This window comes from Oncorhynchus nerka, linkage group LG20, assembly GCF_034236695.1.
Source record: "Oncorhynchus nerka isolate Pitt River linkage group LG20, Oner_Uvic_2.0, whole genome shotgun sequence".
Classification (NCBI taxonomy): Eukaryota; Metazoa; Chordata; class Actinopteri; order Salmoniformes; family Salmonidae; genus Oncorhynchus; species Oncorhynchus nerka.
The window spans coordinates 36,078,725-36,138,835 of record NC_088415.1 but is presented as its reverse complement, the minus strand read 5'-3'; the positions used below and the strand labels follow the sequence as shown (position 1 = coordinate 36,138,835).

Genomic DNA, 60,111 nt, shown 5'->3' with positions numbered 1-60,111 from the left:
TGTTGGCTCCTTTTCCTACACTCTGCGGTCCAACTCATCCCAAACCAAATGTGTTATTTCATAGTTTTGATGTCTTCACTATTATTCTACAATTGAATGAGTAGATGTGTCAACTTTTGACTGGTACTGTTTATATAAACGCAACATGTAAATTGTTGGTCCCATGTTTCATGAGCGGAAATAAAATATCCTAGGAATGTTCCTTATGCACAAAAAGCGTATTTCTCTCATGTTATGCACAAGCCAATTGCATGCTCCCTCAACTTGAGACATCTTTGGTGTTGTGACAACTGCACATTTTTAGTGGCCTTTTATTGTCCCCAGCACAAAGTGCCCCTGTGTAATGATCATGCTCTTTAGTCAGCTTCTTGACATGCCGAACCTGTCAGGTGGATGGATTATCTTGGTAAAGTGGAAATGCTCACTAACAGGGATGTAAACAAATTTGTGCACTAACGTTGAGAGGAATAAGCTTTTTGTGCATATGGAAAATTACTGGGATCTTTTATTTCATCTCATGAAACATAGGCCCAATTTACATGTGTGTGCGCACTCGCTAGCTTGTTGATATGACTATTTCTTCACTTGCTGTGAAAATTACACATCAATCATTGGTCTTAAAGTCTCAATATGATTGTTTGTGTTATTGAGGGAGGGAGTTGTGGGCTGGCCAGAGTGCCACTTTATACTATACTGTAGAAGCATCAGTCATTCCATTGTAATCATTTGTTTAGAACTTGTAATTTTGTACAAGCTTTGATGTTTTTGTATTTACCTTCTTGGGTTGGCACTGTAGCTGCTTTTAACTTAATTTTGTACACTTTAAATCCACACTCACTGTGCAAACCACTGCCTATTTGCTGGCTGGAAACGTGTTGGCAGTGGCGATCTAGACCACAAATGACTTTTCTTCTGTGACTGTTGTTAAATCCAACTTCCTATCATTACTTGGTTGCTGTTCTGTCAACATCCAGTGATAGGATTTGCAATAAGTATTCTTACCCTATTGTTCAATGTGATGGATCATCCAGCAGCCAGTTGTCATATTTTTAAGTTCTCAGGAAATATCTTTGAAATAAATGGGATTTATCAAACAAAAGGAGATCTCTGGAATGAGTGCAGGTAGAAAGCAGTTATTTGTGTGTGAAATGTCCTAAAGTTACATTTATTTAGCTATTTTACAGTATTTCTCGTGTATTTATTTTCATCAGTGTTGGCTCACGCCACTCAACATACAGTAAGAAGTGCCTAAAACCACAGTTTAATAAGGATCTGTCCTATCCAGATGTTATTCCCTCTTTCACTTGTCTTGTTGCTGTTGAGTGTTCCACCGCATCTGTGAAAATCATGGAAAATTGCAGACTGCTTAGTGTATCTTAGTATCTGGACAGACCTACTGTTATGTGAATCTCATTGTGTGCGATCTTGGAGAAAACGTTTTGTACAGTAACATGGAGAATTGCTCATTTCGGCTGTGGTGTGAATTGGTCTCTGTTTTGCAAATGTATGCTTAAATTACCTCATGTCATTTGTTTAGAATGTGAAAATGTTGTGCTTTATGGATGGTGTCAATTTTGTAAAAGTAGTATTAAATTATCAAATGTTTTTTTTCTGACCATGTGACTGGAGTTTTTATTTTATTTGTCAGGAAGCTACAGGTTACAGATTGGCACATGCAGCTGTCACTGGTCTACCAGTCCTAACCAGCCGCAGTAATCTGGTTCGCAACATATCAGGGAAAACATTTCATGTTGTGTTGAATCAAGCTCTGAGGATGTACATAAATCATTTGTCATCATTGAACAGGAGAGGTTAGGAGCTCTATTCGATGTGTCGCTGAAGCATGAGAGATTGAATAGAGCCTTGGCTGTCTTACATGCCCTTTTCTTTTTTTAAACATCTCTATTCTGAGTACATGTACAGAGGTAAATGGTCCACAGCTTCAGTGCTCTGAACAACATCACCACAACCAGTAAATCATTTAAATAAAATTAAGTTAAACAGAACTAAAACAGGGTCCTAATCCAAACTCATATCTTCATCCTTTTTGTCTTTGGCGTCATCCTCATGGTCAGACTTGCTGTCTGTCTCCATGGCTTTAGCAAAAGCCTCAACGTCTGGAATAGAGGAAAGTTCAATTTCACTCATGATACAAAACAGCAGGAAATAACCTTAATGATGTTATGGAAATCCTTATTAAACATTGTTGACACTAATGTCAATGTTAAGTAGGAATGTCTGCACAGGCAGGAGACTGCATGCTTGTGTTCTCTTTAAACAATGGAACGTACAGACAAACAAGGCCCCTGTGTTTAAGTTCATGCATTGTACGCAGATACAGGACACTGACCTCCTTTGTTAGCTGCGTCCACAGCTTCTGTTGGCAGACCAAACTGGTTCATTAAAGGCCCCAACTGCCCCGACGCCAGGGCGCTGCTGAACAGACTCATGGCCTACAGAAAGAATAATCCCTGTTTTACATTGTACACACAGTAGTAGACCAAATGTGTCACTCAAGCGGTAGCTAAAAGAAAAGCAACCAAGATCACGTCTATCCATACTAATCGTGTACTGAGAGAACACTGCCACACAGTCTGACAACTGGTGCTCTAGCGTGCTCTACACAGAAAGAGAGCACTGCTCAACAACACTCTGAGCAGTGTGTTATATACCTGCTGAAACTGTGGAGAGGTGAGTGTGTTGTGGAGCTCGTCGGTGCTCTGAGGCAGGGACTCTCCTGTCGGCAGAAAGGGCAGCAGCCTCTCCTGGACCTCAGCATTGGCCAGAATAGGAGCCATGATCTCAGGGGTCACAACACTGGCCAGGTCCACTGTAGCGAGAACAAACAGTCAGTCATTCATATTTCATACAGCCAGACACATACAGAGGGCTAGATCATGGATCTACTGCTGTGAGGTTTTTTATTCAACTGTTAACAGCATGACTAAAGTTCCTTATTTCCCCTGTAAAATGATTCAAGAGACTCTTAATTGCTCTTTCTGTTCTAAGCCGTTGTGCGCTGAGCTAGTCCCTCACCTCCCTGCCCAGCCGCAGGTACGTTCATGGTTGCTAGGATACTCTGCAGGTCACTCAGCTGGATGGGCTGGGTGGGGCTGGCTGCCCCGGCTGCGATGGAGGGGGCAACTGGGATGGTGGGTGAGGCCATGGGTGACGCTGCACTGGTGGCAGACGGGGTGATGGGTGTGGTTGGCACCTGGGAGGAGCCCAGCCGGGTGGCAGCAGAGGTAGAGGTGGGGGTGACAGCAGGAGATTGAGATGGACTGAGAGGGACCAGAAAGAGAGCAACTACATTGTAATAAATGTAGAATAAGCCATCTGTAAAAGCTGGTTAATAAGTAGTAAATGTGTAGTCTGAGCTGGAGAGAAAGTGCATAAATGTACAAAATGATTGAATGTATTAGTGAAGTGACTCCGTAGGCTTGTAGTACCTTGAAGAGGAGTTGCCGGCTGCAGGGCCTCCACTACTGAGCAGGCTGGCCAGGCCTGGTCCAGCCAGGGCCCCAAGACCTCCTACAGACAGACAGGAGGACATATTCAAACGCGTTGCAATTAAGGACAACCCAATAAAGTCAGGTACTCCAGTCCAAAACACCTTCTTAGTCAATCCAGCTGTCAGCTGTTGTAAACACATTGCTACGTGGGGTAAAAATATTACTGTACAGAGTACTTTTCAGATTGCCAAGACTTACCAAGACCACCTAGTCCAGTTGGTCCAATGAGCTGCATGAGCTGGTTGTGACTCATGTTACCGAGCAGACTCTGCAGTCCACCCTCACCTAGGACAGGAGGAAGAATGCAAAATGTTCAGAACGGATCAACACATCATGCACAAAGGAGAGGCTGAGTGTATTCTGAGAATGCACTGCTAAAAACAATTGCCATCTTCCTGTGTCAACATGCCACAGTACCTTTGCTCTCTGTTTGTGAGTGTGTGCACTGTGCCGTGCACCCTTCCTTAATCCTTACCCCCCAGAGCAGACAGTTCATGCCCGCTGTTGCCTCCACTGCCAAGGGCCCCAGGCATGGGAGGGTTGTTCAGATACTCATTCACTTTACGACAGTACTCCTCATCCTTTTCAGTTTTGGGCTCCTACAACAGGGAAATAGAAATAAGTGTATTACATCAGGAACTTATTTTCTCATACAATCAGCTGCTGATAACATTACCTTCCTCTGCAGAGAAATATGCAAAGGAGGCAGAGTGATATGAAATAAACAAAAGAGGCAGGGGTGTGGATTACCTAACATTAGTATCTTTAAACGGTCATTACACACCTGCATCCAGAAGAACAGTCTCTTGGAGCCAGCCTTGAACTTCAGCACAAACACCCGACCAGTTGTGCACTGGTTCACTCTCTTGAACTCACAATCATCTGGGAAGATGATCAGGTCCTGAACAGGGACAACCATATTTATCACAAGGGTTAGTTAGCCATGACAACACAAAGGACAGAGAGAGAGAATATGGTGGTGCAGTTTCAGCACCAACAGAAAAGTGCCACTGACATCGTCCACGTTTCCAGAGGTCCGATCCTTCCAACAGAAATGAATGAGGGAGTCGTCGGTTTGCTGAACATAGACTTGTCCCTTGCGCTTGTCTGGAGTCACCGTGCTACCCTTCATGGTCATCTTCCCGGCCCGAAACTCAACCAGGAATTTGCTAGAGGAGCCGCGGGACCCCGACACCAGACTGGGAAACAGAGCTCCCGACATGATGAGATCTGGCGTTGTGCAAATAGGAGCGAGATTATGACAAACGGTGACAAACGTTGGCTTGCAGTTTACAGCTAGCTAACCGTTACGATAGCCTACCGTTACTCCGTTAGCTAACGTTACCCAGTGAGTCAGCTAACGACGTTACCGAATTTAGCTACCTATGTAAACGATGGAGCAACCGAACCTTAAAATGCATTATTATCCTGAATTCAAAACGTAGCTACTCTCTTAGCTAATAGAGGCAATAAATATAACACCAACTTACATTTTACTTTGAGATCGAAGATGCGAGATGGCCTTGGAATCAGATTGCACCAGTAGCTACTAGAGACTATTAGCATTCTGCCACCAGCACAAACCAGAACATCACGTTGTTGTGGTAATGAGGAAACCTTCAAAATAAATCTCTGCATTTCAAAACATTGCAATGAGGATAACTCAATCAAAAGGTATTGAATTCTAATCAATAGCCACTTGTAATTGTGCCAACAAGAAAAGCCAACGGGTAATTTATAAAAACGAATACAAAAAAATGTAAATTATTAAATAAGACCAATGAAATATTACATTGTTGACACTGGTATGTTCAGAATGTTGGGCTGTAGATAGAAAACTGTTCTACCTATCTCAGCTAAAGTGGGGTGGAAAACACTCAGTTGGGTCTCTAATAACCAAATATGGTTGGTTTTTGAGGGGGATGTGTCACACGGCCTGCTGCTGGCTTTTCACACAGCCCCCCAATGAATTCCACTGTAATAGACTGCACATGGGATACATATCGGCTTGTAGAGAAAAAACGTTTCACTAGGGTCTCTACTGACCAAATATGTGTAGTTTCTTTGGGGGGGACTGTGTCGTACATATCCAACAACACCGTTCTCCACCTCCACCACATAGCCCCCAATGCCATAAACTGTAATAGACTGTACATGGGACACCCTACTGAGTATTTTCCACCCTACTTTGGCTGAGACAGGTAGTAAAGTTTTTTTCTCTACAGGCCAATAAGTATCCCATATAACGTGTATTGCATTGCAGTGAATGGAGTGGGTGGAGTAAGGAGTCCCCAACACTCTGTATTAAACCTGCTGCCCAGCACAAGAGACCAATTTAGGTTTATCAGACTGTTGAGTAGTTCCAAAAACATGTATTTTATTGAAAGTGTATTTCTTTAAATATAGCCTACACAATACCTTTCAACATACCAGCATTTGTGTAAACTTTCAAAAGAAATGCTGGCATAAATAATACAATATAAAAAATAAAATGTGTCAAATTATCCATTTATTTTTTCAAAGGTGGTTGCAATTATGTGAAAAACAGTTGTACTCCACTAGAGTACTAAAAAAAACGAGTTCCAAAGTTTAGCATGTCTTTGCAGGACATCTTTATTTTGAAGAAGGACAATCTGTGATCGTGCTGCCAGCATAATATCCTGCTGCTAGGAGAACGTTCATCTACTAGAGCAGAAACAATCTGACAGGAGGGTGAAACAAAACTTTTCTGAAAACATTATTGCGATTGGCTGACTACCACCATTGCATGGCTGTGATTGGTTAGAACATGCATCAATGTTACACCTTTAAATTGATTGATTGAAATGTATACATTTTCAGCCAGATATAGAATATAATAACTTTATTTTACTGTACATTCACATTTTCTAGACTGTATATTCAAAAGTGAAATCAAAATGACATCTTCTTTTGACATCATTAACAAACACAAAATTCTCAATTATGGGTCCTGATACTTTATTTCATAAATGTTGCTTCTTTGCAAATGACCAGTGTACAGTAAGAACATCACAATATAGTAGAGTAAGGCGTGTTTCTGGAACCTGGCGATTATTGTGTGTAATAATTCGCAAAAGCTCTGTACAAGTGCAGGAAAACAACAGAAACAACAGTATATGTGCCGGTACATTGACTAGGACTGACATGTATACATTTCAATCAATCAATCAAATGTATTTATAAAGCCCTTCTTACATCAGCTGATGTCACAAAGTGTTGTACAGAAACCCAGCCTAAAACCCCAAACAGCAAGCAATGCAGGTGTAGAGGAAAAACTCCCTAGTGTTGTCTTAAGGGTAAAAAATGCTAAAAATGTGATTACACCTATGCAGTACCTTTAGCAATAATAATAATAATAATAAACCCCTACTTTAGTAAAGAAAACAATTATGCCAGGTGTGATGTAATAAAACGAGAGCTGTCCACTGATTGAATTCAGTCTTTCTGCATTGTGAAGAGGGAAAACCCAGATATTCACCAAGTTTGTGATGAATGACAGATTGTTCCTTCATGCAAAATAGATTTGGGGTTTACTATTCAATTAAGCTGCTTTATTTGAGGGGTTTAGTGAAGGCTGGTCATTTTTTACCCTTAGGACAAGGGGAGTATACAGATTGTTAAGACTACACATGGCCAAAAGTATGTGGCTCGTCGAACATCTCATTCCAAAAACATGGCCATTGATATGGAGTTGGTCCCCCCTTTGCTGCTATAACGCAGTTTTAAATTAGAACTTGTTCTCAACTGGCCTACCTGGTTAAATAATGGTGAAATAATAACAATAAGAATTATTTTAAATAACAGCCTCCACTCTTCTGGGAAGGCTTTCCATGAGATGTGGGAACATTGCTGTGGGGACTTGGTTCCATTCAGCCAAGAGCATTAGTGAGGTCGGGCACTAATGTTGGGTGATTGGGCCTGGCTCGCAGTCGGCGTTCCAATTCATCCCAAAGGCGTTCGATGTCAAGTTCTTTCACACCAATCTCGACAAACCATTGTGCACGGGGGCTTTGTTGCCACAAAGTTGGAAGCACAGAATAGTCTAGAATGTCATTATATGCTGTAGCGCTAAGATTTCCCTTCACTGGAACTAAGGGGCCTAGTCCAAACCAAGAAAAACAGCCCCAGACCATTATTCCTCTACCAAACTTTACAGTTGGCACTTTGCATTCGGACAGGTAGTGTTTTCCTGGCATCCGCCAAACCCAGATTAGTCCGTCAGATTGGTAGATGGTGAAGCGTGATTCATCACTCCAGAAAACGCATTTGCACTGCTCCAGAATCCAATGGGCGGCAAGATTTACAACAATCCAGCCGACACTTGGCATTGCGCATGCTGATCTTAGGCTTGTGCGGCTGCTCGGCCATGGTCACCCATTTCATGAAGCTCCCGACGAACAGTTATTGTGCTGACATTGCTTCCAGAGGCAGTTTGGAACTTGGTAGTGAGTGTTACAACCAATCACAGATGCGTTTCAGCACAAGGCAGGGCAGAAGTCTAACGAATGACGGTGCCACGTTGAGTCACTGAGCTCGTCAGTAAGGCCATTCTACTGCCAATGTTTGTCTACTGAGATTGCATGGCTGTGTGCTCAATTTTATACAACAGTCAGCAACGGGTGTGGCTGAAACAGCCGAATCCACTCATTTGAAGTGGTGTCCATCTACTTTTGTACGTATATACAGTATATGTAACCAGACCTTTGAGTGTTCCACTGTGCACCATAACCCTGACAGCTAATTAATGATACCGATCAATATCTGAGGGGATACACTGTTAGAAACATGCCAAACGTAGCCTACTTCTACATAAAACATTTTTTATTAAGGGTAACAAAACATAAGTGTTGTGAAGATGTGAGGGTGGGGGAAGCAGGTCAGATACCATCATTCTGTGCACAGGACTGGAAGCATACTCAGATGGTAGTGTTAAGAGATAACTAGTGCTATCCCATTGGAGTATGACACCCTCTCCAAATCTAGAAGTACTGTATGTTCAGCACAGAATCTTCAACGGTCAGATACCAATGAGGGAGGACCATAAGTGATGTTTGTTTATTTTTACATTCTATGTCTCCTAGTTGTGCAGTAGACAGACAAAAATGGTCATGTTTGTTTGCATAGATTTACGATGGCTGACATTTAAAAGGTGCTCCATTTTATTTCATGTCGCTGTGATCAATACCAGAGCTTTACATAATGAAAAAGGGGGATGCGATTTGGAAAAACAATCTTTCAAGTGTTGTATGGCTTTCGTTTGTGTAAAGAATTGTTTAGGTGACCATGCACACACGCACACACACACACACACCAAATTATAATCTGCATTTGTTACAGTTTTCAATGCCATAACAATCATTTACAAATAACACTTAGTTTACTAAGTTAGTATAAACATGGTCATTAGCAGCTTTCAGTTCTAGACTTCTAGTCACAAAACAACACGTGAACAATGTGCACATCATGTTTTAGAAACATCTCAAATAAAACTCTTAACACTCACACAACTTATGAATAAAAGTTGTGTGAATGACGCCTGATCTTCGAATGTAACTGTGTTTGTACAGTGAGTATTGTACAAACTCCTCCTTCCAATCTAGCTCAACATGATAATGTATGTCGATCAGAGCTATAGTACATTATTCCACTGCTGAACAATGGCCACCACCACAGATGTCACATTATCGGATGTGGTTTTAGAAAGCCTTGGGTACCATAAATAAAACCATCAGAGATGAGTGGGATTCTTACAGTTAATTAACCAGGAGGCCCAGGCCATTTAGGAAGACTGAATATTCTCTTATCTTAGCCTCGATTTTAAGTCTTTCACAATGCTCAAATGTTCCCTTTGTCACATGCAAAATGGGAATTAAATCATGTTTGTCACATACATATTCACTTCTTGATTCCATTGTTGTATTGCGGGAGAGGTTTGTCTAGGTTGGGAAAACTGTAATAAAATTGTGGGCTCAGCTGCCTGACATTCTAAGGCTGAGAACGAACGGGATCATCGGGCAAACATCAGTCCACTACGGGTGGTGATGGAAACCCTTCCTTGTTCCTCCTGCCCCATCAGTAAAGGTTGGGACAGTCTGTGTAATTTCTATCAAAATATCCCCCTGTGTACAGCCAGTCCTGGGCTCCTGTGTGAGGGTTTGTTCCCAACCGAAACCACCTGTGAAGTTCAAAAGAAATGGTACAGGAATTTGTTTCAGGGAAATGATTGAATCAAAATTGGATTACATTAACATGAAAACACATTCACATCTCAGGGAATACGTATACTTATTATTGTTGCATAGCGAACACACCTGGTTGACCACTCTTCTTCATCCTTGGAACATTCCTTGCGTGCAGCTCTCTGTTTTTCCTCTAGCCTGTCCTTCTCTACACTTGCTGTGTCTGAAATATACAAACCAATGTGCTCCATTTTGTCTGGTTATCGATTCATCTTGAATGTTGTTATCGAATAGTGTGTGTGCGCGCGTCTGTGTTTCAATGTGAGTCATTACCCAGGTCTCCATTCTCCATTGCTCTGACGTCAGGTCGTAGACGGCAGTCTGTGGGTGCCAACAGCCTCTCCATACCAGGCTCCAGCTCATTCAGTGTCATGGTGAAGCTGGTGAAGTTATACATCTATACCAGAGAGACCAAGGATGAGAGTCAGGGTTAATTAGGTACACAGGAGAAACAGTAAGAAACACCATATCCCTAATGGCTCCCTGTGTGTGTGTGTGTGTGTGTGTGTGTACCTCTTCAGAATGTGCAGGTCGTGGGGTTATTCTCCACAGTAAGGCACTTCCTGTTATCACAGAGACGGTCTCTTGAACCCCAGGCATATCTTCAGTCTCCTGTTTTCCAGCGCTTTGCTCCTACATACAAGACGATGCACATTAGTCTACTATAAACTACAGACAGTTGCATTTACACAAACTTTAAAGCAACATAAAGAGCCATCTACCATAATACACTAATAGAACAGTCATAACTAGAACTGCTGTAGCACACTATGCCTACAGTACTTACAATACCTTCACCTAAAGCCACTGCATGTTTATGTGAAAGGAAGAAACACAATTTTAGGAAAATGATTTCACCTTTTTTTTGTTGCCATTGGGCCGGTTCTTGGACAAATCACTTCTGAGTGCTCACCGGTTTATTTTTCTTAGCATCTCCCTTTTCGGCCTCCTTCTTGTTGGCTTCATACACCTTAGGCGCCACACTGTACATACACTCTGTCCACTTCCCATACAGCACACGTCGCTTCTTCTTACTGTTCCCAAAACAATGCAACCACAGTTCATTTAGGAACAACCACACGAAACAGTGAGATACAACTTAAAACATCCAGTCGTTATTGTACGTCAATGCTGACAGAATGCATAACAGACACTACCGTTTAAAAGTTTGGGTCACTTAGAAATGTTCTTGTTCTTGAAAGAAAAGCACATTTTCTATCTATTAAAATAACATCAAATTGATCAGAAATACAGTGTAGAGTAGACATTGTTAATGTTGTAAATGACTATTGTAGCTGGAAACGGCAGATTTTCTACGGAATATCTACATAGGCTTACAGAGGCCCATTATCAGCAACCATCACTCCTGTGTTCTAACAGTACATTGTGTTAACTAATCCAAGTTTATAATTTTAAAAGCCTAATTGATCATTAGAAAACCCTTTTGCAAGTATGTTAGCACAGCTGAAAACTGTTGTTCTGATTAAAGAAGCAATAACACTGGCCTTCTTTAGACTAGTTGAGTATCTGGAGAATCAGCATTTGTGGGTTCGATTGCAGACTCAAAATGGCTAGAAACAAATAACTTTCTTCTGAAACAACTGAGCAAGAGGGCAAGTACATTAAAATGTCTTGTTTGAGAAACAGACGCCTCACAAGTCCTCAACTGGCAGCTTCATTGAAATAGTACCCGCAAAACACCAGTGCCAATGTCAACAGTGAAGAGGTGACTCTGGGATGCTGGCCTTCTAGGCAGAGTTGCAAAGAAAAAGCCATATCTCAGACTGGCCAATAAAAATAAAAGATTAAGATGGGAAAAAGAACACAGACACTGGACAGAGGGACTCTGCCTGGAAGGCCAACATCCTGGAATCGCCTCTCCACTGTTGACGTTGAGACTGGTGTTTTGCGGGTACTATTTAATGAAGCTGCCAGTTGAGGACTTGTGAGGCGTCTGTAATCAGCACAACAGTTTTCAGCTGTGCTAACATAATTGCAAAAGGGTTTTCTAATGATCAATTAGCCTTTTAAAATGATAAACTTGGATTAGCTAACACAACGTGCCATTGGAACACATTAGTGATGGTTGCTTATAATGGGCCTCTGTACGCCGATGCAGATATTCCATTAAAAATCCGACTATTAATGACTATTTCCAGCTAAAATAGTCATTAACAACATTAACAATGTCTACACTGTATTTCTGATCAATTTGATGTTATTTTAATGGACAAAAAAATATATATTTTCTTTCAAAAACAAGAACATTTCTAAGTGTCCCCAAACTTTTGAAAGGTAGTGTATTACTATGACTTAACAAATTCCTAATTGTGGGCTCATTACTCTAATCTTCTCTCACCTCTTATCCTGAATGTAGCCCTCCACTTTGTGCAGCTCTTTCCCAAACATGCCACACGGCTTGAAGTTCAACACACACCTGTCCCCCGTGCTGACCAATCAGAAGAGGCGGGAGGGAGAATATTCATTTATTTATAGTAAATTCAATCAAATAAATCATAATAAACGTTTGTTCTGAATCAAGGTTTGGCATTTGCTGTCTTACTTGTGGTTGACTATTTCCACAGTTCCGTATTGCTCAATCCAGAGTTTGCCCATGATGATGTTATGTACACAGCAGAGAGGGTTTGTCCATGTAAACGCCTCTTTACGTCTGCAACAAAACAAGTTGTTATTACGTCACTAGCGGTTGATGTGAGAGAGTCTGTATTGTGTGCTTAGTACACACAGATGTCAACGTACATACTGCATATGCTTTCTTACACGCAGTCACTCACTTGAGCAGCTCCAGTGTCATGGTGCCTTTAGGCTCCGCCTCCACGCTCTTGCCCCAGAACTTGAGTTTGGGGTAGATGGAGCCGTGGAACTCAAACTCCTGCTTCAGAGACTGGGCATGGAAGGCACTGATAGGTGGATGGTGGCTGACTTGTTCTGAGATCAACCTGTACCCCTCGTCCTCACTAAGACAGAGAAGAGCATGTTAAAAAGAGCATACTCGACACCTCAGTAAATAGATTATCCAAAGAGATTCGACTTATTTAATCTGTCCTCTGAAATCAATACACATCTCAAAAAGGTTTCCAGAAAAAGAGGTACAGTACGAAAAATGCTAACTGTACCGTGTGAGTTCATAGGTCTCCCCCAGCAACGGATTAAATGGCTTTCCAGTTCTGTCCCATTGAGATGCCACAGAAGAAACTGCAAAAGCAGCTACCACCTGATAGAGATAACACAGGAGAAAACAAAGTCTGTCATTGTGTGAAGCCCCGTAAGAGCAGGTACAACTATAGGCCTTGTTGAGGGGAGGGTGTCAGTGTATCCCATCTGTTTTGTTTACCTGCATGCGGTCTATGGAGTCTGACAGGGTGCAGGCTTTGTGGATGAGGTGAGTGTGTTCCATGTACTCTGACATTCTCTGGAGGAAACTCAGGGGCTCGTTGAACACGATGGGCATCGTTATCTTGGACAGCTCCTGTGTAAACGCAGCAAAGAACAAATGAACAGAGTCATTAATAGATAATAGCTTGTTTATTACATTTACCCTAAAGTGTTTGTATGAACTCCTCTGTAAGATGTGGGTAAAACAGAATGTCATCCAATTTGTAGCTTTGTTATGATTTCTGTTTGTGCGTCTGTATAGTGGATGGTTTTGGGGGCATAGAAGTGTTGGAGACATCCTCACCATGCCAATGCATTTCTTTAGTATGCCCCATACACTGTAGTCACATCTGGAGATCATTGGAGCAGGCAGGGTTTTCCTGTAATAAACACCAACACAAAGACATAAAAAACGACGGACACTGAATACACATGCAAACTGTGATGCTACAGGACATAGATCTTTCCTTTGCAACCACACCTGCGCTCCCACACTCCATTTGCCCGAGGTGTGCTGGCATTGGATGAATGCTTGCTGTCATACACTTGGGCATCTTCAAAATTGACCTCACAAGAGTCCTCATCTGATTCAAGACCTGAGAAATACAAGAAAAAAGGGTCACTAAGAAGTCTCCCTTAGACAGTCACGGGCGTCTGCTATTATAAACACATAGCGATTAGTCTCCCACCAATTAGCTAATGTACTTTTTATGACATTTCTAAAGCATGCATCCACCTGTCTCAGCATCGTAGAACTCTTCCTCGCTGTTCATTCTGAGCAGTATTGTGCAATGTCACTCAAAACATATCTTTATTTTTTGGCCGGGTACTTGTGGTTCAGGCTATCCAAGCCTCACAGACACCTGGAATCAAAAACACACATTCCCATCCATCAGTGTGTGCCACAAGAAAAATAATACGAAAATAGTTACAGTTAATAATACAATTATATATTTTTTTATCCATGAGAAAATCAATTTACTTATTGCGAAATACCCTAGCTTGTTGAGCTGTGATGGGCTGGCTAACTAGGACCACTAGCTAGCTAACGTTACAGTACTACTGTAGCCAGCTACAGCTAATGTCAGCCACCAAGCCAGTCGTCACTCCAATGTCTTTGGATTCTGCGAAAACTGCGCGCAAAGTGAGCTGGTGCTGGATCAAAGATTCAAACGGCTAGCAAACGTCAGCTAACGACTGAAAGTGCCTAAATACAATGTAAAGAATTGAAGGAATGTAGTAAATGTGATTTACCAGCCTTTCAAAGTCCAAATGTGTTGCTGTACAAAACATAAACAACGAAGAGTGTACTAGTCTTGAAGAACTCTAGGGAACGGAAGTGGGCGGTAAGGACGATGCTACTGATAGGCCTGTCAACCAATCCCAATCTTGGGTTTTAGTCCTGTCATAGACAGTGCAAGAAAAATAGAAATAGAATGGATAGAACGGATAAAGGTCTAAAAATATTTTATGCATTGATCAGTAAGACATGCACCAGATTCTCAGAGATTTTAGTGATGGACACCAATTCCATATTGCCCAATATGGGTATCTATTCAGTAGCCTAATTTGTTATTTTACTTGATTTATTTGACCATTTTAAACACAGTACAACGACACGTGGATACAGTACAATGCCACTAAAATCGTCGACATAAAAAAGTTTTGTGACCCATTGTGACCCTTTTGAATGGTAATGGTCCATATAAGTCTCGCTGTTTATTTGGAAAGCAAGTTCAAGTTCAGATTTTAATGGACAATATCCTAAATGATTGACATTAGCCTTGAATTTGTTTTGCACAGAAGAATCTCTTGACCCTCCTACCATTATATCCAATGGAAGAATAGTGATGCATGATGGGTATGATGGTCTACAGTGCCTCTCCGCGTACAAGACACTGAAAAAGGCCAGGATAACGGGTGTTATTTATAATCGCTATAATAAATCACGTTATATGATAGCCTGACAGGTGTGCGTTCAAGTGTCAGTGTTGCAAATGTTTTAATTTCTATTCTGGCCACGTGAGGGCGTCATTGATTTAATAAAAAACAACATGCGCGCAGACAGGGCTGAATTGAATAGGCCTCTGCATTGAGTTGGCCTACACACGTTGGATTGGCTTTTTCATTTTCTCATACATCTGTCCATAAATAATAGACTGTTTCCATGGCAAAATGTAGCCCATCACAGCAACTGAATAAATTGGGATTCCAATGGCAATGCCATTGACGCACCCCATAATTTGCCACAGTGCACGAGTAAAAAATGGGCGGGGTGTGTTTAAATATATGGCCCGGTTTAAATCAAGCACCACCACTTGATCGACTGTCCGAAAGAAGGAGAGATCCACAGCGTACTTCACAACGTTCATGCGCGCTCTGTGCGTAACGTCTGGATTTTGGCTTCCACAGAAAATAGTTGTGGCAATTCTGTTATAACTCATTATGTTTATTTTGTTGGACTCAACAAAACATGATAGACTTTATAGATTAATTTAGGGAAATTCTTCGTTTTATGCACTCCTTTCAACAAAAAAGGACAAGAAATGAACAGCAGGGATGGTGACAGTCCCGTGCCAAAACAGGCGCACCGGGGACAAAGACAGCCCAAGGCGAAAAACGTTTTCAACATGAAGAAGAACCGAACCCCATCGAGTGTGCAAACCAAAGATGCCCCAGGCTCATCCAGGTCAACCGGGACTATACGGCGCATCGTGGGCAAAGGGAATGAAATTAAATCGGAGAAAGGGACGTGTACAGGAAATGGCGTGCCATGCGTTACCGAGTGCCAAAATAATCAAATCACACTTAGGAAACTATCTGATGCCAGAAATAATTCGGGGGATTTGAGCAAGGACTCAGATTGCGTCTCGGGGAAGCTATCATCATCGGACAGCAGTTCTGAAATGTCTGACTGCACGGAGGGATTTCGGACTGCATCAGAGGAAAACCAACTTTCTGCGGACACTCTGTCTCCAAGCAGCGAGACTGGATCAAGTGTTCGAGACGGAGATGCAAATAGTGACAGGTTGAGTGGGAATGCTCTAAACAGTGTTTCCGATATGAGTACTGGAGGCAACCCATTCACACGGATAGGCATATCACATGACAATTCCATCATGCATTCTGGTAGGGGTGGAAACCATCCTTGGACATCTCCTGGATGTGGAGGGTCTCTTCTTCCTTCGCTGAATGTCAGTGTAGCATCCCTGTCTTATTCAGAACTGACCGGGGAGCTCGTGGACGAGACGCACGAGGATCTTGTCAGAGAAAACGACGACTTGAGATCAGAAAATGAGTATTTGAAAGTAAGACGATTCACTTAATTGTCACCCGTAAAAACGAGCCCTTTTATTATTTAACACATTTCCTCAAGTCTTGATCCCCCTTATCATAAAGAAAATAAGTTGAATATCGACTGATTTGAATAGAGTTTAATACTGAAGTGGACTATTGAAACAACAACGCAGGCACGCTCGTGACATTAGTTGTTGTCAGGGTAAGAGGGCCAGACTTTCCTTAGCAGAGCCGATTAAATACTTTATGTAATTGGCCGTGTCAACCATAATTACTTACACGTGACTGCAGGAGCAGCACGCTCACACAAGGAGCATCAAAAGTCAATATCCACAGTGGGTGTGTATCCCAACCTGGGTTGTTCAAGGTTGGGGTAAAGCAAAACAAAAAGTATAACCCTGCAAATTGATCTGGTACTGGTACTCTCGGAATCTTGCTTTTCAAAACTGCATCGTTTGAAAGGGCATTCGTCTACACTCGTATTTGCTGCATGTGACAAATACAATTAGATTTGATACACACACACAAACATTAGGCGCTTGACTAAGAAAAAAACGAATTCAACAGTTCCACCTTTAGAACTGACACTTGGTTGTGCATAACTCGCCTAATAAAGTAGCCTGATGATGATGATGATGGTGATACTGTTGTTGATGATGATGCTGCTGATGCTGATTGAGATTATGTTTTTGGTGTCATGTCCAGGATGAGATGGAGGAGCTGCGCTGTGAGATGCTGGAGATGCGGGATCTGTTCCTGGAGGATGAGGTGTATCAGCTGCAGGAGCTGCGGCTGCAGCTGGAGCAGGCCAATAAGATGTGTCGCATCCTGCAGTACCGCCTCCGAAAGGCCGAGCGACGCAGCCTCAGGGTGGCCCAGACAGGCCAAGTGGACGGGGAACTAGTCCGCTCCCTGGAACACGACGTCAAGGTGAAGTCTGTGTCTGTGTGTGTGTGTCTGTGTGTGAGTGGTGGCTTCAGTTCAGCTAAACCTAGGTTATGGCAAAGTGGGGTGTGTAGAAATACACCCAACAGTTGAAGATCATTTACTGGGTTTCTACACAATTTTGAAACACTAAAAAGCTATTTGGAGAACCGCAAAAATAAACAAAAATGTCCCACAGACATGATCACCGCAATATTAGGTTTATATTAGGTTTATATTAGGTTTATATTAGGTTTAAAGGTCTGTGGAATGGCGTGTACAATGTACTACTCAACCTCATCATACATAGGCAACATTGACTCCTTTAGCCTACGTGTGGAACAGAGCATACAATGCAACATGAAATAGATACATAATACACGCTATCAAGGCCGAATTCAAATACCGATATCAATGTGAAAGTAATCCGAGCTAAAAAAAATGAAGAAGCTGACTGCGGATGCAAACTATGCCAGATAAATCCTAAACACGCATTTAAATAACAGGTATACATCAAAGGAATGACTTAGTCCTACAATCGACAAGGATGAATAAAGACAAACTCAATCAAGGAATGAAGAAAAATGTGATACATCTTTTGGGCAGAGTTGAGTATCCTACAATGCTTATATGAAAATCATAACTGGCACGCAGATCTTTAGAAATTGTAGGATCAATTGTAAATTGTCACGCTGATGAAAAAGGTTGCAGACCCCTTGTCATATGCTAAATGAAGTCACCCTTGTGGAATCACGCATACAGTTTACTATGACAGCAGTGTCACTGTCTCTGGTACTTCCAACCAACATGTTGTAATCTGGGTGCTCATTCTATACAAATAAACAGCTCTACATCCACACTATAGCTAATGCTAAAATGTATTTTGGGGAAACGCTCTAAATAGCAAGTTGAAACCAAAATTACAAATGAAACCAAAATTACATTAGCCTACTGGGCGAATAAATGGAAATACAATTAGGTTTACAGTTATCACAACCTATATTTGAATAGCAATAAAACAGCTTTTGGTTTCGATTGGTCACCAAAAAGGAGGGCTCCCCACCTCCCAATTCCCAATTAAATGAACCCCTGGCTATCAGATTACAACAAGGTTTGCAAGGCCAAGCTACATTTTCTTTCTCCTGCTGCTACAGAAGGCTATATCAAACTGCTAATACAAGACTGTTAAAGGCACAGTGCACTGCTTTTGTGAAAAAGGTTTATTCATATATTTTTTGCCCGATTTTTCACTCCTTCTTTCTCGCAGCTATGTGTGAATGTGGAGTGCTGCAGCACCCCCAGCACTCCTTCTTTCTCGCAGCTATGTGTGCATGTGGAGTGCTGCAGAACCCCCAGCACTCCTTCTTTCTCGCAGCTATGTGTGCATGTGGAGTGCTGCAGCACCCCCAGCACTCCTTCTTTCTCGCAGCTATGTTTGCATGTGGAGTGCTGCAGAACCCCCAGCACTCCTTCTTTCTCGCAGCAGTTTGCTGTGGAGTGCTGCAGCACCCCCAGCACTCCTTCTTTCGTGGATGTGGAGTGCTGCAGCACCCCAGCACTCCTTCTTATGTTTGCATGTGGAGTGCAGCTCCTTCTTTCTCGCAGCTATGTTTGCATGTGGAGTGCTCACTCAAAGCAACTTTTGATTTTCAGGCATCTTTCTCCTATAAGGATTGTACCGTAATCCCTCCGTCTCTTGCTATGTTGCACAATGTTATCAGTGGTGTCGAGTGAGTCATTAGTATTCCAGTCAATGTAAAAACTCCCTTGAAAAGCCCCTTGAATGGCTGTACCAAATACCACTCTACTGTGTCATGAGTCCAAAACGTTTTAGAGCAACTGTACTGCTCACATCCTATGTCTTAGTTTTATAAGTGCACATTAAACTGTAATTACAGTATTTGACAATGTTATGGCTCGTAATTACAGTATTTAACAATGTTATGGCTCAGCCAAATCCTGTCAGATGGGCTTCAAAATATTTGGAGTAGGTATTTTAATGAATCCTTGTGTGTGCGGCAGCTTTTGTTTGTGTTTATTTGTTGTGGTGGAAGTTGTTAACTTGTGTGACAGAGACATTAAATCAAGCACATAACAAAATAGTGCGTTGTTTGGATGACCCAACTGTTGAGTTGCAGGTATTGGGTCACTTAGTTGGGTTGTTAAAAAAAACATATCAGAAGACTATAGGCGTGGCTTAGTAGGGACGTGGCTTTCAGATAGCTATTTTTGGGCACCTGTGATGAGATGAGGGCGCTGAGGAGAGCGCGTGTCTTGACGGTTCCTGCTCGACTTTCCTTTTTAAGTCTATTTTTGCATCAATTATTAGTTTGTTTGATCAGAATGTTCGTGCAATAGTTTTCTACGACTGAGAACACGTCTGGATCATGAATTGATCCAATGTAGAATACTACATTGGCTTCTTTGTTCCCCGCACAGCAAGCTTACCTGTTACTCCTGGCCGAGATGACCTAAGGCAATGCCGGCAACAAAGAAAAGGAAGGAAAGGGGGACTCCTAGCTAGGCTTAAAAGACGGCCTACACAGCCTCCTCTACCTAGTATCCTGCTGGCTAATGTCCAATCGCTAGAAAATAAATATTGTGAACTCCGAGTAAGGCTGCAATCGCAGCGGGACATCAGGGAATCCTGTGTCTTTGCTTTTAGTGAGATGTGGCTTACGGACAATACCCTCGACTCTGCTAATCAACCAGATGGCTTCTCCATATTCCGAATGGATCAAACGGCAGCTTCTGGTAATAGTCGGAGGGGAGGGGTACGTTAAGCAATTACTGGTGTACTGAAGTTGAACACATTGTGAGCTCCTGTTCAACCAACCTGGAGTTTCCTGATGCTAAAATGCCAACCACACTATATGCAGAGGGCATTCATGTGTGTTTTTATCACAGCTCTGTACATACCGCCACAAACAAACACCAAGGCGGCACTCAATGAACTTTACAAGGTCATTAGCCAGCAAGAATCCTCTCACCCGGAAGCAGTCTTAATTGTCACGGGTGACTTTTAACCAAGCCTGTCTAAAACAAATGTTCCCAAAATATCAATAACATGTATCCTGCCCCACAAGAGGATCCAGCGTGCTTGAACATACACAAACATCCGTGACGCATACAAAGCCATCCCCTGCCCCCACTTCAGCCAATCAGATCATGTCTCTCTGTTCCTACTCCACACCTACAAGCAGCAACACAAGAGGAAGCCACCAACACAGAGAAAAGTGAGGCGCTGTTGACGATGCTGATTGAGTGTCATGTCCAGGATGAGATGGAGGAGCTGCGCTGTGAGATGCTGGAGGATTGTTTTGAGAATACTGATTGGAATATGTTCAAAGATTCACCCACTCAGTACTCATCCATCAACATTGAGGAACACTGAGTGTACAAAACATTAAGAAAACCTTCCTAAAATTGAGTTGAAAACGCACAAAAGAGTGAATGCTCACAAAGCCTCCGGCCCAGATGATATCCCTGGTCACGTCCTCAGAGAGTGTGCTGACCAGCTGGTGGGCGTCTTCTCGGACATCTTCAACCTGTCCCAGGCTGTAGTCCCCATATGCTTTAAGGAGACCACCATTATCCCAGTGCCGAAGAAAAACAAAGTGACATGCCCAAATGACTAGCGTCCTGTAACGCTAACCTCAGTCATGATGAAGTGCTTCGAGAGGCTGGACATGGCCCACATCAAGACCAGCATGCCAGGCACACTGGATCCACTCCAATTTGTCTACCACTCCAACAGATTCACAGAAGATACAATTTCCATTGCTATTCACACGGCCGTAACACATCTGTTCATTGATTACAGTTCAGCATTCAACACCATTGTTTCCTCCAAGTTCAACACCAAGCTCAGAGCCCTGGGTCTCGACACCACCCTCTGCAACTGGATCCTGGACTTACTGAAGGGCAGACCATAGGCCGTGAGGATTGGCAACAACACCTCCTCCACACCGACTCTTAACACAGGGGCCCCCCAGGGGTGTGTCCTCAGTCCTCTACTCCCTGTTCACCCACGACTGTGTGACTTTGCACGACACCAACTCCATCATCCATTTTGCTGACGACACCACGATTGTAGGCGAGTCAGCCTATAGGGAGAACCTAAGTGAACTGGCATTGTGTCATGACAACAACCTCTCCCTCAATGTCAGCAAAACAAAGGACTGATTGTTGACTTCAAAAAGCAGAGGATGGACTGCAGTAGAGAGAGTCACAAGTTAAATTCCTCGGAATTGAGCACTTGTCATGGACCAACAACACCACCACTCTTGTCAAGAGAGCACAAACCTTCTTTTATGTCTATATTAGATTATGGGGATATTATCTAAATGCTTGCAGCAACGTCTATACTTAAACCACTAGATGCTGTTTTCCAGTGTGCGTATGTTAAGGTTGAACACTGACACTTTTTGTAGCTTAAACAAGGCTTACACAAGTGTATGAGTTCCTCACGAGCTTATGCATATCCAAATGTTGGGATAGTTACCACTTTGTTAGAATATGTAAATATACTGACCAAAAATATAAACACAACATGCAACAATTTCTAAGATTTTACTGAGTTACAGTTCATATAAGGAAATAAATCAATTGAAATACATTCATTAGGCCCTAATCTATCAATTTCACATGACTGTGAATACCGATATGAATCTGTTGGTCAAAGATACCTTAAAAAAATGGTATCTCTGTGCATTCAAATTGCCATCGTTAAAATGCAATTGTGTTTGTTGTCTGTATCTTATGCCTTCCAATACCATACCTCCACCGCCACCATGGGGAACTATGTTCACAACGTTGACATCAGCAAACCGCTCACCAACACGACTTCATACATGTGGTCTGCGGTTGTGATGCTGGTTGGACGTACTGCCAAATTCTCTAAAACAACGTTGGAGGGTGCTTATGGTACAGAAATTAACATTCAATTCTCTGGTAACAGCTCTGGTGGACATTCCTGAAGTCAACGCTCCCTCAAAACTTTAGACATCTGTGGCAAAACTGATCATTTTAGAGTGGCCTTTTATTGTCGTCCCAGCACAATGTGCACCTGTGTAATGATCATGCTGTTTAATAAGTTTCTTGATATGTCACACCTTTCAGGTGAATGTATTGTCCTGGCAAAGAAGAAATACTCACTAACAGGGATGTAAACAAATTTGTGCACAGAATTTGAGAGAAATAAGATTTTGTGCGTATGGAACATTTCTGGGATCTTTTATTTCAGTTAATGAAACATGGGACCAACACTTTACATGTTGCATTTATATTTTTGTTCAGTTCAATAATGTTATTCATTTTATATTCAAATATATAATGTGCAAAAATATTAAAGGAAATGTTTATTTGTAATTTACAAATTTAACCTGATGAACAGGAATGACATTTACTCTCATTGGTGGGATTACCTGAAAGCCACGCCCCTAATAGGCCACACCTTCTGAAAATAACCTATGGATTACATTAAGCAGCTGCTGGGTCAACCCAGCATGAAAGTGAATAAAACGCCAACTAATGGTTGAAATAGCCCATGTTTGGATAATCCAAACAACCCAACATCAAATCAAATCAAACTTTATTTGCCACATGCGCAAGAATACAACAAGTGTAGACTTTAGCGTGAAACACTTACTTAATTAACCAACAGCGCAGTTCAAGAAGAGGAAAATATTTACCAAGCAGACAAAAAAAGTAATAATAAAAGTAACACAATAAGAATAACAATAACGAGGCTATATACAGGGGGCACCAGTACCGAGTCAGTGTGAAGGTTATATAGAGGGGGCAACGGTACCGAGTCAGTGTGGAGGTTATATACAGGGGGCACAGGTACAGAGTCAGTGTGGAGGTTATATACAGGGGGCACCGGTACCAAGTCAGTGTGGAGGTTATATACAGGGGGCACAGGTACCGAGTCAGTGTGGAGGTTATATACAGGGGGCACCGGTACCAAGTCAGTGTGGAGGCTATATACAGGGGGCACCAGTACCGAGTCAGTGTGGAGTTTATATACAGGGGGCACAGGTACCGAGTCAGTGTGGAGTTTATATACAGGGGGCACAGGTACCGAGTCAGTGTGGAGTTTATATACAGGGGGCACAGGTACCGAGTCAGTGTGGAGGTTATATACAGGGGGCACCGGTACCGAGTCAGTGTGGAGGTTATTTACAGGGGGCACCAGTACAGAGTCAGTGTGGAGGTTATATACAGGGGGCACAGGTACCGAGTCAGTGTGGAGTTTATATACAGGGGGCACCAGTATCGAGTCAGTGTGGAGTTTATATACAGGGGGCACAGGTACCGAGTCAGTGTGGAGTTTATATACAGGGGGCACAGGTACCGAGTCAGTGTGGAGTTTATATACTGGGGGCACTGGTACCGAGTCAGTGTGGAGGTTATTTACAGGGGGCACCAGTACAGAGTCAGTGTGGAGGTTATATACAGGGGGCACCGGTACCGAGTCAGTGTGGAGGCTATATACAGGGGGCACCGGTACCGAGTCAGTGTGGAGGCTATATACAGGGGGCACCAGTACCGAGTCAGTGTGGAGGCTATATACAGGGGGCACCGGTACAGGCTAGTTGAGGTAATCTGTACATGTAGGTGGGGGCGAAGTGACTATGCATAGATAACCAACAAACAGCGAGTGTACCAAAGGGATCACCGGGGGGGGGGGGTCAATGTAAATTGTCCGGTGGCAATTTGATGAGTTGTTCAGCAGCCTTATTGCTTGGGGGTAGAAGCTGTTGAGGAGCCTTTTGGGCCTAGACTTGGCACAGTACCACTTGCCGTGCGGTAGCAGAGAAAACAGTCCATAACTTGGGTGACTGGAGTCTCTGACAATTTTATGGGCTCGTATAACATTCCTGGATGGCAGGATGCTTGGCCCCAGTGATGTACTGGGCCGTTCGCACTACCCTCTGTAGCGCCTTACGGTCAGGTGCTGAGCAGTTCTGTAGGCGCAACTTGCCCTCGATGGTGCAGGTCAGGTGCTGAGCAGTTGCCATACCAGGCGGTGATGCAACCGGCGTGGCAGACGTGTTGTTGCCTACTCTTCTTACCAACTGGGGGCGGCCCGTCAGGAAGTCCAGGATCCAGTTGCAGAGGGAGGTGTTTAGTCCCAGAGTCTTTAGCTTAGTGATGAGCTTTGTGGGAACTATGGTGTTAAACACTGAGCTGCAGTCAATGAACAGCATTCTCACATAGGTGAGAAAGGGCAGTGTGGAGTGCGACTGAGATTGCGTCATCTGTGGATCTGTTGGGGCGGTAGGTACATAGAATTATGGTCAGATTTGCCAAATGGAGGGCGGGGAGAGCTTTGTATGCATTTCTGTGTGTGGAGTAAAGGTGGTCTAGGATTTTTTCCCCCCCTGGTTGCATGCTGGTAAAAATGTGGTAAAATTGATTTAAGTTTGCCTGCATTAAAGTCCCCGGCCACTAGGAGCGCCGCTTCTGGGTGAGGATTTTCTTCTTTGCTTATGGTCTTATAGAGTTGGTTGAGAGCGGTCTTAGTGCCAGCTTCGTTTTGTGGTGGTAAATAGACTGCTACGAATAATACAGATGAGAACTCTCTTGGTAGGTAGTGTGATCTACAGCTTATCATAAGGTACTCGGGCGAGCATAAGGTACCTCAGGCGAGCAATACCTCGAGACTTCTTTAATATTAGACATCGCTCACCAGCTGTTATTGACAAAAAGACACACACCCCCACCCATGTCTTACCAGAGGTAGCGTCTCTGTTCTACCGGTGCATGAAAAATCCCGCTAGCTCTATATTGTCCATATCTCCATTCAGCCACGTCTCGTGGATGTTACAGTTTTTAATGTCCCGCTGGTAGGATAATCTTAATCATAGGTCATCAATTTTATTTTCCAATGAATGGAAGGGAGCGGGAGTTTACTCGCTCGCTTCGGATTTTCAGGCCCCTTTTCTGGCGTATTTTCTTCACGCAAAAGGCGTGGATCTCGGCCTGTTCCAGTGAAAGCAGGATATCCCCTACATGCGTGAATCTGTAGGGATATTCACGCAACCCAACTGGCTGGGTCAGAATAACCCAGTGTGTGTTCTGTCCAATATTTACCCAATGCTGGGTTACCAAATAACCCATGATCACTCTGAAGACGGTGGGTTGAGTGGGTACTGGGCAGATCACTGTGGAAAGTTTACTGGTATGTGGGCTGATTCCTCTGTTGGAGGTTGCAATGCTGAGTTTATTTGCACAGCTGTGTGTTGTAATAGAATACCAACCAGCCGCATGGCAGTGAATTTGATACCCTTGGCTTCCCCCTTCTTCACTCCTTACATTTTTCAAACACATGGATTTTCTCTTTCTGTGTGTTCCCACCAAGTTTAAAAAGTAGGTATTTTAACAAAAGTATAGTATCTGTGTTTAATACATTTTCTCATTGGGAGAATGAATATCTTCCACAATATAATCATTTAGGGGGAAATTCCAACCCGAGTTAAGTGCGTGCAAATGAAACGTAATTCCCTTTTTATGCACTTTTCTCTATATGAGTATTCTGACCTGGAACTTAAAGGGATACTTCAGGATTTAAGGCAATAAGGCCCTTTTATCCACTTCCCCAGAGTCAGATGAACTTGTGTATAACATTTTTATGTCTCGGTATGCAGTTTGAAGGAAGTTGCTATGTAGCCCTAAAGCAATTGCTAACTAGCGTTAACACAACGGACTGAAAGTCCTCCAGGCATTGCGCTAACACTAGTTAGCATTGTCTCACAAAACTACCTCTAACTTCCTTCATACTGGACACAGAGACATAAAAATAGCATCCACGAGTTCATCTGACTCCGGGGAAGTGGATAAAAGGGCCTTATTGCCAAAATCCTGAAGTATCCCTTTAAGCATGAGAATATCATGCTTTTCACCGGCTAATCGTTTGGGGTGGAGATCGAATAAATGAAGTTGTAGCTGAGGTGTGTCTACAGATACACCCTATTCTGACCTTTACTTAATTCCACTACCTTTACATGCGGCGGCAGCGTAGCCTAGTGGTTAGAGCATTGGACTAGTAACCGGAAGGTTGCGAGTTCAAACCCTCAAGCTGACAAGGTACAAATCTGTCGTTCTGCCCCTGAACAGGCAGTTAACCCACTGTTCCCAGGCCGTCATTGAAAATAAGAATGTGTTCTTAACTGACTTGCCTGGTTAAATAAAGGTAAAAAAAAAAATAAAACATGCGTTGAAACCATAAATAAGGTCTATCGAACCTACCGGTTCCAAGTGGAAATAGCATCTACTTTACTTTTTCCTGATCGAAATAAGATCATTCTCCATGCACTATAATGTCAAATCAACATAAACTAAAATGTTATTGGTCATATACACATATTAGCAGATGTTATTACGGGTGTAGCGAAATGCTTGTGTTCCTAGCTCCAACAGGGCAGTAATATCTAACAATACACACAAATTTAAAAGAATGAAGAAATATAGAAATATTAGAACAAGCAATGTCGGAGTACGGCGTATATATACACAGTACCAGTCAAAAGTCTGGACACCACTACTCATTCCAGGGTTTTTCTTTTCTTTTTACTATTTTCTACATTTTACAATAATAGTGAAGACATCAAATCCATGAAATAACACATATGGAATCATGTAGTAACCAAAAAAGTGTTAAACAAATCAAAAGATGTTTTATAATTGAGATTCTTTAAAGTAGCCACACTTTGCCTTGATGACAGCTTGGCACACTCTCGGTGTGAAAAACAACTCCTCATCAATCTACACACTATACACCATAATGACAGAGCGAAAACAGGTTTTTAGACATTTTTGCACATTTATAAAATAAAAAAACAGAAATACCTTATTTACATCACTATTCAGACCATTTGCTATGAGACTTGAAATTGAGCTCAGGTGTATCCTGTTACCATTGATCATCCTTGAGATGTTTCTAAAACTTGATTGGAGTCTAGCAGTGGTGAATTCAATTGATTGGACATGATTTGGAAAGGCACACATCTGTCTATATAAGGTCCCACAGTTGACAGAGCAAAAACCAAGACATGAGGTTGAAGGAATTGTTCGTAGAGCTCCAAGACAAGATTGTGTCGAGGCACAGATCTGGGGAAGGGTACCAAAAAATGTCTGCAACAATGAAGGTCCCCAAGAACACAGTAGCCTCAATTATTCTTAAATGGAAGAAGTTTGGAACCACCGAGCCTCTTCCTAGAGCTGGCTGCGCCCAACCAAACTGAGCAATTGGGGGAGAAGGGCCTTGGTCAGGGAGGTGACCAAGAACCCAATAGTCACTCTGACAGAACTCCAGAGTTTCTCTGTGGAGATGGGAGAACCTTCTAAAGGACAACCATCTCTGCAGCACTCCACCAATCAGGCCTTTATGGTAGAGTGGCCAGACGGAAGCCATACCTCAGTTAAAGGAACATTAAAGCCTGCTTGGAGTTTGCCTAAAGGCACCTAAAGGACTCCATGAGAAACAAGATTCTCTGGTCTGATGAAACCAATATTGAACTTTTTGGCCTGAATGCCAAGTGTCACATCTGGAAGAAACCTGTCACCATCCCTAAGGTGAAGCACGGTGGTGGCAGCATCATTCTGTGGGGATGTTTTTCAGCGGCAGGTACTGGGAGACTAGTCAGGATTGAGGGAAAGATTAACGGAGCACAGTACAGAGAGATCTTTATGAAAACCTGCTCCAGTGCGCTCAGGACCTCAGACTGGGGCGAAGGTTCACCTTCCAAAAGGACAACACTAAGCACACAGCCAAGACAATGCAGGATTGGTTTCAGGACAAGTCTCTGAATGTCCTTGAGTGGCCCAGCCAGAGTCTGGACTTGAACCTAATCGAACATCTCTGGAGAGACCTGAAAATAGCTGTGCAGCGACACTCCCCATCCAACCTGACAGAGCTCGAGAGGATCTGCAGAAAAGAATGCGAGATATAATGGGAGAAATACCAGTGTACCAAGCTTGTAGCGTCATACCCAAGAAGAAGACTTGAGGCTGTAATCACTGCCAAAGGTGCTTCAACAAGGTACTGAGTAATGGATCTGAATACATATGTAAATATGATATTTACATTTCTAAAAAAACAGTTTTTGCTTTGTCATTATGGGGTATTGTCTGTAGATTGAGGGAAAAAACAATTAAATAATTTTAGAACAAGGCTATAACGTAACATAATGTGGAAAATGTCAAGGGGTCTGAATACTTTCCGAATGTACTCTATATGTATGTGGACGCAACCTTCAAATTAGTGGATTCGGCTATTTCAGTCACACCTGTTGCTGACAGCTGTATACAATTGAGCACACAGCCATGCAATCTCCATAGACAAACATTGGCAGTAGAATGGCCTTACTGAAGAGCTCAGTGACTTTCAACGTGGCACCGTCATAGGATGCTACTTTTCCAACAAGTCAGTTTGTCAAATTAATGCCCTGCTAGAGCTTCCCCGGTCAACTGTAAGTGCGAAGTGGAAACAAATAAGAGCAACAACGGCTCAGCTGCTTAGTGATAGGCCACACATGCTTACAGAACGGGACCGCCAAGTGTTGAATTTCATAGCGCATAAAAATTGTCTGTCCTTGGTTGCAACACTCACTATCGAGTTCTAAACTGCCTCTGGAAGCAATGTGAGCACAATAACTGTTCGTTGGGAGCTTCATGAAATGGCTTTCCATGGCCGAGCAGCTGCACACAAGCCTAAGATCACCATGCGCAATGCCAAGCGTCAGCTGGAGTGGTGTGAAGCCTGCCGTCATTGGACCCTGGAGCAATGGAAATGTGTTCTCTGGAGTGATGAATCACGGTTCTCCATCTGACAGTCCGACTGGGGAATCTGCCCCAATGCATAGTGCAACGGTAAAGTTTGGTGGAGGAGAAATAATGGTCTGGGGCTGTTTATCGGGCTAGGCCCTTTAGTTCCAGTGAAGGGAAATCTTAACGCTACAGCATACAATGACATTCTATACAATTCTATGCTTCCAACTTTGTGGCAGCAGTTTGGGGAAGGTCCTTTCCTGTTTCAGCATGACAATGCCCCCGTTAACAAAGCGAGGTCCATACAGAAATTATTTGTCGAGATTGGTGTGGAAGAACTTGACTGGCCTGCATAGAGCCCTGACCTAAACCCCATCGAACACCTTTGGAAAGCAGACTGGGAACCAAGCCTAATCGCCCAACATCAGTGCTCAACCTCACTAATGTTTGTGGCAGAATGAAAGCAAGTCCCAGCAGGAATGTTCCAACATCTAGTGGAAAGCCTTCCCAGAAGAGTGGATTCTGTTATAGCAGCAAAGGGGGGGACCAACTCCATATTAATGCCCATGATTTTGGAATGAGATGTTCAATGAGACTTTTGGTCATGTAGTGTAGGTGTCCTTCCTTTCCAGGTGGGAGAGGGCAGTGTAGAGTGCAATAGAGAGTGTGTCATCTGTGGATCTGTTGGGACAGTGTGCGAATTGGAGTCCAGGGTGTCTGGGATGATGGTGTTGATGTGAGCCATTGCACATGACTTTCAAGGGACTATGTTGGTCTGCTTGAAACATGTAGGTATTACAGACTGGGTCAGGGAGAGGTTGAAAATGTCAGGGAAGACACTTTCAGCAGATGCTCTGATCACGCACCCTGGTAATCTGTCTGGCCTCGCGGCCTTGTGAATGTTAACCTGTTTAAAAGGTTTTACTCACATCCGCTACGGGAGTGCGAAATCACAGTCACCCGGAACAGCTGGTGCGCTCATGCATGGTTCAGTGCTGCTTGCCTTGAAGTAAGCAAGAAGGCATTTAGATCCTCTGGTAGGCTCGACATCGCTTGGCAGCTCGCGGACGGGTTTCCCTCTGTTATAGTTTTCAAGCCCTGCCACATCTGACGAGCGTCAGAGCCGGCATAGTAGGATTCTATATTAGTCCTGTATTTAATCTTTGTCTGTTTGATGGCTCGTCGGAGGTCGTAGGGAGATTTCTTATAAGCGTCCGGATTAGTGTCCCTCTCCTTGAAAGCAGCAGCTCTAGACTTTAATTTAGTGCAGATGTTGCCTGTAATCCATGGCTTCTGGTTGAGATGTACACACGGTCACTGTGGGGACGACATCGTCGATGCACTTATGACTGATGTGGTAAAATCCTCAATGTTATCGACTGAATCCATATTCCAGTCTGTGCTAGCAAAACAGTCCTGTAGTTTAGCATCTGCTTCATCAGACCACTTCTGTATTGAACGCATCACTGGTACTTCCTGTTTGAGTTTTTGATTGTAAGCAGGAATCAGGAGGATAGAGTTATTGTCAGATTTGCAAAAGGGGGGGGGGGCCTTTTAGGCGTTTCTGTGTGTGATCACAGGTTGCCCCTCCAGTGATGTTTCATTCACCTTATTACATCAATGACGACATCAATAACAGTGTTGTTGTTCTGAAGGCTAATATCTGAGAAAGGACCTTTTGTTTTCCAATAAAAAATCTACGAAATGAATGCACTACTACGACAATAACGACCGCTAATGAAGGCAGTTATAGTGAGGACAATTATTGTCAGTCATTGCTTTATCAGGTTTTTCTGTTTACAGGTAGCAAAGAGTGTATCCCTCCGCCTACACAATGAGTTGGAGTCAGTGCAGAAGAAGAACTCCCGGCTAGAGTGGGAGAATGAGGCACTACGGGAGATGCAGCAGGAGCTGGAGGTGGCGAAGCAAGTTCTGCAGGCCGAGATGGAGAAAGCCAGAGAGGTACAACTATTTTTATACACCCCCATCAACTACTACTATCTACCACACACTGTATTAGTTTAACCCACTGCCCTCAGGGGTATCCTTTTAAACATAACCCCACCATTAACCCACAGTGCTCTGGTCCAGAGTCCTATTTCTTTATATACTAGTATATACACTACAGCTGCCCCATCTCACCCAGATTGGTACTCCCCCATCATCCTGCTGTCACTCTGAAGTGAGGTGACACATGACCCTGACTGGATCCTAAGGCTTTGCCGGGATGAAGAATGAGGACATTGCTAGCAGCTGACTGCTGGGCGGTGGGTGTGGTAGAGGGGTGTGGCATGTAGGAGGCTGAACATGGGGGGCACAGCTGACATTCTTCTCACCAGGCAACCTGGTATCAGGGCATTTCATATTATTCTGTACATAAATCCGAGACACTCCATTTCGTATGATATGTTACGTTTGGTATGATTACATAAGACAGATGGTTACTTAACCCTTTTAGCTAACCCTCAACCTAACAACCCATTTAGCTAACCCTTCCCATTACCCTTTAACCTAACTCATGAATTTAACCCTAACCTTAAGCCTAGCTGACATTAGCGAGCTAGCTAAAGTTAGCCACCTAGCTAGAATTGGTAACATAATATGAATTATAATTTGTAACATATCATATGAAATGGGTGATGGACATCCACCAACGAATACATACCATACCAAATTTAACATATCATACTAAACGGAGTGTCCTGGATTTATGTACATAATGATACAAAATTCTCTGAGACCAGGTTGCACCAGGGACTAGAGCGAGAGAGAAAGATGGACCAAAATAGAGCAATAGTTCTCTCAAGACTCCCCTCTCCCTCTCCTCTGGTTATTTTAAGCATGGGTAAATCTGGGTCAGGAGGATGTATTACAGCATCAAAATGAGTGGTTTAGGTCCTGGTATGTTGGCATACTATCACTGAATGTCATCAACTGGTGGCCATGGAGGAGCCCAGGTCTTTTATTATAGTGCAGTGCAGTCCATCTACACGTGCTTTAGTTTAATCCAGGATTCAGTGCTTTGGCATCAGCTCAGCTGCTACTCCCTCTGATCCTGACTAGGAAATCTACTTAGATTACCTAATCTGGGCAGACAAGTACAAGGGAAGCTAGTCAACATGGAAGAACTGCTGTTACTGCAAGTTGTCTGTGTGGTTTGCTTCCTTGCTTATGGAACTGAATCCAGAAGGGTATTATTACTCACATAATATTTATATATAAAATAAAGAATCATACAGTACTACTGGCGATTATAGTTTTTTCACTATTCACTGCCTCTGGGTTCGTTCATTTACAGACCAACAGATAGGGTTAGGTTAATGTGCTTATTTATTCGTAATTCCCACTGCAACGCCTCAGTAAGATTATTATTTTTAGTTCTTTTAACCTCTTTGACCCCTGCCTGCCAACAGACAAAGCTGCAGACAGCGACTGACACGGTGACACCAGCCTACATTCATTTCATACTCAGCTCTGTAAACATACCAACTCATACATGAAGTGCTGCACTCTGATGGAACTTTCTAAGAGAGAGAAAAATAGTGAGTTTGTGTACATATGTACTTTGACTCTCTTGGTTTGTGTCTCTTGGACACTGCAGATGCTGTGAGAAAACACTGATTTCCTGTCAGAATGTCTATATGAAGGTCAAAGACAGACAGACAGGAAGGAGACGGGAGAGGAGAGCTGAAAGAAAGAGGGGTTCATTGTTGGATGACATTTGACAAATATATCTTCTCCTCCGTCATGTTTTCATGGGGTGGTAACGACGCTGTGAATAGTACTGTCGAATCTTCAACATTATTTGACATTTGTTCTACTCCACAGAGTTCTTTGAAGAGAAAAAATGTCAGATCACCAACCAACAAGACTGAGAAGAAGCTGTCGTCTCAGGTAAAAGTTTAATGTTATTATCATGTTATTAGCATCTTAAATAGCTTACGACTGCATATCACAAGTTAGGATTCTTTATGTCTGTGTGATTTGACTCCTCAGGATGACAGTGTTGATCTGAAGTGCCAGCTCCACTTCGCCAAGGAGGAATCATCTCTCATGTGCAAGAAGCTGGCCAAGATGGTGTCGGAGAGTGAGGGCATGCGTGAGGAACTGGCAAAGTTCCGCTCAGCCTACGGAGACGTAGACGCTGCTGCCCACTCCTCTGAGGGTGCCACTGCTAAGTCCCCGCACACCAGGGAGGCAGAGGTCAAGGTTCACCTGCGGCTGGTGGAGGAGGAAGCAACGCTCTTGAGCCGCCGTATCGTAGAGCTGGAGGTGGAGAACCGTGGCCTCCGGGCGGAGATGAGCGACATGAGGGATAGTGGAAGAGTAGGAGGAGAGGAGGAAGAGGAGTCATTGCAGGAAGGTGTCGGGGAACATGGGGATTTACCACCAGCCCATCTTAGGGATGCAGAGGAAGGTGAAAGTGGTTTGACAATGGAGTACATCCAGTTTGAGGAGGCGGCGAGGGAGAGACAGAGGAGATGCGTGATTAAGTGTTCTCAGGAGGAGGTGATTAAAATACAGCATAGAGACCAATCCCAGACAGAGAGGCTGGGTCCCCTCAAACAGTTTCCTCGAGAGGGGCCTGTAGGTGGGGAACGGGAGCCCCTGGACAACCAGCAGAGTGATACATGCAAAGGCAGTGTTGCCAATGCCTTGAATGTGAAAGATCATGAGGCCCTCCTTGCCTTGCGAGATCATGCCTGCCTTGTGACTTCAGCTATCCAACTTCTTGCCTCACCAACCCAAAATGGCCACAGCTCCCCTGCCTTATCTCCCCACCTCCCCCGGGCAAAGTCTTACCCTCAGGGTAAAGCCCAGCCTCTGGCTCTGGACCCACTCATGCAAGGCCACCTGTATGAGGCTCTGGAGCTTTTGAAGGCCATGCTGTTGGCCTTAATTGTGAGGGTGGAGAGCCTGGTGACACCAGGAGGACAGTTGAGGGTTGAAGGGGATCCCATCACCATCCCCTCCCTGGCTGATCAGGACACAAAGAACAACACAGAGGTCTTAGCCAAGCATGAAAATGGTGAAGGCCTGTGCACAGTAGTGCTGAAGGAGAAAGTGAAATGGGCAACACAGTCAGACCACCTGGACAGCTGCATGGACCCCATGATGCAGCTGACCTTAAAGATGCTCTGGGTCCTCCATCAGCACTGTCTAAGGAAGGGATCTGGCCAGGAGGGCAAGGAGGTATGAGAGGAGGGGAATGTAGGGGAACATGAATTGCAACATACTGTAACTGAAATGTTCATAAATCATTTTCTTTCTGCAAGTAATCATGAAAGTGTTACTGTTGGTTTTTGCAGAGCAGAGATCCTACGACCATGTCTATGCTTCACGGGCTGCTGCAGTATTTGGGTACAGAGCTGCAGGACTCAGAGGACAGTCTAGCAGGACAGGATTCCAAGGCCACATGGGCATCAGACTGGAACGGCTTAATCTCCAAGGTAAGCTAATGCTACTGTCACGCTGTGGGCTCAGCCTATGAAGTGACTGTCCAATTACATACATCGATATGACTGTGATATGGTACTTAAAGGGCAATTCCACCACTTTTCAATCTCATATCCTTCATCTCCAGCACCAGGGAAATATCTTTCTTTTCTTTCTCCCCACGTTTTGATGAACACTTTGTAACTTTAGATGTTTTACTACAAAACATAGAAACCCACCATTTTCACATATGTAGACACGGGTATTGTGCTGGAGATATTGAATATGAGGTTGAAAAGTGGCCCTTTAAGTACATTGTCCCGTAGAATGAGGGATACACCGCTGTTATGTTCGAAGGCAAGGAGGGGATCAGACAGATATCCTGATTCTGAGTAATCATCACAGACTGTAATACCTTCCCATTCCTTGTAATAACTCAGATGGAGTGCAACACTGGTAAGACTAGGGCACAGGGTTATTCAGTCCAGCCAAGTCACCCTATGGACACACAGAGTGAGATGACTGAGGTAAGGAAGTCTTTTGTTCATCTGTCCTGTGTTGTGTTTGGTAGCATGTGATGGGATGTGGTTCAGCAGTAAGCCCAGCTGATGGCTTCTATCTGGCAGGGCTTCTCCCTGGCCTGCCTGCAATCAGTACAGCCATCATAAGATCAATTGTGCCATAGTATTTAGGCTAAGCTCTTGTGGGGGCTACTGCCAAACGCAGCACTGCTGGACCGGCATGTGCATTGACGACATCACAAGACTCAGACAGAGACAGAGGGGGGAAATGTGTGAGCAAGAAAGTGAGAGCAAGGAAGGAAAAAGGAGAAAGAGGGTAAAATGGAGAAAGAGGGTGAAAGGGAGAAAGAGGGTGAAAGGGAGAAAGGGAGAAAGAGGGTGAAAGGGAGAAAGAGGGTGAAAGGGAGAACGAGGGTGAAAGGGAGAACGAGGGTGAGAGGGAGAAAGAGGGTGAAAGGGAGAAAGAGGGTGAAAGGGAGAAAGAGGTGAGAGGGAGAAAGAGGGTGAAAGGGAGAAAGAGGGTGAAAGGGAGAAAGAGGGTGGTAAGAAGCAGAGTGTGGGAGAGAAACTTGGAATGAAGTGTGGGTAGAAAAGAAAGCGCCTTGAACTCGTAACTCACTCTACTTCCTGAGCTTGTGGTTTGAGGATAGTTGTCCAAAGACAATAGTAGGCTACATTTCGATCGTAAAACCCTCACATTCTGTTTATCCTATGTACGTCTATAAATGTGCAAAATGCTAAACAGGGAAGTGGTTTCTCCCACCACATGTTGAATGATAACTTAAAACAGGTTTCTGGTCTCCATGATTACATTTTAATGTATAGAATATTATTTTCCTGGCAAACACAATAGCAATTTAAATCAAATAAAAACTATTGCAAATATTTTAGCTGTTGCCAGGAGAAAGACAGAAATACAAGTCAAGGCCCAGTGAGTCTGTGAATTAGGAAGAGCAGACATTTTTTTTACATGGCTGTTTTCCATGTGTTTCTCTGTTCTTTCCACCATAATCTGCAGAGACTCTTATTTCTTCTCAGACAGGAAATACGATCAGACCAGAAAGTTCTACATTTGGGTCCAATAAGAAGAACTGGTGCTATCTCAGCCATGAGGCAGCTCAGTTGGACAGAGGGGACCCGTTTAAGACCTGGGACCATCCCATCATGCCCCCGAGCTTCCGCAATCTGCACTTGGACCAGTTGTCCCTGGACAGGAGCCACACTGCCCCAGAGAAGACCGTCCTCCGCATTTACTACAGTCCCCTGTCTGCAAGGAGAGTCCATCTGGTTCATCTGAGGCACAGCTCCAACACTGATAGAAATGGTACTACCAGTGTAATCTCCACCAGACTTAGTACGTCCCAAAGCTCTCTCACTCCCCTATGTCTGAGGCTCTCCGCTAACTTGAGCGACGACATGAAGGAGATGACAGCTAGCTTACGACAGGCAGTTCACTCCAGTTCGCCAGAGAGGAGGAAAGGGAGGGTGATCATGAGTGGGGGGTGGACGGTGGATGTGGCCACCTCAGGGACTCAGACCCAGATGCACCCACAGATGGTGAGTGTGGGTATACAGACGGAGGGGCCCTACAGTATAGGTGCAGTGAGAGCCTCCCCTTCACGGCTTTCTGCCCGTGCTCAACAGATTTCTACTTCCCTGGAGAGGCTCCCAGGTAGGACAGAAAGGCCCAAATCTGGCTCCACCTCTCCAAAACTGTTTCGCAGACACTCTGCCTCTGCATCTTCCATCTCCCCCTCCTGCTCTTTCCCTTCTTCCACAACTGGTTTCACCACCACCATGTCCAACACCACAACCCCCAACTCCTCCACTGCCTCTTCTGCCACCCCAGGCAGCGAGCGTATTTTATGGGGCTTGTCCCATCGTGGTCCAGCTGGGTCGACATGGGCCCGTCCCACCAATCCCAGAGCCGGTCCAGGGCTTGTCCACCATAGTACAATAAACAGTGAGTTGAGCAGTGGTGGAAACACTAAACCCACCAGCAAACCTGCCGGGGCCAACCGGTATGGCCTAGTCACTGAGTTCCTACGCAAAATGAGTGGTCGGGCAGACAAGCCAGCCCCAGCATCAGCATCAGGCGGGGGTCAGAAGGGGAAATGCAGTCCAACTCATAAAACCCTAGAGCGAGGGCCCTCTCGTCCCCCTGCTGCACCAGTACACAGGAACGACAGTGTCACCAGGATTGTGAACCAGAGGTTCATGAAGCAGAGAGAGGAAGCGTGCCGGGGCCATATATGCCCCAGTCAGGCCCACAGTCAGAACCAGGCTGTCAGAAAAGAACCCAGCCTGGAGAGTAACGTGACACTGGAGGTAAGTACAGTAGGCCTGCCCAACACAGGATCCACACACCGAATACATACTGGACTTCACTCATATTCAATTTAGTGGCTAATGTATGTTATTCCACATGACATACTGGTTTGCTTGCTTGGTTTTGAGAAAGGAACAGGCATAAATTATCAAATATACCCAATAAATGAACATGCTATAACAGTCTTTCTTTCATTCTCTCCCTCCCTCCGTCTTTCCCTCTCTCAGGATAGGAACTATGAATGTAGCAGTTCCAAGTCCTTGTCCTTCTGCTTCGCCCGATCATCTCGCTCCTCCACCCAACGAAACGCCTTGACCCCGACCAAGCTACAGCGACATAGATACTCCTCTGCTGTAAACGGTGGTGGGTCAGGAGAGCCCAACTCCAACTGTGAATGAGGGGGTGGAGGCCGTAACACATTGACACCCCTGGACAGCTGATAAAGATTACGAGGGACATGGTGAATCCAAGGCCTGTGTTCTGGAATTCTGCATTCAGCAGTCAGGATGAAGGGACAGGATGGAAGTACTTTAGAACCCATTATGATAAGGGTTGCAGTTATTTCAGATACATACATGCCTATTATTTGTGCTCGAATTCTTTCAGTTCAGCCCATGGCACTTCATCCTTTTACAATATGCAACAACCTTTTTTGGATCCACCAAAGCAGTTAAAGTTGTCAGTAGTCATTGATTTTGTATTAGCTTATAGAACTAAATAATATTTTGTATGAATATTGTCAGAATGAATAAACTATATTATGTCATGCTGAACTGTAATTCATGTTGTCCATGCTTGTAGTGCACATACTGTACTGTCGTCCTGTGGCTGTCTGTTAACCCTCTGGGTCAGTTGAGCTCATCTGTCACATATTTATGACATATAAGAGCAAAGTTGACAGTTCACCTTGAGACCTACCTCAGCCACAGACACGTGGGTCTTAGAATAGGATAGGGTATATGGCCAGCTGTTCATTATGTGTAACATGCAGACAAATTAAGGGGAGACCACACTAAGCAGTCGATGAGATCAGATGTCCTGTCACTGTGCAGTCAGTGAAGCCTCACTGTACATCCCTCACTCTCTACCTCCCACTCTGACCCCCCCCCCCCCCCCCCCTCCTGATTTCAACAATGGTTTCCCCAGATCTGCTAACGGGCTGCTAATCCAATTGTATAGTGCAGTAAACAAGAGAGTCACTGAGGGCTCCCGAGTGGTGCAGCGGTGTAAGGCACTGCATCTCAGTGCTTGAAGCGTCACTACAGACACCCTGGTTCATTTCCAGGCTGTATCACAACCGGCCGTGATTGGGAGTCCCACAGGGCGGCGCACAATTGGCCCAGCGCCATCCGGGTTTGGCCTGGGTAGGTTACATAAAAGAACAAAATCATTTAAATGTTAAACAATCATAGAGAGACGATGCACCACCCTCTTGCAGTTACCCAAGGCCTTGCGGTGCCACTCCAAGGTGTGGCTGGCAGCTGGCTTTGTTCGGGGGCAGGGTCACTCAACCACACCATAGTGTCACATTTTTGCTTACCATGAACTTTTCCACTTTCTCAAATGCTCAAATTGCATTTTTATCTTCCATAAGTAGCGGAACTCATGACGGGCCAAACGAAAGAAGACAGCAAATCAACAACCATACATAAATTCTTCAATGGGCGAGCGCTCTATATATTTGTCCTGTTGTTTCTAACCTCACCCTCTTATTTCTCTTCCCTTTCACAAGAAAAAAGTTGACTCAGATACATTGCCTTTAGTAGACAAAAGTATATATTTTCAGATTTCAATAAGTCTCAGCTTCACGAAAGGAAATAATATTCTCCATGTGGAATGGAGTCTGTACAGTGGGTTTGATTCATATGACTGCAAGAGGGGGATCAGAATTTCTAGAGTGGTTTGAAGAATCTTCAGGATCCCAGCGGGGAAACTGCTTTGGGGATTCAATTCATATTTTACAATCGGTACGTTCTGCTGCTGACCTTTTGGGATTTCTTTAAGTACCACTGGTGGGACCTCAGCAAACACCGATGCAACCCTCTCATTCGGCGAAGTGACCCGGCTGGTCCAAGCAGGAGAGGGGAGGTCCCAGGCCTGTCAAAGCTGGACATGAAACCTGATAACCAAACTCCAACTCTCTCTCAGATGGAGAGGAGATCTAAACCCCGGGAGAACTCTTAGACACACATGGCTTGTACATATTACTTGTTCCCTCAAACTCTCCACATTTTTTGAGAAAATGTATATTTTTTTGATATCCTCTAAACGTGCAATAAATTTAAAAAATCACCATTCACCATTTCATCACATATGACAAAAAGCATTACACGTGTCCTGTATAACTGCCTCGACCTGATCCGTCTAAAACAACTACACCAAACACATGAAATAGTGCCTTGCCAAACTCATTTTTATTTCTGAGTGTAATCAGCGAGGGTCATATTAGCACCTGGGAGTTGCTGGTCATGGAGGAGCAGCCAGGTAGCGTGTGTGTGAATGGGGCCGGCGCTTAGTGCTCCTCTTCTGCTTGGCGGCCGTGTCTGTGCCCTCATTTAACCGGTGTTGATGGTCCTTCAGAAGCTCTGGGACAGGGGGCAGGGTGACGGGCCGCAGAACGCTGTAGGGCAAGGCCTTATACACCCTCAACTACAGAGAGACAGAGAAACAAACAAAATAAATAAACAGGCACATCATTCTCCCTCTTGACTTCGAACAACAGAGATGGTGTCTCAAAAAGGCCAGAGAACTACACATCTAAGGCCAGGAAACGGTCCCATAGAGTTAGTTGTAGGCTCTTTAAGGTATGAGTCTTACCTGCTCTTGACTGCTGAAGGTTGTCTGGAGGTCAGGGGTACAGGACGGAAGGTGATGTCTCACTTTCTGTTTGTATGCTCGTCCTAAAATGCTGCTGGTCTGAGGGAAGGACAGTTGAAGCAACACTCAATCGTTAGGCACAGTAACCACACAGGTGTGTTGCAGTCAGTCCTTTACTTTAATCTGATGTACGTAGGCTACTGTGAGTGTGGATGGCATCTGTAACTCACCTGCCTTCCCTTCTCCTGCCACAGTCTCCATGTGTTCTCAATCTGCTCGTCGGTGTACTTGACGATCCGTGGGTCGGTAGGAACCAGTTCCCTCAGCTGCGTTGTGACCCCACCAAACTTTGTCGACTGCTGACTCTTCTGTGCAGTCAGGCCCTCCAGGATGCGTTTGGCACAGCTAAGAAGGCATAGGAGGACATCAAAGAGATGCAGACAGATGACATGATTGGACAAACATCAGACTCAGTAATAGTGCATGGATGGGTACTTTTTTATTTATTTTATCTTTATTTTACTAGGCAAGTCAGTTAAGAACAAATTCTTATTTTCAATGACGGCCTAGGAACAGTGGGTTAACTGCCTGTTCAGGGGCAGAACGACAGATTTTGTACCTTGTCAGCTCGGGGATTTGAACTTGCAACCTTTTGGTTTCTAGTCCAATGCTCTAACCACTAGGCTACCCTGGCTACCCTGCCGCCCCTGTGCGGTACAGTGCATGGATGGGTACAGTGCATGATGGGTACAGTGCATGACTTGTTTTTGTGTGTAGAAAGTCCCTTTCATCAGCCATATAGTTCACATTATGGAGACAGAAGGGCTTGCGCATTTGGACTTTTCCCCTCACCTCCAGTGTGGGTACTTCCCCTCATTAAGGACTTTAAGTGTCTGACAGGACCCCATCCTCTTCAGGTCCATTGGAAGCTCTGTGTGGAGGGCCTTGGGGTCGCCCACACGCCACAGGCCCTGCCCAAATGTACCTGAGATGTAGAGATGTAGAGACAGACCGGGTACTAGTTGTCAGTATTAGTAGACATACAGTAGTTGGAGCGTACCAACACTGCCCCCTTGTGGCTGATGATAAAACATATTACATAGAACCATAAGACGTTCTCAAACTAATGACACCATACACGTAACTACAGTGGTGGTAGTGGTGGTGCTTACCGATGTATCTGCCAGCGGTGGTCCACAGACGTACGTTACAGTCCAGGCTGGCTGTGACGATGAGGCGGAAACGCTCCACATACTCAAGATGAACGATCCCTTTCAGGTGGCAGCGCCAGGAACTCAGGGGCCTAGGGGGGATCAGGGACACACTCCGTCCCTGCAAAATCTGGTCAGAGAGGGATAATAGAAATGAGTGGGAAATCTATTTATGACAGAGTCTGTTCCGTCTACGGAAGGTGACATCATCAATGACCACTAGCTATTTTCAGATCTGTTACACATTCATCCTAACCTGCCCTCCTCCCTAAAGCTCTGTAACTTGAACAAATATTTTGGTGTGTCATTATGTTCTGTGTGCACTGCTGTTGAGTTACCTCTTTGTCCTGCTCCACCACCAGCCTCCGTGGTCCCTCCACTTTGCAGTAGGGAGGTATGAGTTGAGGCAACCTCAGAGAGTCCTCATTGGATGATTCCTCCTCAGCCACCCCACCCCTCATACGGTAACAGTACTTCTCAATGTCCCACAGCTGCGGAAAAGGAAATACAGGTGTAGAGGGATGACGTGAACAAAGAAAAACAGAGAGAAAAGAAAAGAAAGATACTATCAGTCCATAGTCGATTTGTAAAACATCCTGCCAATGTCTCCACCCTGATCACTTCTCACCACTGTCCCCTTCACTCAAAGACATCAGTTGGTGTAGCCAACATAGATAAACAACACATGGACATATTCTATGGTGTCCAAACCCTCCAGTACTACCGTGATGTATCCGTTGCTGTCTCCAGTGAGCAGTATCTGGTCCTGTCTGTCAGTGGACATGGCACAGATGACTGGCCCCTTGCTATGCACGGCACGGAATTTCCCCAGCAGCCCTCCGTTACGGCCGATAGACCAGGCGTAGATGTAGCCGTCTGCTGAGCTGGTCAGGAGGATGGCCGTGTCAGGGCTACGCTCACGGGTGGCCAGAAACAACACCTGCTCGTCAGAAAGAGAAATAGGGAGAGACAGTCATTGACATCCTCTGTCGGTAATCAAGGTGAACAATGTTAAACCGTCAGATAGGTTACAGTGTATATGTCAGCCAGCCAGTACCTTCTCCACTGCAAACCGAGGCTTCTCCAGCTCGTCTAGGTTGATGGTTTTGCTCTTGCGTCTGGGCAGCAGTGTCGTCCGCCTACCCATGGAGACTGTGACCGGCTGGGGCAGGAAAGCAGAGACTGGAGCCGAGATGCTACCCCTCCGGCCCTGTGGGATGCATAGAAACATGCACACCCATGCATACACACATCAATACATGGAAACCACAGAAGACTGCAGAGGGGAGAACGGCTCATAATAATGGCTGGAACGGAGTAAATGGAACGACATCAAACACATGGAAATGATGTGTTTGAAGTATTTGATACCATTCCACCCATTCCGCTCCAGCCATTACCACGAGCCTGTCCTCCCAAATGAAGGTGCCACCAACCTCCTGTAATGGAAACCCCTTACACAACGGTCAACATACAAAAAGAGATGAAGCATTGAAACATTCTTTTACATGCCGCATGTTGGCGCGAGGCCCCTGCATCACAGGATCAGGAGGGGGCTCTGGAATACTGCAACGCCGGGCTTGATTGATTTGCTGAGGGACACAAACACCTCTACATCAGTACACACACACACTCACACATGTGTATTAAAGTCAGTGTACACACACACACACACACACACACACACACGTACCTGTATGACGTTGGTGTGGGCAGGGTTGGCACAGCTGGGACGGCGAGCCTGAGGGTTGAGAGTCTGGCTCACGGTCTCAAGAAATTCCACCATAGAGCGGAGCCACACATCGTCCTCATCCTCCTTCCCCAAACCGTCTGGACTCATAACAGTCACCACCTGGCCTGGTTTCTCTATCACCTGATTAGAAACTCAACATGAACATCAACAGACAAACAAAATGTCAGCGCTCCATTGTGTCTCGCCTCACCCGTATGGGTAAGAGGGGCAGTGGGCTCTCGCTAGCGTTGAAACGGCAGAAGGCTTGCCCTGAATCTATGTTCCAGACAACGACGTCACCGCTGTAGGAGGCGGTCACCAGCATCTTGCTGCCGTGGGCGTGCATGGAATAGATGTCGTCTGAGTGGTACTGGTTCCACACGCGGTGCTCCATCTTATCCTCCTCCTTATTGTCCCTGACACACGGACGGACAGACAGGAGGAAAGACAGACAGACAGACAGATGGGGAGAAGTAAACATACAGACACAAACGATACAAATAATACAGATACAACATACAAAAGTCACACAAGTTGACCAATTGCCAGCCAAAAAAGTGCTTAAAAGTTGCATACAGTCCAAAGATGTAAAAACATGAAGCACTCACAGATACCACATGACCCGTTTGTTCCAGCCTGAAACATAAATCCTCTCGTTGATGTACAGAATCCCTGTAACCTGCCAACAAGTCATTTCAGTAAGTATTGTTTCTGTAGTCGAACGGCATTGCTTGGTGGTAAGAAAGACAAGTCTGGTCTGTCACTTAGGGACCAGTGCCCTGCAGGATACAGCGCAGTACCTCATTGCTGTCCACCAGGGGGCAGAGTTCAGAAAGGAGAGCCCCGTTGTTGAAGTTCCAGAGACGCAGGGTGCCGTCTTTAGACCCGGTGATGAGGCGGCGTTTGGGCCCGTCGAATGCCATGGCAGTGACCTCGACTGGTCGCTCAGGGGTCGTTTGGAACTGCATTACCTTCTCCCCCGTCAGGATGTCCCACACACTGACCACGCCCGCATGGCACCCACTTACCACCTGGGCACAGAGCAGTGGAGAGAAGGTGGGTTTACCTAGCTTCAATAGGTTGTATGATCATCCCTTAGTTGACCTTTACTTCACTCCCAAGTATCGAACCATCACCAACCTGTTTGAAGTTGGAGTTGTAGAGAGCAGCACAGAGTGGCTGTTCGTGTGATGTTGTAGCTGTGGGTACAGAGCAGTTTGCATCCTCCATAGACCCTCGAAGAACTCCAATCTGCCCGGCGCAACATAAACATGAGGAAATAAATACACAGCAATACCAAAGAACCTTGTACAACCAATAGAGTGTGTATGAGTACACATGTTGAAGGCAATAACGAACACACACTAGGTACGTAGCCATCACCATGGTGTTACTGGTGTGGTTATAGTAGGTGCTGGTGATGGGGAAGCAGCCCATGTTGACGTTCCTGGATTGGATGTTCTGGAGGCAGACACTGTCCTGCAGGTCCCACACCCGCACATTCTGGAACAGAAAGAAACGACCTGACCTGTTTTGTGGTCTAAATGAGCATTACAAATCTGAGTAGTCAACGGGTGACATTGAGTGTCCCTGTAGTGATAATGCTGGACATCTGACCTTGTCTTTGGAGACACTGATGATCTTGTTGTCTCTGCCGTTGACAGCGATGTGAGTGATGATGGTGCTGTGACCTTTCATCTGTGATGTGGCCTGATTGGTCACATAGGGGTTCCAGACCCTCACAACCCGATCGAAGCATCCAGTCACTGGAACATTGGAAAACAAGCGCGGAAAAACACACATCATGGGATATTGCATCAAAATAATAATATCCAGATTGACAGCTACAGAAAGATCAGCAAAGAATACTGTATAAAATAAGTAATATAAATACTGAGCTATATTGCATGAAAAAAAGGGAAATTATATTATTTTATTCTAATACATCTGCTTAGAGAAAGAGATTTCGTTTCACAAGTAATAAAAATAAAAAAAACTCAAAGATAGGGGTCAGAATGATTGGCACCTCTGTTTTCAATACTCCAGCACCCTCCCCTTGTGAGGATAATGACCCTTAGTATGTTTCTGTAATGTTTAATGAGATTGGAGAACACATTGGGAGCGATCTTAGGCCATTGTTCCATACAGAATCTTTCCAGATCCTTGATATCCTTCGTCTGCGCTTATAGGCTGTCCTCTTCCATTCACACCACAGGTTTTCAATGGGGTTCAAGTCAATGGCCATTGCAAAATGTAGATTTTTGTAGTCAATTAACCATTTCTTTGTGGATTTTGATGTGTGCTTGGGGTTACTGGAAGTGTCAGCCTCCTAAAGTTCCTGATGCTGTTGACCTTAACAAGGGCCCCAGGACCAGTGGAATCAAAACATGCTTTCGATTCTAATATAAAATAATATAATTTTTAAATGTTTGGAGCAGGCAATATAGATAAGCATTTATTATTTATTTTATACAGTTTTTGTTGCTAATCTTTATCAAGGGTGGCAATAATTTTGTAACTGACTTTATATGTAATTGGTTTAGGCATCATAAACAGCACTGTACGGAGAATTACTTCTACACATACCCAGAATGTTGAGCTCAGGTGAGTAGTCAAAACACAGAATTCCCTTCTGCATGTGAAAGAGTGCAGTTCTGAGAAAGAAAAACAAGAGAATTATATTCATCCGTGAAATGAACATTAGAAATGAGAGATTTGAGGGCATTTTAAAGAGGCACTCCAGCCTCTGCTTTACCTCATTTAGCACCTGTTTTACTGAACAAAAGGCACATCTCAATAGGTTCTAGGTATGACATTACATGGCACAAGATGTTCCTACAACCAAGGAGGGAGGCCGATGACATCACATCCGACCAACTCCTTCTACGGCCTAATCTTTGAAGTTGGTGGTTGTGTCAACAACAAAAAAACTACTTTGCTCAAAACATATTTTGTTAACTTTAAGTGTGTGTATATTACTGTACTTATACGTGGGATATTGTTTTTCAACGTGAAAAGTTCAAATATAGCTGCAAGTGCGTCTTTAAACAGTCCTGTAAAACACACTGTAAAAATAAAGATGTGGAAAACGTGAAAGGGGGCGTACTGAATTTTACACTTGCGTGAGTGGGGCAGCGTGGTCAGGATCATGGAAGTTTGGTCTGCCGCACAGCAGGTGGCGATGGCATTCAACTCTGGGATGTAGCGGATCTGGTGGATCCAGTCATTGTGGCTGGGCTGGAACATAAAACAATTGGGGGGAAGATATGAAACAGAGAACTAACTAAAGAGGGGAAGAAATAGTGTGAACAGGAAAAAAACAAAAGTTATATAAGCTACTTACGACTCTAAAGCAGAGAAATGAGCTGGAGGTGTTTTTGAGCAGGGTTGACACAGGGATGCGATAGTTTGTTCCTGAAAAAGAGGCAAAGAAGTGAGTTTGGTCTTCGGCATGAACCTACCATCTTCACCTGCATGTTTTCACCCAGTACCTGTCTTGAAGGCAGCACTGTTGAACAGGCCATTATGGACCACATCAGAGGAGACAAAGATGTATATGGTGCCACTGGCATCCCCAATGGAGTACACTCCTCTCTTACCATCTGTCCTGAAAGGAAGCAGAGAGAAAAAGGTTATTCTCACAAAAAGGCCTGCAAAAGTCATTATGTTCCATTAAACAGAAGTAATAATCAATAATAATAGTAGTGCACTAGGAAATAGGGTGCCATTTGGAATACACACAAAGCCTACCAGTAGTCCATCACCTCCACGTTGGCCTCCAGCTCCGACAGGGAGAACACTATGTCACACTTACTGGCACTGATGTCATAGAATTCTGGTGAGAGAAAAACAAACACACTGTACAAACACTTCAACAAACATACAGTAGCTATAAATCAGTAGCTATGGCATTGTACAACATAATATCACTGCATAACAAGATGTTTTCATGTATACAAATATTTGTACAGAGATTCCCACAGACACACCTACGTCTCGCCCTGTGGAGGAGATGGAGAGCTGGTTGATGTTGCTCAGGCAGACCATGTCTGTCACCCAGACGGGCTGGGCCACTGTGTGCTGCATCTGACTTATCTAGAGCAGAGAAAAACATGCAAAGAATGTTTCACAGATAAAGAATAGAACATCCCACAAGCATGACATGAAGCATACCTGCTGTCCACAAGCATGACATGAAGCATACCTGCTGTCCACAAGCATGACATGAAGCATACCTGCTGTCCACAAGCACGACATGAAGCATACCTGCTGTCCACAAGCATGACATGAAGCATACCTGCTGTCCACAAGCATGACATGAAGCATACCTGCTGTCCACAAACATGACATGAAGCATACCCGCTGTCCACAAGCATGACATGAGGTATACCTGCTGTCCACAAGCACGACATGAAGCATACCTACTGGTCCACAAGCATGACATGAGGTATACCTGCTGTCCACAAGCACGACATTAAGCATACCTGCTGGTCCACAAGTATGACATGAAGCATACCCGCTGTCCACAAGCATGACATGAAGCATACCTGCTGGTCCACAAGTATGACATGAAGCATACCTGCTGGTCCACAAGTATGACATGAAGCATACCCGCTGTCCACAAGCATGACATGAGGTATAACTGCTGTCCACAAGCATGACATGAGGCATACCTGCTGGTCTACAAGCACGACATGAAGCATACCTGCTGGTCCACAAGCACGACATGGGGCATACCTGCTGGTCCAGAAGTATGACATGAAGCATACCTGCTGGTCCACAAGCATGACATGAAGCATACCTACTGGTCTACAAGCATGACATGAAGCATACCTGCTGTCCACAAGCATGACATGAAGCATACCTGCTGGTCCACAAGCATGACATGAAGCATACCTGCTGGTCCACAAGCATGACATGAAGCATACCTACTGGTCCACAAGCATGACATGAAGCATACCTACTGGTCCACAAGCATGACATGAAGCATACCTGCTGGTGGGATGTTCTATTACATAGCAGTGTTTCACAACTGTCTTTTCTCCATCTCTGTCAACATCATGTATTACTTCAGAGTTTTCACATCATATCAAACATTATTGTCTGGGGAAAACATATGAATTGCTATTCAATTCAATTGTAATAGATGAATTGATTGATTATTCGTGATATAATGCTTGAACATGGCTGATACGCACATTGACAGTGCGCAGCAGCTTGAACCTCTCGCTCCAGTAGTTGAGAACGCCATCACGGCTGATTGACAGGTAGCGTCCACTGTGGGCGCGGCCCTTAGAACCCCCCGAGGCCCTGCCATGCTCCCCAGAGTCTGTCTTTTTCTCCCCGGCTGGGGGCTGGAATGGGTAGAACTGGAGCCGAACAATGGTCTCACAGTGTGCACTACACAGGCAGAGACACAGAAAAATTAAAGCATGCATACACTGCACAAATACTACTTAGGAACCTGTAGAACATAGCCAATGAAATACCACTTACACAGGCACAATCTTGAGTGGTTTGGGAAAGTAGATTGGCCTGTTTTGCTGCTGCAAAGAGTCTTTCTCTCTGTACTCTAAAAGCATGTAGTTCAGATATTCAACCTGAAACCACACAAAGTTGTTGTTTATGAGAGTAAAAACTTAAATGTGTTTACGTGCTTGTCACACACCAGAGTTGGTCAACTGAGGACAAAACAGCAGTCCTGTTCATTGTCGTTTTGCTCTCTCACCCAGTCCATTCTGCCGTCACAATTGGTGTCCACCTTCATAAAGATAATGTCCACATCCTCGTCATCCACATCGCCCATGATCTTCTTCATCGCATCTCGGAACTGAGCCATATCCAACCCTGACAGAGAGAATGACACATTGTTTAAGAAAATGTGTCCCTTTTGGATATTGTAACTTGATGTTTTATTTTATTATTCACATTCTGTGATAAAGAACACATGTTCAACCAATTAAAACCCAATTTCCCCCCCAAAATCACTATAGTGAGGCGGCAGTGTAGCCTAGTTTTTAGAGTGTTGGACTAGTAACCGAAAGGTTGCAAGTTCAAATCCCCAAGCTGACAAGGTACAAATCTGTCGTTCTGCCCCTGAACAGGCAGTTAACCCGCTGTTCCTAGGCCATCATTGAAAATAAGAATTTGTTCTTAACTGACTTGCCTAGTTAAATAAATGTTTAAAAAATATATATATATAGTAAGTGCCTATTATGTGCCAAATAAAGTAACAGGGTTGACGATTTCATCTTAAATCAGCTATAAATCACCTTGTTACAGGAGGAATGGAAGCTTGTCGTGTGCAACAGGGACAGGCAATTGAATGCAAGCTTCACAAAAAAAGTTTAAATTGTTAAAATATTTCTAGCCTGTATGTATGGCAGGGATGGGCAACTTAGATTGGGGTCCACAAAAAATCATGAGGGGCCACAGTGGCTCACGGGTCTGCATACCCACATCCATACCCACACATGCAGTCAGAGCTGGCACTAGCCTATTCAGGGCCCTTAGCAAAATTTGGTTTGGGAGCCACCCCCACCTTGCAAGAGCAAAACATGTTTAGTTTTGAAGTACATTTCATGCAATTCTACACATTCTGCCATGGGGCATAGAGAAAATGTTGTTTTACAGTAAGCTTGCTGCAATCTAAACATTTTTCCATGGGGTGGAGAAAAGATTGTGCAATTCTATGACTCATTTCCTGCGATTCCACACATTTTGCCATAGGGTGGAGAGTCAGGTTTGCAGTTTTTTAATTGGGATAGAACCAGCTCACCTGCTTTTATCACTATGATTTTACTGTTAGATGTTCAATGTTTCTTTTGGGGAAAAATATTTTAAAAGGAATAGTTTCACCATGCTCAAACAAGAGTTCAGTTCACGCAACGGGATCAACCTTAAATTGAGGGACTGGGTTGTTTTTGTTATTTTCCCTCATAATGAATCACTATGAAATATATCACAAAAAAAAAAATAATCATCTCCAGAAATGACTCTGTCAAATAAACAAAATAACGAGGGCTTTACAATGATGGTGAAAACTTGGGGGAATTTTGGGGGTTAAAATCTTAATAAAAGTCACAGCGGGTGCATAGAGGTAGTAGCCAAAATACAGAATTTTAAGTTTTAATGTCACATGCACAACACGTACAGTAAAATACCTTATTTGCAAGCTCTAAACCCAACAATACAGAATTTTGACACTTTAGCTTTCAAATTTAATTTAAAATATCAAATGGGACTAATTTCATGGAACGATCCATGTGTGTTTGTATGACAACACTATGTAGAAATGTGCAGCTGGTTGGTGAAACTGGCAGGGATCCACTGGGGGCTAAAAATGATACTGGGTTGGGCTAAAAATGATACTGTGGTATACTATTAGTTATGGGGAGGTGTTATGTGTTCGGGTCACTCACCCCCCCCTCCATCCGTGTCAGCCTCTCTGAACATGCGTTCAATGCGGCGAAGGTGCTGTTCGTTGATCTGATTCTCCACTCCCCCCTCAGCTGGCATGTCCTCCTCCGCGGAGTCACTGCTCTTCCCTGAACGCTCCGCCTCCCCTGAAATACCCTGCGGAGGGAGGATTTGGAGCACCTCACTCATACTTAACTCCACGTTTGATATTAAAACCAACGTGAACCATCTTTCACTTGAAAAGGGCTTAGGAGGGCAAGATTCATTAAAAAACTGCATAGAAAATGTGGGTGACAAGGCAGCAAAAACCCAGGCAATTTGAATGGAAATGTCTGTGTAAATAAAACAGAGCACTTTGGGGGAGCATAACAGTGTGCAGATGCATTTTGTTCTGGATTTACCGGAGCTGTGGTGTGTTTCTGCTTGTCATCGGAGGTGGAACTGTGACAACACGGGCAATGGATACAATGAACACCCAGCAATTCAAAATGTGATTTCGTGATCAGACACATTTAAAGTCCCAATGTGAACTAGCTTTATACTGATATTACTGTCTGACCTTGTAAGGCTGGCCATCTTCACAGTTCCTCTGTGACAGTCCACAAGCTCACACTGGTCATGGCTTTCCACCTTTAACACAGGCACAAATGCTCACAGAAGAACAATGCTCTTTTGGCGATGTCACAATGTGAGAGAGATGTTCCTAACATAAATCATTGATATCTATGGAGACCAAACTTAACCAGATTCTGACCAGATTTCCAAGCTTTTTTCTGTTGATAAAAAAGACCTTGCACTCTTGATGACAGAAAGATGACACTAGGGAGAGAGAAGGGGAGAGACAGAGTCCTGCCTATTTGACACAATCGTTACATGAAAAGATTATGACCAGTTATCCAAATCTGTTTTGCATCTTGACAGACAGAAGCTTATGGATGAAGAGATCAATAGAGTGCAGGATAACATGTCCAACAACATGTTGTAGACAAACAACCTCTGCAAGTTACCCAAGGCCCTGTGGGCCTCATTCACCTGCAGGAGAAGCTTTGTGCCTGTAAAAGACAAGCCAGACTATAACTTTATAAGCAGATTACTGGGGCCAAGTCACTGGAAGCAGAAACCGGATGGCCAGATCAACATGCAAGGATGGGGGTCAGTGGGAGACAGAGGAAAACTCCACATGGAAGATCTAGACTAGGACCTGTATATTCTGATCAGAGAAAATGACACAGCCCAGCTCAGAATGAGGAGAGCGGTCGTCAGGAAGCCCCTGGTGCCAACAGCGGAGGGAGAGGGCAACATGAAGACGCAGATGATGGAGCTGGCTCAACGGGACATACAGAATCAAGACCCGGATAGGGTCCACACCACCACCGCCGCTCAGGTCCCCTGCCTCACAGTGGTCCCCACAAGGCAGGTGCTCCCCATTGCGAACCCCCAGGGTGCAGGCAGGGAGCCCGATCAGGAACAGCATCCGGCCCACAAAAAGGGCTGCCATGTTGCCGACCGGTGGCAGAATTGACACCACCCAGTATGACAAGTACACCCTGCCACCCACGTCTATGGCGCAGTGGGTTTCTAGACATTTGTTTTTATTTATGGCCCTTTACTCTGGGCAGGTTTACATTTGTCACTGTTCTGATTTGGGTTTACTGTAGGTGAATAAGGCCCACCGGGCCTTGGGTAACTGCAGTTAGAACCAACTGCCAATAGCAATGCAAATGTACGTCAGGACATTTTAACGAGCACATAAATATACACATTCTAATTCAATTTCAGTGAATAACATCACATAGAAGTTAAAACAAGCTATTTCTTCAACCTATAAACACATCTAGTTTTTCCAATCAAACCTTCATTTTTAAAGAAAAGTAATGCCTGTAGAAGCCGTATATTGCTACTAAGTTCACAAGCAGACTTCCTACGAATAGAGCTCTCAGTTCCTCTACCAAGAGTGTATAGTTCTGCTCTAACTGTAGACTCGAGGGATGTATTTCTTCACTGTGTAGACTGGCAACCATACATCCTGTCTTTGGCTTACATGAGGAAGTAAATCAGAACAGAGGTAAGTGGAGTGCAACTCTAGCCTACATACAATACACACATGGCAGAATGAGTCTTATAATTTTGCTTTTAAGTAAGAAGTACATTCTTTTTTTATTTAAGGTGCTCAATAAAAACACTTAATTTCATTGAAAAAAATCAAAAAAGTAATGTGATGAATACCTGCGGAGATAAAAACAAACTAAATACAAATGCTGATCGCCTAAACCACAAATTTTAACTCTTAAGTATATAATGAATGTGTGTAAACATACCATAAAAATTACAATCATTTCAATTGGCAGAGTAAACATTCATATATATATTTAAGAATGACTCGTATTTGCAAATATCATATCAAAATAATCTAGTACAGTACTGTTTAGGTCAATTGGAAATATATAAGGAATAAAAAGACAACCTGAACATATTTCAAAAGTAACAGGCCTAAATTTAAAGGCACAGAAAAGGCCAGAATAAGAACAAGGCAGAAAACCCCCAGAAAATAAGGACCCATTGGAATTTTATCCAGGGTTCTTCTTCTCTGGCGGCTGGATCAGCAGGGTCTCTGAAATGTATTTTATGGTCCAAAAAAAACTAAAAAACACTTGGTCCAATAAACAGTTGGACCAAGGTGGCAGGCAGTGTATAATCCAGAGGCAACTTAATCCACAGTGTGAGTAAGTGCATGTTCATTAGACCCAAAGAGTGCGTATGAACGTTGCACATGCAAACTTGTGTGTGTGTGTATTGAAAAGTGTGTGATTAAGGTATGAACTGCAGTTGTGTCCATTTTCATCAGAACTCTTCTGGTTCTTCTCCTTCAGCATCAGGAATAACAAACCCCTCCTGTTAGCAGGAAACAAAATTTGGATTTCAATATTCAAATACAACGCTACATTGGTTTCCTACTACAGATAATGATCGGTTATGAAACATGTATAGAAATGCAGAAGACGGAGTCTCTCAGATGTGTCGGTCAGAGTATTCCTGTGAAGTTTCACTCACATCAGTGGCGTATAAAACATCCATAATCTTCTGCATCGTCGTATCTGCCTCTCCATCCACTTCTTGGCAGATGACCTCAATGGACCTCAGCTTTCCAAAATAAAAGTCTCTCTCTTTCTCCATGTCCTGGACAGTAGCCTTCAGGGAACTGACCTGAGGCGAGAGAATACATAAAAGTGACAGGAGAACGACTGGGCGGGGCTGTCATGACTCATGTTACAACTAAACAAGCTTCAATTTCAATAAACTGTTGACCGAGCACACAAAAGCCGGACAGGAGATTGAGGGGAAATCTCATTGTGTCTCATCACAACAACTCATTTTAGCAGTGACCCTCCGAAAGAACATACCTCCTGGGCTAGCTCCACCCTCTCCACGTCCTCTGCCCCTCCGGGCCTCCGCAAGGCACTCCCTGCTGACCTGGGCGGGGGTTTGGTTACTGCCGTTGTAGACCTCGTGGGAGCTGGATCCAACACAAATCACAAGTTGGCAAACTAGGACAGAATAATAACAGTGGACTGTGTCCATGCACTCAACCTTAGACACACAATTGCACATTTATACCCACTGACTCCAGTTCCTAGCCTATAGAATACTGGAATGGACATGAACCTACGTATGATAGGATAAAGGTCAGCCATTTGTCAGGGGGTCAGTCAACTTTATACAACGGGTGAGTCTAATCCTGATTGGTTAAAACCGCATTCCAGCTGGTGTCTATTCCACAAGTTACCACCGGCTAAATCTATGACCTTAAAATGCCTAGTTACTCTGTTCCATCTGACTGGACAATCCACTGTCTCATCATGACTTAAATGGTTTTCCAGTGCTGTGATAAGAGTAAAATAATGAATTTGAAGAATGCATCTGCACTCTGTCTGTTAGCTAGCCAGACAGTTTTAGAGGAATGATTCCATACATTTTTCTAATTAACTGTCAATATGCCATTCAAACAAATGCAATCAATGCACAGCTAGAGCCCGTTCAAATCTGTTTCATTTGCCTGATTCCGTTTAGTTATTTTTTTTACCAGGTTTCCATTTTTCCTAGTTTTAGCTCTCAACATTGCTTTTTTAATAAACCATCCAATGTAGTTTTTCCTAAGTTAACAGCAATGGTTAAACCACATCAGGAGACCACTTGAGGTGTGCACGGGATACAAAAAAAAAGGAATTTAGTGTAGTTGCCCTGTAATTCAACTGTGCAACAGCCAGAAATCATTGTTTGGTTAGCCATGTTTCTGTAGCGCTCATGTGATTCGAGTTTGCTAAACAAATGGCCACTGGATTGGTGCCAATAATTATATTCTGCCAGGTAGGCATAGGTCACTTTGTAGTTAACAGTTAATCAAGAAATGTTTGGGGAGAGCCTTTCCATCTACCAGAACATGGTTGACATTACATTAGCATCATCGCTAACGGCTACACAAAGTGGTAGACAAACGGCAAAATACGAAATCACTAATGCATTTTATTTATGTCTTATGATAATCTTGGGCAAATTAATGCATTTTTCTAATAAATGCAATACATTTACTTGATTTCCTACTAAGTTCAATACATTTTGGAATATTGAATTCCGTTTTAATGTCTGGATTCTATCCACTTTCTCCGCAGCGTGGATTTAACACTGATTTTATAGGACCCTACACTGGTTGAAATCAGTTGATGATAGGACTTAGACATAGTTGGAAATGCAACAACTATTGATACTGTGTCACATATACACTGAATAAAAATATAAAACGCGACACTGATAGTGTTGGTCCCATGTTTCCTGAGCTGAAATAAAACATCCCAGAAATGTTCCATACACACAAAAAAGCTTATTTCTCTCAAATGTTATGTACAAATTTGTTTACATCCCTGTTAGTGAGCATTTATCTTTTGCCAAGATAATCCATCTACCTAACAGGTGTTGCATATCAAGAAGCAGATTAAACAGCATGATCATTACACAGTTGCACCTGGTGATGGAGATATCAAAAGGCCACTAAAAATGTGCAGTTTTGTCACAACACCACAGATGTCTCAAGTTGAGGGAAAGTGCAATTGGCATGCTGACTGCAGGATTGTCCACCAGAGCTGTTGCCAGAGAATTGAATGTTCATTTCAGTACCATAACCCACCTCCAATGTCATTTTAGAGAATTTAGCAGTACGTCCAATAGGACTCACAACCGCAGAGCACGCGTAACCACGCCAGGACCACACCCGGATTCTTCACCTGCGGGAACGTCTGAGACCGCCACTAACAGCTGATGATATATCACTCCTTTTATTTTCCTGCATAAGTATAATCAGGATTATGCCTCAACTGCCCTTCCTTCCCATTAGACTTGTTTGGATTTCTCCCTGACCAACATGGCTGCCATTTTCAGCCCATTCTGGAACTTTGATGTTTATGACATACCCTACTAAATTAAGAGAGGCTATCTATGACCTAGCCTTACAAAAAAAAAGTCATTTCCACAGTGTGACCTTGACTGTGAAAGCCCACCATATGTGCCCATTGGAGATCCCCGTTTGACCATTAAACCACCTTACCGACTCTCGCCGCTGGTCTGATAAGAGGTGGGGAGCTGTGGAACTGTACTGAAATAGAGATGCATACAGTATGCATTTAAGGAATCAAGCATCAAAGACAGGAACAATTTATGTTCCACCGGCTGACTGGGAGTAACTTGGATTAGACGCCCCCCCCTGTTGTTGCGTGTAGCTATATATGTTATAGTCATCAACATGTTAGAAATTATACATTTTTCTTCCTCACCGGTGGTGGGCTTTCTTGGCTTGGATGCGACCTGCCCTGGGTTGGGTGTAGGAGCAGTGTCCTGGCCCTGGCGAGCACCGAGTGGGTCATACTCCTTTCCATCGTAGTTGGCATCAAATAATTTCTTGAACCATTGCACAAACTCAAAGTTGTCCTGGAACTTGCCTTTTATCAATTTATCCACAGGAATGATCTGGAAATTGTTTAAAAAGTGTCAATCTCAGCGGCAAAAATGGCAGTAATGTGATCTTTTAGGAATACTGCAATAGCCGAAGGTACACACTGAGTTAGACACTCGGAAACACTCACCTTGTCAACCCCAATCTTCTTAAAACTGGTCTGCAGAAGTTTGAAGTTGTGGAGGAACTCAGTCTCTAGTTTTGCCTGAAATTTTACCTTCTTCAAAGGGATGCATCCAGGGAAAAGCATGTCCATGAACTGACAGTAAGCGGCACCTGTGTGAATGTGATAAATCATTTATTAAAATGACCAGCTAATCATGTCTCAACTTTTATAGGCTATAATCAGTGTAAAGTACTTAAGTAAAACTACTTTAAAGTACTACTTTGGTCATTTTTGGGGGGTGCCGCCTGGTTTGCTTAATAAGGAATTTGAAATGATCCATACTTTTGATACATAAGTATATTTTAGCAATCACAATTGATACTTAACTATACTTAATACCAAATAATTAATAACTTACTCAAGTAGTAATTTACTGGGTGACATTTATTTTAATCATTTTCTATTAAGGCATCTTTATTTTTACTCAAGTATAGAAATGGGGTACTTGTTCCTCTGCTCCTGATATTACCTCTTGCCTAAACGTCCTATGACAGCCAAAGCCACTTATCTGTGGGAAGTACAATTTCCATGAACGGGGAGTAGTTTCTAAGATGGCGGTAGATAAATATACAATGCATTCGGAAAGTATTCAGACCCCTTGACTTTTCCCACATTTTCTTACGTTACAGCCTTCCCAATCTACACACAATACCCCATTATTGGTCACGGAGGTGACCAAGAACCTGATGGTCACTCTGACAGAGCTCCAGTTCCTCTGTGGAGATGGGAAAACCTTCCAGAAGGACAACCATCTCTGCAGCACTCCACCAATCAGGCCTTTATGGTAGAGTAAAAGGCAAATGACAGCCCACTTGGAGTTTGCCAAAGGGCACCTAAAGGACTCTGAAACCAAGATTGAACTCTTCAGCCTGAATGCCAAGCGTCACATCTGGAGGAAACCTGGACGAAGGTTCCCCTTCCGACTGGACAACGACCCTAAGCACACAGCCAAGACAACGCAGGAGTGGCTTTGGGACACGTCTCTGAATGTCCTTGAGGGGCCCAGTCAGAGCCCAGACTTGAACCCTATCTAACCTCGCTGGAGAGACCTGAAAATAACTGTGCAGCAACGCTCTCCATCCAACCTGACAGAACTTGAGAGAATCTGCAGAGAAGAATGGGATAAACTACCCAAATAAAGCTGTGCCAAGCTTGTAGCGTCACACCCAAGACATTATAATACATTATCCCCTTATATGTTCCAGAACAATCAGAAAGCTCAGAACCCCTAGAGGCCCCCTGTAATCGCTGCCAAAGGTGCTTCAACAAAGTACTGAGTAATTGGTCTGTGGCCCCCCAATGGTGGAACAAACTCCCTCACGACGCCAGGACAGCGGAGTCAATCACCACCTTCCGGAGACACCTGAAACCCCACCTCTTTAAGGAATACATAGGATAGGATAAAGTAATCCCTCTCACCCCCCCCCCCTTTAAAAGATTTAGATGCACTACTGTTCCACTGGATGTCATAAGGTGAATGCACCAATTTGTAAGTCGCTCTGGATAAGAGCGTCTGCTAAATGACTTAAATGTAAATGTCTGAGTTCTTGTGTAAATGTAATTTCATTTTTTAATATGAATTAGCAAAAATTTCTAAACACGTTTCTGCTTTGTCATTCTGGGTATTTTGATGAGATGTTAATACCTTTTAGAATAAGGCTGTAACGTTTAAAAAAAAAAATGTGGAAAAGGTCCAAGGGGTCTGAATACTTTCGAATGCATGGTATAGGGCTACACATACAGGCTGATGGTGTTGTAGTTAGTTGCCGAGCGGGCTTGAACCTTCTGCACATAGCAAAAGTAGAACAGACTCATTATAGTTATGTCTTAATTGAGCATAGTCCAGACTGGTTATAGATATGTAATAATTGATCGAGCAAAGGGTGCATTGACAATACGATTTAAAAAACTTCCATCCAACCTTTTCCTGGTGATACTTTCTTGGTTCTCGATTCTGATGCCACAGGTGTCTTATAAACGTTATTTTGCAGTTGCAGGTGGAACTTGCAATTTAATATTCTGAAAAATATTAAAATGCACTTTCTGTATTGAGTCAGAAATTATTTTTATTTATATTCTCTTTTTTTTAGTTCCACCTGCAACTGGAAACAGGAGTTTAAAAGACAAGGTATGCATCTCCAAATAAAGGTTTGTCGAAAATAACGTTTACCACGCTTTGAATGAACCATCGGAACGGCCATCACAGGCTAGTTAGCTATGCCGATGGACATATTTCTGGTTTGATCTAGATCAGCTAAATTAGCTAGCTAACGTGATTTCTTACTGACCTGAGCACAACTGCTCAATCTTGGCGTAGTTCATCTGTACAGACTCGTTGATCCAAGAAAGCATATCATGGCGACTAAGGTTGTCGCCGGTCACAGATGTGGAGTAAACGTTCACAGCCATCTTCTAGTTTGGTACATGAGAATAATAAAAATTTTAGGGAAGAAGGGACAAACAAAGAAACATCTAGCTCATTTACATCTTAGTTAGCTAGCTAAGACAGGCACGATCAATGTTCTTTATGGCTAGACAGCTACTAGTAGCTAGTCAACGTTTTAGCTAACGTTTGCTAACTTTACGCCCTATTAGCTAAATTGCCGGGTTAACCATCATAAACTTTGACGTAGTTGACAGTGATCGTTGCCAGCTAACGTTAGTCATATAATGTTAGCATCACGTTATACAGAGTTGACCAGCTTAGCTAATATTGAGCTAATCCGGAACAGCTAACCTAACAATACGAGAGCTAGCTGTTAGCTATCAAACACACCTATCCTTCAACAACGACATCATCGCTAACACTAGATACACTATTCATTTTAGCTGGGTAGTTCTACTGTGCATTATCCATTTCCGTGAAACACGCTTTTGAACTTACATTTTCTTAATCTTCCACTGGTTGAATGAAAGTACAAAAAGGTTAAAACTTGTGGATACACCAAACTTTCTCGCCGTTCACCGGCGTTTTAATTCTTACGTGCCTTGTTCCTTCCCCTTGGCTCTTGTTGTACGGTTAGAAGGTAGCTGAACATTAACGTTGCTGCCACCTACAGGCTTGGAGTATACACAACAGGCTATGGCTCCCACTTCTTCTTCTTTATGGTTTTATGGCAGATTACACCTATTGGTCTATTGCCGCCACCTATTGTACGGTCTATTGAACCCAAAAATATCCCACTGAGGGGGGAGGGGGAAACATCTCACTTGTTCAGTAACAGTTCAAATCACATCCCTAAACAGGCTTAGCTGCCTGTGAGGATGGAGCATTCATCGACAGAATTCTTTGTAATGCCTCTGCTGTAAAATCCC

The 60,111-nt window shown here is 43.8% G+C and overlaps 5 protein-coding genes across 5 annotated transcripts; 1 reads left to right on the top strand and 4 right to left on the bottom strand.

Moving 5' to 3' along the window:
- Positions 1-743: 743 nt before the first annotated feature.
- Positions 744-5,108, bottom strand: LOC115102393 (proteasomal ubiquitin receptor ADRM1-like). The gene is made up of 10 exons (XM_029622305.2): positions 5,003-5,108; positions 4,528-4,742; positions 4,297-4,413; positions 3,988-4,111; positions 3,711-3,797; positions 3,450-3,531; positions 3,037-3,281; positions 2,673-2,830; positions 2,351-2,453; positions 744-2,117 (listed from the first exon to the last, which is right to left on the bottom strand). Exons 1-10 carry the CDS (start codon positions 5,076-5,078, stop codon positions 2,020-2,022), a joined length of 1,305 nt encoding a protein of 434 aa, XP_029478165.1. The 5' UTR covers positions 5,079-5,108; the 3' UTR covers positions 744-2,019.
- Positions 5,109-8,572: 3,464 nt separating this feature from the next.
- Positions 8,573-14,516, bottom strand: LOC115102392 (oxysterol-binding protein-related protein 2-like). Its single transcript, XM_029622303.2, has 14 exons — positions 14,423-14,516; positions 13,905-14,031; positions 13,650-13,764; positions 13,473-13,548; positions 13,128-13,262; positions 12,910-13,007; positions 12,568-12,750; positions 12,336-12,443; positions 12,132-12,221; positions 10,686-10,806; positions 10,286-10,405; positions 10,046-10,169; positions 9,845-9,935; positions 8,573-9,708 (listed from the first exon to the last, which is right to left on the bottom strand). The coding sequence occupies exons 2-14, from the start codon at positions 13,939-13,941 to the stop codon at positions 9,606-9,608; spliced, it is 1,401 nt and encodes a 466-aa protein (XP_029478163.1). The 5' UTR covers positions 13,942-14,031; positions 14,423-14,516; the 3' UTR covers positions 8,573-9,605.
- Positions 14,517-15,504: 988 nt separating this feature from the next.
- Positions 15,505-38,217, top strand: LOC115102391 (microtubule cross-linking factor 2-like). The gene is made up of 9 exons (XM_029622302.2): positions 15,505-16,476; positions 17,171-17,395; positions 30,968-31,126; positions 32,993-33,058; positions 33,161-34,357; positions 34,474-34,614; positions 35,041-35,127; positions 36,160-37,449; positions 37,678-38,217. The coding sequence occupies exons 1-9, from the start codon at positions 15,715-15,717 to the stop codon at positions 37,846-37,848; spliced, it is 4,098 nt and encodes a 1,365-aa protein (XP_029478162.1). The 5' UTR covers positions 15,505-15,714; the 3' UTR covers positions 37,849-38,217.
- Positions 38,218-39,851: 1,634 nt separating this feature from the next.
- Positions 39,852-52,127, bottom strand: LOC115101904 (WD repeat-containing protein on Y chromosome-like). The gene is made up of 29 exons (XM_029621361.1): positions 51,831-52,127; positions 51,189-51,259; positions 51,031-51,070; positions 50,632-50,785; positions 48,939-49,057; positions 48,707-48,810; positions 48,409-48,610; positions 47,200-47,305; positions 46,961-47,045; positions 46,702-46,817; positions 46,554-46,624; positions 46,317-46,447; positions 45,797-45,864; positions 44,828-44,976; positions 44,576-44,713; positions 44,351-44,461; positions 44,011-44,241; positions 43,819-43,889; positions 43,422-43,626; positions 43,172-43,351; positions 42,987-43,070; positions 42,536-42,688; positions 42,203-42,418; positions 41,817-41,969; positions 41,440-41,608; positions 41,120-41,252; positions 40,498-40,672; positions 40,268-40,366; positions 39,852-40,099 (listed from the first exon to the last, which is right to left on the bottom strand). Exons 1-29 carry the CDS (start codon positions 52,125-52,127, stop codon positions 39,917-39,919), a joined length of 4,014 nt encoding a protein of 1,337 aa, XP_029477221.1. The 3' UTR covers positions 39,852-39,916.
- Positions 52,128-52,754: 627 nt separating this feature from the next.
- On the bottom strand, positions 52,755-59,772 carry LOC115102390 (microtubule-associated protein RP/EB family member 1-like). Its single transcript, XM_029622301.2, has 7 exons — positions 59,681-59,772; positions 59,085-59,208; positions 56,761-56,906; positions 56,452-56,644; positions 54,031-54,143; positions 53,681-53,833; positions 52,755-53,521 (listed from the first exon to the last, which is right to left on the bottom strand). Exons 2-7 carry the CDS (start codon positions 59,203-59,205, stop codon positions 53,471-53,473), a joined length of 777 nt encoding a protein of 258 aa, XP_029478161.1. The 5' UTR covers positions 59,206-59,208; positions 59,681-59,772; the 3' UTR covers positions 52,755-53,470.
- Positions 59,773-60,111: the final 339 nt, after the last annotated feature.

Coding starts and splice junctions, on each gene's coding strand:
- LOC115102390 (XM_029622301.2), bottom strand. CDS start 59,205: ATGGCTGTGAACGTTTACTCCACATCTGTGACCGGCGACAACCTTAGT. Junction 56,907..59,084: donor GATTGAGCAGTTGTGCTCAG/GTCAGTAAGAAA, acceptor ACATTCACACAG/GTGCCGCTTACTGTCAGTTC. Junction 53,834..54,030: donor GGGTGGAGCTAGCCCAGGAG/GTATGTTCTTTC, acceptor CTCTCGCCTCAG/GTCAGTTCCCTGAAGGCTAC.
- LOC115102393 (XM_029622305.2), bottom strand. CDS start 5,078: ATGCTAATAGTCTCTAGTAGCTACTGGTGCAATCTGATTCCAAGGCCA. Junction 3,282..3,449: donor GCCGGCAACTCCTCTTCAAG/GTACTACAAGCC, acceptor GGTCCCTCTCAG/TCCATCTCAATCTCCTGCTG. Junction 2,454..2,672: donor CCTCTCCACAGTTTCAGCAG/GTATATAACACA, acceptor TTCTTTCTGTAG/GCCATGAGTCTGTTCAGCAG.
- LOC115102391 (XM_029622302.2), top strand. CDS start 15,715: ATGAACAGCAGGGATGGTGACAGTCCCGTGCCAAAACAGGCGCACCGG. Junction 16,477..17,170: donor CAGAAAATGAGTATTTGAAA/GTAAGACGATTC, acceptor TGTCATGTCCAG/GATGAGATGGAGGAGCTGCG. Junction 33,059..33,160: donor AGAAGAAGCTGTCGTCTCAG/GTAAAAGTTTAA, acceptor TTGACTCCTCAG/GATGACAGTGTTGATCTGAA.
- LOC115102392 (XM_029622303.2), bottom strand. CDS start 13,941: ATGAACAGCGAGGAAGAGTTCTACGATGCTGAGACAG. Junction 13,008..13,127: donor ACTCCATAGACCGCATGCAG/GTAAACAAAACA, acceptor TATCTCTATCAG/GTGGTAGCTGCTTTTGCAGT. Junction 10,406..10,685: donor ATGCTAAGAAAAATAAACCG/GTGAGCACTCAG, acceptor TCTTGTATGTAG/GAGCAAAGCGCTGGAAAACA.
- LOC115101904 (XM_029621361.1), bottom strand. CDS start 52,127: ATGGCAGCCCTTTTTGTGGGCCGGATGCTGTTCCTGATCGGGCTCCCT. Junction 47,046..47,199: donor CTCCACAGGGCGAGACGTAG/GTGTGTCTGTGG, acceptor TTCTCTCACCAG/AATTCTATGACATCAGTGCC. Junction 43,352..43,421: donor TGCCCCTCTTACCCATACGG/GTGAGGCGAGAC, acceptor GTTTCTAATCAG/GTGATAGAGAAACCAGGCCA.